The 72,089-nt window shown below is 41.9% G+C and overlaps 2 protein-coding genes across 2 annotated transcripts; both read left to right on the top strand.

Moving 5' to 3' along the window:
- Nucleotides 1-2,442: 2,442 nt before the first annotated feature.
- On the top strand, nucleotides 2,443-4,497 carry mlnl (motilin-like). Its single transcript, XM_080209643.1, has 3 exons — nucleotides 2,443-3,621; nucleotides 3,865-3,978; nucleotides 4,366-4,497. Exons 1-3 carry the CDS (start codon nucleotides 3,505-3,507, stop codon nucleotides 4,495-4,497), a joined length of 363 nt encoding a protein of 120 aa, XP_080065769.1. The 5' UTR covers nucleotides 2,443-3,504.
- A 4,343-nt stretch (nucleotides 4,498-8,840) lies between these two features.
- Nucleotides 8,841-35,144, top strand: LOC145357018 (uncharacterized). The gene is made up of 9 exons (XM_080210061.1): nucleotides 8,841-10,399; nucleotides 17,252-17,292; nucleotides 18,491-18,566; nucleotides 20,458-20,534; nucleotides 24,215-24,294; nucleotides 27,086-27,231; nucleotides 29,006-29,107; nucleotides 31,063-31,165; nucleotides 32,599-35,144. The coding sequence occupies exons 1-9, from the start codon at nucleotides 8,899-8,901 to the stop codon at nucleotides 32,744-32,746; spliced, it is 2,274 nt and encodes a 757-aa protein (XP_080066187.1). The 5' UTR covers nucleotides 8,841-8,898; the 3' UTR covers nucleotides 32,747-35,144.
- Nucleotides 35,145-72,089: the final 36,945 nt, after the last annotated feature.

Here is a 72,089-nt window from a genome sequence, read left to right on the forward strand (position 1 = left end):
GATTAGATGGGATCGAAAACTTGTAAGGCACAATCTGTGCCGATCTATATCTCTGCTTTATTGTCTACAAGCTGAAAATCCTAGTGCCATGTGCCTCTTGGATGCTCCTACAGCAGGTTCAATTTCAGAATTACACCTCATTCTGTTATCATGCGTTTGTGTGAAGGATAGAACTATGCAGTTGTCATGGGGAAAACTACAGATTTGCTTCTGTTAAATCACATTTTTTTTTACAGGGATATTGCATTTAATATCGATTAAGTTTTATAGTAGAATGTTTTCTTTTGGGTCTTGCTACAATACAAATTTTAAGAGGTTAATCCTTAGTTCCAAATAAAAAATATTGGTCTGATGAAAGATGTAACATAAAATGCTTCCTGCAGTAATGAATTATTGTTCCTTCAGTTCTTGTGACAGAAGGAAAAGCAGGAAGTGGGCTTGACTGTTGGGTGAAAATCTGATTGCCAGTTACAACAGGGCATGTGCCTGGGCCGTTCAGCACAGTGTGATTCCTGTGAGGGAGAATAGTTCATTTAAATGAGTTGAATTAGATCTGTTAAGCACTGCCAGCACCAGTGAGAATCTCTCCAACTTTCCCACTGACGGCAGCATTTAGTGTGCAATTGAGAGAATCGCGCACTTCAGGTGTAATTTGCTCAGAAATATTCTAAGTGTTGAATGGACGAGAAAATGGAAGGTTTTCTCACCTGTTTTTTCAGCGAGGTAATTAATGGAAATTTATGGCACTCTGTGAAATACAGAGACCGTAATGTGATTCTGACCAGTTCAGTTGTAGTCAGAGAGGTTTGCAGCATGGAAACAGACCTTTGGCCCAACTTGTCCATGCTGCCCATTTTTTAACCATTAAACTCATCCCAATTGGCCCGAATTTGACCCATATTGCTCTATGCCAATCTTACCCATGTAACTCTCTAAATGCCTTTTAAAATACTATGGCTGTCCCACTCAATGTTGGGAAAGTTAAAGTCTCCTACTAATGCCCACCCTATTTATCTTGGAGCTATCTGTAATCTCCTTACATTTTTGCTCCTCAATTTCCCACTCACAGTAGGGGGAAGAGTGAAGTCTCAGCTTACCTGTGAGGCTGGCTGCTGTACTCTAATGGCACCATTACACAGGCACCCGATCTCCCAATATACATTCCCCCTGATTGCCACCCCAGCTGATTGCCTCCCCCCTGCCACCCCCACCGCCACCACCACCACCAATCAGCCCCACACTGCAATGCAGAGTTCCTTGCCTCCAATGAACCTGCCCCATCTCAACCTCCTCCCTCAGCCTCTGTCCTGTCAGACCTTGCCCTCTCAGGCCCCACCCACTTGGCACTACCAGTGGGCACTGTCTGGGCACCGGGTTACCAGTGCTACATGGATACTAACCGGTTGTGACCCGATCACCTGGGGCGCTTCAATGGCCTCCAATCCCACTGGTGAGGACCGTCTGTGATCCTCACCGGTGAGCACCTTGATTGGAGAGGGAACTAAGATAGGTGAGCCTGGATGATTGTGTCCTGCTCATTAATGACATGTTAAACATGTCACTAATATTTTAATCAGCCTCGTGCCCTACCCAAGCATAAAGCTCATTTTGCTGGCAGAATAGGGCTAGCAAGATCGCGAGAGGTGAGAATCAGGCAGTAACCCGATTTTTTTTTGCCATTTGTCATACCTTACCAGTTCGCCATGCCGATCTATCAGTATGGCAAGCTGGTAAGATTCCATCCTTCATCTTTTTTACATCTTAGTGAAATTGCAGTATTGAACTGTGCATCAGAGTAGGTCAGAATGAAGACTGAGAGTGCTAGATCTCAACACATTAAAAACATCAAGGGATACTGGGATAATGCAAGAAAATAATGTTGGAGTAGATTAGCCATGATCTCATGCCTACATAAGATGAGCCATTTTTAAAAGACAAATAAAACATTGTTGGATTTGCATCATAAGTTGAAGTCAGTCACTTTTTATTAATCTACTTATGAACAAATGTCACTTTTTATGAATTTTTTTATGAATGATGTTGCTCTTCGTTAGACAAAAAGTATTTTGTGGTCTTCTTTTTATTCTGAAAACTGATCTGAATATGTGATTTGGCCTTCAAAATGATGCTTAAACGGCAATGAATAAAGATATACTAAAAATCGATCCTGACATTTGGACAGTGACATTATTGCTAGTATCAAAAAAATGACAGACCATAAAAATAATACTGCACAAACGGGGACAGCTGAATAATCTATCAATATGAATTAACTGTAAGCACATTGTAATATGATTCTGGAAACAATTTTACAAGTAATAGTCTACATTTTTATTGCATTTCAAGGATCTTCCGAGTAATTACAAAAAATAGGAAACATACTTGTTTCTATGAAAACAAAATATTTTAATGGGTTTTTTTGTTTAAGAAGGTGATGCTTTATATTGCTATGGTACGAGGAAGATTCATTAAATAAAACAAATGGCACTCATCGGTATAAAAGCCCAGCAAGCAAGTATATATCTTAAAAGGAGAACTGCAAAACAGAGAACTCAGCTAAGAAGAAATCACAACAGTAAATATTACAATTGGATGTCAGTATTTTTATAAGAATTTTAAACTGTATATATTAATTGATGAATACATTTATGGGAAGTTATATTCAAGTCATAAACTTATACTGATTTTAACCTCTTACGTATTTTTTCCCCCTTTACAGTGCATCTATTTATCAGCGACAAGTCCTGAAGTATTGGTTCTTGCTAAGTTGTTATCATTTATACTGCCAAGAAGGGAGCTTTGCATATGCATGATGACAGGCTTCTGCGCAGCACCATTTCTGATCATTTATTTAAATTGTCCTAAAAGCTGGAAAGAGAATGTATTATTTTTCTTTTGGAAATCCAAGATCGTCTGATCAATTTTATCCAGAAAAAAGGTAGACAGATCATACTGGAAGCGGAAGGTGGAGAAGGGATGTAAATGCAGAAAAAAGTAAATCCTTTCAAAATAAAACCAATGTATAAGGGTCTTTTTTAAAGGGTAGGATGAACACCAATCTCATTGCTCACTGGTGGAATGAAGATTGATCTGTTATTTTCAAGTCAGAACTACTGGTTCCTTCACTTGAAAGTAAAACATGGTGATGTTTGGGCTGTAAACTAAGTATTATCAGGTGTATAGAAATCCAGTTATTTCTTGAATGAATGTTTATTGAAATCTTTAATATAAATGAATTATGTTTCTTAAATTTTTTGCCCCAAAAAAATCTTGCTTGAGGACGACATTTATAATTAGTTACCGCAAAGGTAACTAATGTTAATAGTTTCAAATTAGTATCTGATATCTCCTGTTAATGATAATTGTGGCAAATCTGGATAAATAAATGAATGGATATATGGATAAATTATTTCCCACAGTGTTGAATATTTAATTCCAACTGTCTGATCTGGGTTAAAAAATTCATTCACTCTTTAAAAAACATGTTTCTTTTTCAGGGCAAAGATGATTTCTAAGAATGTAATGATAAGCCTGATGGTCATTTGCATTGTGGCAATGCTAGCTGAAGAGACTGAGGGGTTTCTGAGTTTTCTGAGCCCAAGTGACTTCCAAAAGAAGATTGTACGTAAAACACTGATATCATTTAAATACTTGACTGATTGTGTTGTAAGCAGTTGCTGATTGTCCCATTTGCTTTTTAAAAGTTTGTAATATTAAAGTACCGAATAAATAGGGGCACGTTTTAAGAGCTAGCGAGCAGTCCAGAATTGGTCCAATCTTGCCCCATGAAAGATACATCTGGTTTTGTTTTTATTCATTTACTGTTATTGGAGTGCCATTTGACAATACCTTTTTGTTTCAAAGCAAAATGACAGAATCAGGAAGGGGAAAGAAGTGCCAGTGCACCTCCAACAGAGATCTGAGGAACATAGCTTATCAGAAGTGTTGAGTATGGAAGACATGAAAGAAGTATTAAAGGTACGTGAATGCAAAAATAATAGTATAGTTCTTTGTACAAACTGTTTTTTAGATCAGATATTTATACTGATGAAAGGTCTCTGAGTCAGAAGTCCTGATTCCACTTGGAGACTTGATGGTCAAGGAAGGCGTGTTCATTCCATAGCCAAACTGGTTGAGTATCAAGTTGGAAATCTTTGCAACGTAAGCCCAACATAAGTGGGAGAGTTTCTGGTCATCGGTCCTGACATCTCAGTTTTGTCTGATTAGTCGTCTGTGAAGCAAATAGAGTGTTTTTTTTACATTGAAGAGATCAGACAAATTGAAGCTATTGAAGAGGCCACATATTGTTCACAGAAACTACTTGTATCTGATTTTGCTGTTTTCTACTTTACAAATTTTGTACAGATTTGTGTTCCTCTGGAAATTGGAATCAAGATGAATACCAAACAATCTCAGAAGTACGGAGAACTCTTGAGTGAGTTCCTGAAGAACATATTATCAGAAGGCACAAATGGTAAGGTTCTACTCAGTCCTTGAAGCGTCATCTCCTAGGCTTTAGAGAAAACTAAAACATAAAACATTGAATGAACATGTTGCAATAAACTAAATCAGGAATGAAATTTCTCTAGTAATTCTTAGTTGTTGCATTTTCGAACCAATTAGTCTTCACCTCACCATTTACACAGTAGATCCAATAGTGTTTTGATAAAATAAGAAATTACCTAGCCTATTGTCTTTATATCTCAAATTTATTTAAATAGCTGCAAATTTCAAAACATTTATGGTAATTTCCAACTAAATTTATTGGAAAAAACACATTTGGTCTCAAAGCAATAGTGTCAAATCTTCATCAGACATTTATGACATTTCTATCCCTGTTAACAGTCGTCATAATGCTCTTTAACTATACAAAAAACAATATCAGTAATATTCATGAAAATGTGATACAATCGAGTAAACATGGGAAATAAGACCTGTCACCCTGCCAGTTTTTCAGAGAGTATATACATCATTTAGAATTTTCCCATTTGCTAATGAAATGCTGTCAAGCAAATCGGTACAAGAAAAATGAAAACAAAAGTGTGAAAAGTTATGAGCAATATGTTATGGGATACAAATTCAATCCATTCATATGAAGTTGCTTTTTTTTATTTAGTGGAAGTATTAATCCATTTATTCTTAACAGGTAAGATCTGAGCTGCTCCAAAATAGTTTTAGATAGCAGTATGAAGTAAAAATGCAAATCTAAATTTCAGGTTTATCCTATGATGTTCTTCAGGGTCTGTACAAGTAATTTGAAAAGTTTTTTGATACTATTATAGTCTATTAAGGTAACTGTCACTTTTTCTTTTATTCATTTGTGGGATGTGGGCATCTCTGGCTAGCCAGCATTTATTGCCCATCCCTAGTTGCCCTTCAAGGGCAATTAAAAATCAACCAAATCGCTGTGGCTCTGGAATCACACGTAGGCCAGACCAGGTAAGGACAGCAGATTTCCTTCCCTGAAGCACATTACTAAACCAGATGGGTTTTCCGACTATTAACAATGGTTTCATGGTCATCAATAGATTCTTAATTGCAGATATTTTTTATTGAATTCAAATTTCGCCATCTGCCATGGCAGGATTTGAATCCAGGTCTCCAGTGCATTAGCTGAATTGCTGGATTAATAGTCTAGCAATAATACTACAAGGCCATCGCCTCGTCTTTTCACATTAAAATGATCTTGAAATCAAATGTTACTTTTAAGGCTTTGATATTATTTGAGGACTAGGTGGTGTTGAAAGATATACAAAAACTGAAGGCAATTTCAATTCTTTTAACAGGTCAATAACATCAACAATCGGACCGGTTAAATATCGATGTGTAATTCATACAGTCTATACCTGAATACAAAAAGATTGTGAGAAACTGTTACGTATAGCGATGTTTAGTAATTAATAAAGTTAGCATGTAACTATGATTTTTGTCTAGTGTTTCATTACTCTGCTTATATGCACTTCATACAGCATTAATTATAACAATTCTGGAGCAGTCTCGGGATTAATTTTTCCTTCACTCTGTGGATTATTTTAAAACTTCTCCACCTGTTTCTTGCTATCTCTCAAGGGAACAGTGACTTATGCTGAGATACGGGGCTGGATTTAATGCAACCCGTCATAGTGGGAAACGTGGTGCCTGGGCCCACTTAACGCAAGAGAGCCTCGTGCCAGATCTTTGGCAGTGGAAAAACCTCCTCTGACTAAGTCAAAGGGCAGAAGGGGCTGGCACAGAATTCCCAGCCAACACTAGTACGATGTCAATTAGGTCCATTAGTGAGCCAATTGACATCCATTATTCCTGATCCCATCACAATTCAGTGCTGGCTGAGGAAATAAATTTTCCAGCTGCGTTCGCCCCTAGGCCAGAAAATTCCGCCCGAGGTCAGTAGACCTTTGCGTGGTCCGTGTCCCACTCGCTACAATTCCCATGGTGGGTGAGATGGGAAAATTCTCTCCATAGCATTCCAAAGTCACACAACCCTCAGAGAAAGCCATTCTCCTCATCTTTGCCCTATAAGGGGCAACCTCTAATTTTAAAACAGTACATATGTCACACCCACAATCTCTCCTCTGCCTAGCCCACTGAGTGTTCTGAGGACAGGGCATTACAACTGAGCATAGTCCTTTGCTCTCCCTCATATCCAAACACCCTAATTTCTAAGGATCATTCTGCAACAATTAGAAATCAGAATCAAGTTTGATTTTCAAATTGCTAGCCGAGATTGCTACTTCACCTGCAAACTCAGCAGAGACATGTATTACATCGGAAATGAGACAAAGAAATCTTCATTGAAAGGAAGACAGTGGCACATCCATAACACTTTATAATGAATGAAGTACTTTTGAAGTGCTGTCAATATTGTAACATTCTACCACATTGTTGCACAATTCTTTTTCAGTTTGGCTAAATTTCCACAATTTTTTTTAATCCATAGCAATGTATGAAGCAGGTGTATTTAAATAAAGTTAGACAGTGGTTGTTTTCCAGTTTGTCTCACATTATTGGGAGTAATGATCTTCAGCTTTATTGAACCCTTTTAATTTTTATTTTTGTGCTTCATAAGCAAAAATTTGCTTTGGTAGTCAACACAGCGGTGCTAGAAACAAAAAATAAATCATAAGTTGTTTCAGGAATACAAATACTCATTAATTTTATAGGAGGAAAAAGACCTTTTTCTCTTCAATATCCCTTCCCCTTTCAAACCAAATTTGGGTACAGTTTTGTCTTTTAAAAAGTATTTAGACAGTTATATGGGTATAATGAGTTTAGAAGATATGGGCCAAATGCAGGCAATTGTAACTAGCTTGGGGTTTTTAAAAAAAAGGGCAGGTTGGCCAAAGGGCCTGATTCCATGCTGTAAACCTCTATGACTTTAGGTGACTTGTAAACACTGGTCATTAGGGTAGTTCCTTCGATGATCCAACAAGTAAACAAACTCAAATTAACTTAAGGACAAATTAAAAGGGGCAGCTCCCCAAAAAGGGGAACGGACCAAACAAAAAACAAAGTCGAAAGGAAACTTAAGTAAACAAAAATATCAGCAAAATACTTATTTTAATTAGCAACTTATCACACCTTTCAGAAACGTCTCAAAGTAGTTCACATTCAATTAATTATATTTTGAGTGTACTTGTATAAGCAGAATTGGCAAATATTGTCCAAGATCTCACAAAAAGCAATTAAGATAAAGAATCATAGAAAGGTTACAGTACATGAGGCTATTCGGTCCTTTATGTCCATGCCAGCTCCCCACAATAACTCAGTTTGTCCCAAATCCCTGCCCTTTCCTTTGTAGCCCAGCAATTTTTTTCCTTTAAATAATTATCCAATTCTCTTTTGAAAGCTACAACTGATTCTGCCTCCACCACACTTTTAAGTACATCATTGCTTGCCTTTGGTTCTTTCAACATTAACCTTAAATTAGTGTCCTCTGGTTCTAGACCTGTCATTGGGAGGTTTCCCTCTTTCTACTCGTGACTTTGAACACCTCTATCAAATAACCTCTCAGCCTTTTTATCTCAAAAGGAGGACAGCTCCAGCTTTTCCAATGTATCCATATAACTGAAGATCTTCACCCCGGAATCCTACTCACAAATCTTTTCTGCACCTTCACCTGTACCTTTATAAGACCAAAAGAAATAGGAACAGGAGTAGGCATTTAGACCTTTGAACCTTCAATAGGATCATGACTGATCTGACATTCTTCACATCCACTTTCCTTGTAATGCTTGATTCCCTCACTGAACACATTTATTTATCTCAGCCTTAAATATATATAAGGATTAAGCTCCCACAGCTTCTATGGCAAGGAGTTCCAAAGACTCCCAATCTTCTGAGAGAATAAATTCCTCTTTATTTCAGTCTTAAATTTGCACCCCTTTATTCTGAGGTTATGCCCTCTTATCTTAGACTCTCCCATGAGGGAAATCATCTCTCAGCATTTACCCTGTCAAGCCTCTTGAGAATGCTTGTTTCAATGAGATCACCCCTCATTCATCTAAATTCCAGTCAGTGGAGTCCCAACCAGCTTAGCCTTTCCTTAAAAAAAACGTTGGGTACTGAGAAATTGGATCCAATACTCCAGCTGAGGCCAAACTGGTGTTTTGCAATGAATCATCAAGACTTTCTCAGCTCTATTTCCAAAACCCAAGATCCGAGCCCCTTTTCAATCCTTTCTCAAACTATCATATGTCACCTTCAATTATTTCTGCAATTTACCATCAGTCACTTCTTGGCCAGACATTCAGTGGACAATAGTCACACTTCAGCCGTGTCTAGTGCGCATGCTCAGGTCTGAGGACAGGGCCGCGCATGCTCGAGGCTTGGGGCAGGTTCGCTCATGCTCGGGATTTGGGGCAGGGCCGCGCAGGCGAATTGGAAACAGGGAGACACAAAATGGCGTCGGCAATTAACGACAAAGATTTGCGGCGCAAACTGAAGGCCTTGGGTTTCACGGCCGGACCTATTACTGACAGCACCCGGTCGCTATACCTCAAGAAACTAGACCAGCTGCAGTTCGAGAAGAGTCAGAATGAACAGAGCGGTCGAGTGCTGCGGAGTCGCCAGAGCCTCAGGCCGCCGGAGGTGGAGAGCCCAGCCCCGGAACAGCCCAGAAGGAGGAGGCCCGACTTCACCTCCAGCGCCAAGGCCGACTTAGACGGCGGGCAGGCTGAGCCTGAGCCTGAGCCTGACCCTGACCCGCCCATTAGACAGTATACAGGGACATCGGGCAGATACTTCACGGATCGACTTCATGCTGTGGACGGCGGATATGAGGGGAAATCTGACCGCTTGAGTTCGCGTCGACACACCGGGATTTCTAGCAGCTTCAATTCAGATCCATTTACCAGGAAATCTGACAGCGCATATTCAGATCGATATACAAGGGCATCTGACAGCCTGAATTCAGATTCATATACCAGGAATTCTGACAGCGCATATTCAGATCGATATGCAACGGCATCTGACAGCCTGAATTCAGATCCATATACCAGGAAATCTGACAGCGCATATTCAGATCGATATGCAACAGCATCTGACAGCCTGAATTCAGATCCATATACCAGGAAATCTGACAGCGCATATTCAGATCGATATGCAACATCATCTGACACCCTGAATTCAGATCCATATACCAGGAAATCTGACAGCACGTATTCAGATCGGTATGCAAGGGCATCTGACAGCCTGAATTCAGATCCATATACCAGAAAATCTGACAGTGCACGTTCAGATCGATACACAGGGAGATATACGAGTCTCAGTTCAAATCGATATTCAAAAAAATCCGACAACTTATATCCAGATTCATATACAAAGAAATCTGGCAGCTTATATTCAGACCCCTATACCAGTATATCTGGCAGTTTACATTCGGATACCTACACAGGAAAAACTAACAGATTGTATTCAGATCCATTTGCAAGGAAGTCTGACAGCTCATATTCAGATCCGTATGCAAAAACATCTGACATCCTGAGTTCAGATCGATATACAAGCCTGAGTTCAAATCCAGACACAAGGAAATCTGATAGCTTGTATTCAGATCGATATGTAGGGAAATCTGACAGCTTGAGTTCAGATGTACGTCCAGGAAGATTGAGCAGCTTGTATTCAGATCGATATTTGAGGAATTCAGGCAGCCTCTATTCTGATGGCCGTTACAGAGGAAAGTCCGATAGTTTGTCTGAAAATGAACGCTACACAAGACAAACCCCTGGTGGACTACCCAAGAAGGAAGTGCAGAAACCTAAGAATCGTCTAGATAAATTTGAGTTTTACCTATCATGGTTTCTCCAGGTGGCAACAATTGTCCTTTGCCTCATTCTAGTGGGGTTAATCTGTGTCAAAACCTTAGGGTTGTTTGAAGGATCTGCAGAAGACGTAGGAGAAAATAGTAAGTACACACATTGCTTTTTGAAGTAACTAACCTTGATGTTTTGTTTACAGCTTTTGGTGGTAGTACAAAGTAAAATATTGTGAGAAGTACTGAGAGATTAAACAGACGCATACAAAAATATGATTTGATTCAGTTAAGGTGTAAATATTAGAAATTTGAGAGCTTTCAGAAATTGATTGGACAAAATCTAGCTGTTCTGTTAATCCTGTCCCATGCCTTGAGGACTGGAGTTTTATGTCTAAATACAAATTCCTTAATCCCTCTCCCTTGGGACAAAAATAAAAACACAGGCCTATGAGGAAAAAATATTTTTCAATATTGAGGGATATAGATAGTGCTGAAAGGTGAAGATGAGCCACAATTTTAATGGCTTGAAGGACTGAGTGGCCTACTTCTATTTAGAACATAAGAAATAGGAGCAGGAGTAGGCCATCTAGCCCTTCGAGCCTGCCCCGCCATTCAGTAAGATCATGGCTGATCTGTCGTGGCTCAGTTCCACATTCCCGCCCTCTCCCCATAACCCTTGATCCCCTCTCTTATCAAAAACCCATCAACCCGCATCTTAAAAATATTTAGCGAGGTAGCCTCCACCACTTCAACGGGCAGAGAATTCCAGAGATTCACCACCCTTTGAGTGAAGAAGTTCCTCCTCAACTCCGTTCTAAACCGCCCCCCCTCTATCTTGAGGCTGTGCCCCCTAGTCCTATTATCCTTTCTGAGAGGGAAGAGTCTCTCCACCTGTATCCTATCCATTCCATTCATCATCTTATACGTCTCAATGAGATCTCCCCTCATTCTTCTAAACTCTAACGAGTACAAGCCTAGTTTATTCAGCCTCCCCTCGTAGCTCAACCTCCTCAACTCCGGTATCAGCCCAGTAAACCTCCTCTGCACTCCCTCCAAGGCCAAAATATCCTTGCGTAAGTACGGCGCCCAAAACTGCACACAGTACTCCAGCTGCGGCCTCACCAATGCCCTATACAGCCGCAGCAAGACCTCCCTACTTTTATATTCAATCCCCCTCGCTATGAAGGCCAGCATCCCATTCGCCTTCCTGACCACCTGCTGCACCTGCAAGCTGGGTTTTTGCGACTCATGCACAAGGACCCCAAGGTCCCTCTGCACCGCCGCCTGCTGCAGTTTTTCGCCACATAAGTGATAATCCTTCCTACCATTATTCCTACCAAAGTGGACCACCTCGCACTTGCCAACATTAAATTCCATTTGCCATTTCTTGGCCCATTGGCCCAGCCTATCTAGATCCTTCTGTAGACTCTCCACACCCTCTGCACAATTTGCCTTTCCTCCAATCTTGGTGTCATCAGCAAATTTCGACACCCTACACTCGGTTCCCTCCTCCAGATCATCTATATAAATGGTAAATAGCTGAGGCCCCAGCACCGACCCCTGGGGCACTCCACTAGTCACCATCCGCCAATCCGAATAGCACCCACTGACCCCCACTCTCTGCCTCCTATTTGACAACCAATCCTCTATCCACGCTAACACCCTACCCCCAACTCCCTGTCCCCTGACCTTCTGCAATAACCTCCTGTGAGGTACCTTGTCAAACGCCTTCTGAAAATCCAGAAAGACCACATCCACCGGCTGTCCTCTATCCACTGCCCTAGACACATCCTCATAGAACTCCAGTAAATTTGTCAGACATGACTTCCCTTTAATTAAACCGTGCTGCGTCTGCTCTATCAAGCAGTTCCTCTCAAGATGCCTCGCTATTTCCTCCTTGATGACGGATTCTAACATTTTACCTACAACAGACGTTAAACTAACCGGCCTATAATTCCCTGCCTTTTGCCTGGCACCCTTCTTAAACAACGGCGTAACATTAGCCGCTTTCCAATCTTCCGGCACTTCCCCGGAATCCAGCGACGTCTGGAAAATAACCACCAAGGCATCCACTATCACCTCCGCCATTTCTTTCAGAACCCTCGGATGCATTCCATCCGGTCCTGGGGACTTGTCCACAATCAGTCCCTCCAGTCTGTCGAGCACCTCCTCTCTAGTAACAGTAATGTCATTAAGACCCTCCAGTCCTACCACCTTTCCATCTCTAACACCCGGCAAATTATTCACGTCCTCCTCCGTGAAGACAGAAACAAAAAAGTTATTCAGGACCTCAGCCATATCCCCATCCCCTACCACTAAGTCCCCCTGCTCATCCTCTAAGGGACCAACGTTCACCCTAGCCAGCCTCTTCCTTTTTATATATTTATAAAAACTCTTGCTATCCTTTTTTATATTAAGCGCAAGCCCAGCTTCATAGTTTCTCCTACCCTTCTTTATCATCATCTTTGTCAATCTTTGTTGACATTTAAACCTCTCCCAATCCTCTTCTCACCCACTACTCTTTGCTACTCTAAACACCTCCGCTTTTAATTTAACACTTTCCTTCACCTCCTTCGTTATCCACGGCTTATTACCTCTCCTCCTACTGTCCTTTTTGACCATCGGAATAAATTTCCGCTGAGCACCAAGAGAGATCTCCTTAAAGATCCCCCACTGCTCCTCAGCAGACCTACCTTCCAACACGCTCCCCCAGTCTACATTCGCCAATTCTTCTCTCATCCTACCGTACTCCCTGGGGCAATCTCTGCCTCAGTCACGTTCTTCTTGAAGGTATACTGAGAGCTAGGATCCACCACCAGCCACTTCAGTATTCCAGAAGCTCATTGCATTCTGGGAAAAGAAGAACTGTCTAACATCCAGTATGTTTCTACTGATGGATCAATTCAACTCATGTCTCTGGTCTTGTGAAATCTGTTAAACTAAACTATATCAATGAGGACACTATCCAGGCCACTAATTATTTTATAAATCTGTGAACCTACACTGATCTAAAGTAAATGGACCAAAGACCTTGGTCTTTCAGAGTAGTTGAAGTTTTTTGAGTGAGGAATTTTTCTTGTAGCTCTTCTTTCCAGTTCACTACATCATTCACCATATAGGAAGATCAAAATTTGGTGCACTACTCTAGATGCAATCTGATCAGCAACCTGTATACTGACAAAAGGATATGCTTCGGTTTACACAATGGTTCTATTAATGCAACGATATTCTACTAGTTCATGTGACTGTTTCTCTGGTGATGTTTTGGTGATGGACTTTGTGATCTGTGCATAACATATAGGACTGCTTCTCGGGCATCCCAGTATTCTTTTGTTCTATATTTGCACCAACATTTTAAATATAGTAGCTGAGTTTCAAACCTCATATCCTATATATGTCCAAGGCAGCCTACTTTTACTCTTCAAACTTTGGCCATTTTCACTTGTTTATCTGTAATCTTTTTCCATGCTATCAGTATATCAGCCCTTGTACAATATCCTTGATGGCCTTTTAAACTAACTCCAAAAGAGAAAATGCTGGAAAATCTGAGCAAGTCTGGCAGCATGTATAAGGAGAGAAAAGAGCTGACGTTTTGCGTCTAGCTGACCCTTTGTCGAAGTTAATTTTTTCAAACAAACTTCTCTATCATGTTGAAACTTAACCCGACTGAGGTCTCCCCACCCTGTCTGCACTGACTTCCACTGAGTCTCCCAGTGCAACAAATTCAAATTTTGAGTAATACTGAAAAAGAGACATGAAATCTAAGCTTTTTGTCTTGCATTTAACAGGATAGTTCACAAGAAATTACCAAATATTAACAGGGGAACAACAGGTTATACTTTACAGAAGAGAGTGCTGCTTGTTTGGCAAGTGAAGTCTTATTGGTGAAGGTGTTGTAATGGGAAATGCAGTATGTGGCCATTAGCTGTCCAGTTTTACTCAATTTAAACTAAGCAGATTGACTCTGGTCAACCATTATCCTGAGGCATGAACAGGCAAATGACCATTCCATAAGCCTTTGTTTAGGTGAAATAAGTGTAAAATGTGGACATGTTCCTTCTGTCCGTAAAGGACAGGACCTTGTGTGCAAATATATGTAGTTTTCAGCATGCATCAATGAGCCACACTCTGAGCCTGACTGATCTTAAATTGGTTTCAGTGTAATTCTTAGCACAATCAGTATTGTTTAGCAGGTATCAGCCAATCACAGAGTTGCATCAGATACAAAATTCAAATTTCTTGGGCTCATTGATGAAGCCTTTCATGGAATTGCTCTGTTTCATCTCTGTAATGATGCACAAAACTCTTTAGTCCTCTCACTTTCAGCATTTCCATTGCATCACCTCTTTTCCAGGTATTCCTAATTTCGTGGCAAAGCTTTCAGTCATCTTGGTCCTGATCTCTGAAACTTAATCCATGAATCCCATGCCATGTGAATTTCCTCTCTATTTCTCATGACACGGAAACAGAATAATCTACTATTTTATATAGTGATTTGTGAACTCTGTGTTACTAGGTTGTTACATATATACATTAGAACTGCGGGCCCCAGCTGCATGCAGTTCCTGAGTCCTGGTAGTCAAGTCCTATTTATTTTTTCATTTTTTTTTTGTCCTGTTTGAAATTTGGGTTCCTGGGGATTTGGAAAGATCTGTCCTTAATACTATTGCCTAATTGGTGAGTAAATCAGGAGACTAAAATCTGTAGTATTAACAGCTTACTGAGAATATGTATTTAAACTTTATATATAACCCTAATGCTCCTTATGCATCCTGTGGTCCAAAAAAGCAAATACTTGAGTATTCTTTTTCTGTATAATTCTGTATCTCTTTTAGTATGGACAAAAGTAGCAGGTTTGTCGCAACAAACAGACTTTCTGAAGCTTAAGATTAACCATGAAATGTGGGTGTTTATTTTCCATTAGGTTGATAAAGTGTTCATTTTGCACAAGAATATCTCCCTCTTTCTTTGTGGGTGGTCCACATTGTATCGTGAACACTTTAGATAAGGAATGAGAGACCTTTTGACTGCTTTTAATCTGTCAGGATGATGTGATTGAGGTATTTGAAATGTTAGAAGGATCCTGTGGTAGTGGAAATGAAGAAAAGAACACTAAATTAGAGCTGGGCCATTCAGGAACAAATTTAGGAACAAATCACTTTCTTATAATGGGTGAAGAAATCTGAAAGGCTTTTTTTCCTCCCCGATCCAAAAGGCTGGAATGATAGAACAATTGGTGTTTTTAAGATAGATTTTTACTGGGTAAGAGAAAAGATGGATAGAGTTATAGATCAGCCATGAATTAGTTAAATAGCAGAGCAGCTGCTGGGGGATTAACAGCCTACTCCTATTCCTAAAGTTCCTCTGTTAATAGTTATTATAACCCTTGAAGAAAAGCTAATATCCACAACAGCTGCTGCCTACTGTGAATAGTCACGTAGCTTCTAGATATTTCACTACATGTAACGCGTGTGATTTTTATTCTTAAGCTAAGGAATGATGAAAATTGGCTTTATGAGCAGTTAAAAACATGCTGTGCAGCTTTGGTACTGTTTTATGAAAATATAGAGCTTCCACAGTACAGCAAGCACTTTTTAGTCATATATACTATCAGGTAGATAGCTACCTGGTGTTAAAAAATCAACAACTTTTTTATGTTTTCAAATACCATGAAGTTACTGCTTGGCCCATTTGAGTCCACTTCCACCTGTCCTTGAGTAAGGTGATGAATTGTGCCATGTGTTTGAGAAAAACAGTGTACACATCTTTTCTAATTTCGGGATAGAATTACCAGGCTTTTTGCCAGTGATACTAAATACAGTTTCTTGTGTAACAAATTGATTTAGTTTGTGTCATTGGACATTTATAGCTTCTTAGAAATAAGACTAAATTCAGCTCAGGAGAAATAATGAAAAGATTTTATTTAAGTTGAAATTTAATGCAAGCAGTTAACATTTTGTAAATGTAAAAGTTGTATGTATAGCTTCAATAAAGATGACATTTTCAAGTAATTTTAAAATAATTTTCACATAGATCAAAATAAGTTTGAAACATAAGAATATAAAATGTAGAAAACATTTAACTGCAGCAAAAATGTATCACGATTACATTAGCAGTCACTTTAAAAATGTCCTTTATGCCTAAAGTAAAACTTCATGAGGAATTGTAGCCATCTGCATTGCAATATACCAAACGTACTGAAGGCAGGTATCAGTATGTGTCCAAACCTTTCTCTAATAGTTGGACACACACACACACACACACACACACACACACACACACACACACACACACACACGCAATAGCAGTATTGCTAAGGCTTGGATCACCTAGTTCTGTATAGAATGGGGATTAAATCTGGACTGTTCGTCTATTTATTTTTAAAGCGATCTTACGTGTAAGGCTGGGTTTTTTAATCCACACCAGCTATATTTCTGGGCTTTCAGCATGTTTTCAACCCTCAAACTGAATGCTTGTTTAACAGGGATAGTGGCACATAATTAATGCTGCCTCACAGCACCTGGGACCTATGTTTGATTTTGGTCTTAAGTGACTATCTGTCTGGAGTTTATACATTCTCCCCACGTTTGTGCAGGTTTCCTCTGGGTGCTCCACTTTCTTCCCACAGTCCAAAGATGTGTAGGTTAAGTGGATTAGCCATGGTAAATGTGAGGGGGTTAAAGGATAGGGCATGGATGCTCTTTTGAAGAGTTGGTGCAAACTCAATGGGCTAGATGGTCTCTTTCTGCACTGTTGGGATTCTATGATTATTTGTGCTACCAAAATTGCTGATCCTGAATATTCCTTTGCAACTTCATATAGTCTTGTTAAATGATATTAACATGAATTGCGATATTAAGACTACCTGCTTTTTACCTATTTTTCTATGCACCAAACTGAAAAGTATTGTTGGAATTTTCTGCATAGCAGACCAGATACTTGTATTTAACTATTTTGTGTGCTGTGTAGAATTATATCATCTATGGTTTTCTTTCATTATAGTTAAGATGTTGCCGGTGGATTGCAGCGGTAAAACAGATGCAGTGAGTAACCATTTTGTTTGCAATTACAGTTGACCCTTAGATGATGGTAGATTTTAGTCTGGATCTTGTATAAAACTCAATACACAAATCCAAATTTGATAAATACTCCACCATCCATGATAACAGCAGGGTTTGGCAATATTGAGGAGGTACAATATAAGTGCATGGATATTTTTGTGTATCTGAGCAAAGTTATATTTCCAATTAATTCACTTCAACTTGTGTCACAGCTTCAAAATAAGGACTAAAATCGTACTTATAACTTAGGTTTGAATTTAAGGATGATTAATTCTCTAGCTCTAACTCACCAAAATAATTACAAAATGCCTATTGGCAACCCATAACAGATCAGTTGTGGAACTGCATATTCTTCTCACCAGTTACTCCTATGGAGCTCTGTCTTCCTCAGCACAGGAACAATTTGACTTAAATTCAGACCATCGTTAGTCTAAACCTAAAACATATTTTACCCTTTTCAAAGCTGATTTGGACTCCTGATGCTGATACATATTTATACACATATTATGTATGTACATAAGTAGTTCAAAAATGTTGAGCGTTCACATGCTGATATTTGGCTGTGGCATTAATAGCTCACTGGAGATCACTGTTCTGTACTAGATGTGCAGTTTTTTTAAGCTTAAGTTTATTTATTCATGTCACAAGTAGACTAACATTAATACTGCAATGAAGTTACTGTGAAAATCCCTTAGTTGCCACACTCCGGTGCCTGTTTGAGTACACTGAGGGAGAATTTTGCATGGCCAATGTACCTAACCAGCATGTCTCGTGCAGAATGCCAAATGGAATAATTAGCAAAATGGTGTTTTCAGTGAAAAGCAAAATTGAACATCGCTTTATTTGCATGATATAAATGCGTGACTCTTATTCATAATATACTTAATACAGTACAGAACATTTCACAGTATTTAGTTTACACTTTTTCATTTTTGGGTATACATTCAATTGCATAGAAACAAAATTAGAAAATGCTGCAAAATCTCAGCGAGTCTGTGGAGAGAGAATAGGGCCAACATTTCCAGTCTGGATGACCCTTTGTCAGAACTCTGAGATTTTCTAGCATTTTCTGTTTTTATTTCAGATTCCAGCATTGGCAATATTTTGCTTATATCTTAAATTTCATGCGTTATTTGCATTACTATTTCAATTTCATTTAGTGAGTTTTATTTTTTTCTAGTTTTGCCAAGCTAAAGAACACAAAATCGTAATGGGCTTATTGTCTGAAATGTTTGAGCATTTGGCAGAAGTGGCAGGTAAGTTGGAGGATAATCTCAAAATAAGGAAGTATTCTTGCTGTAAGTTACAATATCTAACTACAAAAATGTAAGTTGTGAGCTGCAAAGTATGAAATTTACAAAACTAAGTTTAACACCTACCATAACATGGCTTTTTAAGAAGAGTTTAAATTGCTTAAATTAATCAAAATTGTAGTTAAGATGTCATGCAGCTAACTGAAAAATTAATTGTGTCCAACAACAAGGCTGAAGGATTTTATCTAGCCATTGTCATTAAACAGACTCTAAATTCAAGCCTGAGAGAACAGTCTGTTGCAAAGACAGTGACTTAAATCCAGCTCAACTTTCAGAAAAAAGTGCCTTGAAAAAGACTAAATTGCTAACATCCGTCAGCCACCTGTGTTTATTTTCATTTCCCTTTGCAGTTGAATACACCTCAAATACCCCAATGATCCTGACTGCAATGTAGACAGAATCTGATTGACAGCCCGTGATTCAGTCTTCTCTTTCCTTTCTTGCATAGCACAGTTGTTTTGAAAAAAATCATGAGGGGGGAGTGGAACTGAGGGGGGAGCAGAGGAGGGAGGGGGTTTCAGGCCAGGTGACTCCCATGCCTGCGTGCTATGGTGATTTGGAGGGGGGGGCAGGGCAGGGTTCCCTTCCCCTCTTTGGTGAGGACTTGGTGGTGCTCCCCTGGTCAGTCTGGGAAGGACCCAATTCATTTTTTAGGGAGGGTGGCCTGTCTCCGAGCATGATGTTTGGGGAGCCATTTAAAAATGATGGCCTGGTCTTGTTCCAGCAGGGCTGGCTTGTGAGTTGTCTGTGATGCATAAATTAGCATCCATTAAATGGGAGAATCACATCTGATTGATGCTGCTAATGCCAGCTGGAATGGGCACTTGTGTCCCAATTCGGGAGAATCACTGCTCATGTATTCTCAGGCAAAAGAGTGCATTTCATTTTTTAAATTCAGTGAAGAGGGAGTTGAGAGCGTTGCTCTTCAAAATCAGTGAGAAGAGAGTCAGGAGCTTCACTGATTAAAATTTGTGAGGAGGGAGCCGGGAGCTTCACTTTTCATAATTAGCGAGGAGGGAAATGGCAGCTTCATTATTTAAACATAGCGAGGAAAGCACATGAAGCTTTATTGTTCAAAATTAATAAAGAGTGAGACGGGAGCTCCACTATTTAAAATCAGTAAGGGAAGAAGATGAAAAATAAGGAGATGCAGATGAATTTAACAGCATTTTGCATCAGTCTTCACTATAGAGGATGCAACAAACAGGAATTAGAAGGAAAGAACCCCAGAAAATTTGCAATCATCACTGTAGTGGTACATTATTGGAACTGCAGTTGACATTTCCCTGGATCCTGATGGCTTTTTTTCTGTGTTCTCATTTGGCTAGTAAGTTGCATTGGGTTTTGACTTTCCAAAATTCCTGAGCTTCAAGCACGTTCCGTTAGATTGTAAAATAGCTAATATACCTCCTTTATTCAAAAAGGAAGGGAGACAGAAAGCAGGAAACTGTAGTCCAGCTAGCTTAACATCTGTCATAGTGACAATGTTAAAACTATTATCAAAGACATTATATAACAAGGCACTTAGATCAATTTAGTGTAATCTGGCAGAGTTAACATGGTCTTCTGAAAGGGAAATCACATTTGGCCAATTTATTGGAGTTCTTTGAAAAAGTCATGTGGATAAAGAAGAACTGGTGGATGTACTGCAGTTAGATTTCCAGAAAACATTTAAGGTGCCCCATCAAAGAAAGTGCTAATAAATTTAGACCTAAATAAATTTATAAGTGTCAGTTAATTTGGGATATTTGATTCTCCCTTAGAAATATACATTTTTAGTTATTAAGTAGATGATTGAATTTGAAGCAAATTGATTAACTCTAGAACTTTTTAGGTGAATTTGAATGTGGATCTGAATATCCATTGAAGAGCAAATGTGTACCAGTCACTGAAGTAAAGAGACACTTGGTGGTAAGTACTGGATCTAACCTGAAAGTACTTTTCAAGCCAAGTACAATCAGCTTTAGGTTAATTGCAGTTTATAGGATCAGGTGTTTTGGGCAATAAAACATGCTGTAGAAATGATTAACAAAGATCTGGGTGAAATAATATTGCTAATGCACTCATTAGACATTTGTTTGCCTACCCTGTTAATGTTGATATTCACCCATTTTATTTTGAATGAATTTTTAATCTTTTAAAATAGTGGACAAAGAAGTTTCATATAAATACAATTGTTTTGTACTGTATACTCATTTCTCTTTCCTCTAAACTAGTATTCATGTAATAAGAAACTATTGTTGGAATATGCAATGAAAATGATTATAATTGGTCATTTAGGCTAATTGCTATAAAAAATCATTGTGTTTTTTATGTCAGTTCATATGTAACACCAATGTATTTAGAAGTCATAAAAATCTGCAAGTGTACATCAGAATCAGTCTTTGGCCACATGGGAAAAACGTGAAACTCCTACACTGTGATCTGTCACCACTGGATTGCCTCCATTGGAATTGTACATCGGCCAAAATCTGAGGAGTACACACTTAAAACAAATTGATATATACTACTGTGTGTTGCCATCCAGTGAAATGTGACAAGCCTGTTTACCTTCAGTTTGAAGCTAGAAAAATCTGACTATGATATTTGGTTTTACATTTTCTCCCTTTCATTTGTCTAATATTCCTGGTATTGAGGGGATAAACATTTAGATTTTCAATTCCTTGTCATGTACTAGGATTGTGATAGAAACATAGAAGATAGGAACAGGAGGAGGCCTTTTGACCCTCGAGCTTGCTCCGCCATTCACTAAGATCATGGCTGATCATTCAACTCAATAGCCTAATCTTGCTTTTCCCCCATAACCGTTGATTCCATTTGCCCCAAGTGCTTTATCCAACCGCCTTTTGAATGCTTTCAATGTTCTGGCATCAACTACTCCTGTGGCAATGAATTCCATAGGCTCATCATTCTTTGGGTGAAGAAATGTCTCCTCACCTCCATCCAAAATCATCTACCTGAATCTTCAGACTGTGACCCCTGGTTCTGGACTCCCCTCACCATCGGGAACATCCTCCCTGCACCTATCCTGCCTAGACCTGTTTGAATTTTATAAGTCTCTTTGAGATCTCCCATCGTTTCTCTGAACTCCAGCGAAAACAATCCAAAGCTAGTCAATCTCTCCTCGTACATCAGTCTCGCCATTCCCAGAATCAGCCTGGTAAACCTTTGTTCCCTCAACAGCAGAACATCCTTCCTCAGAAACTGCACACAATACTTTGGTGTTGGCCTCACCAAGGCCCCTGTATAAATGCAACAACACATCCCTGTTCCTGTTCTCTAAACCGCTTGCAGTGAAGGCCAACATGCCATTTGCCTTCTTTACCGTTTGCTGCACCTGCATGCTTCTCTTTAGTGACTGGTGCACAGGGACACCCAGGTTGCGCTGCACTCCCTTCTCACAATTTACAGCTATTCAGGTAGTAATCTGCCTTCTTGTTTTTGCTTCCAAAGTGAATAACCTCACACTTATCCAAATTATACTGTATCTGCTATTGATTAGCCCACTCACCCAACCTGTCCAGATCATTTTGAAGAATTTATGCATCCTTATCACAGCTCAATCTCCCAACTTGGTAAACTTTCAGATATTACATTTTGTTCCCTCATCCAAATCATTAATATATATTGTGAATAGCTGGGGTCTCAGCACTGATCTCTATGGCACCCTGCTAGCTACTGTCTGTCAATTTGAAAAGCATCCATTAATTCCTACTCTTTGTTCCCTCTCTGCCAACCAGGTTTCTATCCGTGTCAATAGATTTCCTCCAATCCCACGAGCTTTAATCTTGCACGATAATCTCTTGTGCGGGACTTTGTCAAATGTTTTCTTCACAAAGAAGTACACCCAATGCAGTGATTTTCCATCTGTTCGCTGTAGTAGGTGAAAAATTGTGATCTGCGAATGCACAACTTCGCAATTGGTGCTCTTGGCACACTTGAAGGAAAGAAACATTTTTATTCCTAGATTATAAGAACATAAGAACATAAGAAATAGGAGCAGGAGTAGGCCATCTAGCCCTTCGAGCCTGCCCCGCCATTCAGTAAGATCATGGCTGATCTGTCGTGGCTCAGTTCCACATTCCCGCCCTCTCCCCATAACCCTTAATCCCCTCGCTTATCAAAAACCCATCAACCCGCGTCTTAAAAATATTTAGCGAGGCAGCCTCCACCATTTCAACGGGCAGAGAATTCCAGAGATTCACCACCCTTTGAGTGAAGAAGTTCCTCCTCAATTCCGTTCTAAACCGCCCCCCCTTTATCTCGAGGCTGTGCCCCCTAGTCCTACTGTCCTTTCTGAGTGGGAAGAGTCTCTCCACCTCTATCCTATCCATCCCATTCATCATCTTATACGTCTCAATGAGATCTCCCCTCATTCTTCTAAATTCTAACGAGTACAAGCCTAGTTTATTCAGCCTCTCCTCATAACTCAACCCCCTCAACACCGGTATCAGCCTAGTAAACCTCCTCTGCACTCCCTCCAAGGCCAAAATATCCTTGTGTAAGTGCGGCGACCAAAACTGCACACAGTACTCCAGCTGCGGCCTCACCAATGCCCTATACAGCTGCAGCAAGACCTCCCTACTTTTATATTCAATCCCCCTCGCTATGAAGGCCAGCATCCCATTAGCCTTCCTGACCACCTGCTGCACCTGCAGGCTGGTTTTTTGCGACTCATGCACAAGGACCCCGAGGTCCCTCTGCACCGTCGCCTGCTGCAGTTTTTCGCCACGTAAGTAATAGCCCTTCCTACCATTATTCCTACCAAAGTGGACCACCTCGCACTTGCCAGCATTAAATTCCATTTGCCAGTTCCTGGCCCATTCGCCCAGCCTATCTAGATCCTTCTGCAGACTCTCCACACCCTCCGCGCACTTTGCCGTTCCACCAATCTTGGTGTCATCAGCAAATTTCGACACCATACACTCGGTTCCCTCCTGTTGGCCTGAACTTTCTAGGTATTAAATCCTTTCAATAGCTGATTTTCTATTGTCCTTTGATGTGCTAGCCAGACTTCTTCCTGATACATGGATTGTGTGCAAGCACTGGCAATCCCCATGTAAATTTACTAGACTTCCCAAATTCTGCGATTGGACCGATCTAATAATAAATCTTCCCAGGAGCTTTACTTAATCAATCAAGCACATTGACTTGGGGTTACAGGTAATTGTGAATGACCTGCTCATTGAGGGTAGCACTGATATTACTGTATAGTATGTATAAAAGCTGATGTATACAATATTTGATTGGTGACTTTTGAATCTAGTTTGTTATCAAGCAACACTTTTGTCTCCCCAAGCACCAGCACATTTTATAAAAGACCACTTTTGACTGCTTTTCTTCAATCTTATTGTTGAATTTTGTCACTGAAGTTCCAAGGCTCATTGATTAGGGTAGCAGAAAAATTTTATTCTCAAACTATCTGTAGTTCAATGTTAAATTTAGGTCTGGATTCAAAACCAAATGCACCCTGAAATTTCCTCTTGAAAATGATCTGCACCATCTTAAATGTGGCAAAATAGAATGTTTACGAGACCATCTAGCAAAGTGGCTTGAAGGTATGTTTTTAAAATCCTCATTTGCTTCCCCAGGTTTCTGAAGTTCCTAATTCAGAAAAATTTGATGAGGCACTAGAGTGGATCATTCAGAGTACCCGGGATCTTGGGATTAGGTGAGTTATGTTTTCTTCTGAATTCTAGTTGGAACTAATGAATAGTATTTGGAAAAAAACACAGTCTCTTGTCGTTGTACATAGGCATGGATTCTACCACTTTATTTTTACCCTATCTTTTAAAAAAAATCTTTGAACATATAAAGTAATGGTCAATTGGAGAAGCAGTTCAAGTTTGAATCACTTTTTAGCCAGATTTGAAATAATATTTTTATCTCGTTCTTAATTTATTTTGAAATAAACATTTTGAAAACTGCAATTATTTCATTAGGAAATTTCACCAAGGCAAACAAGCAAACTTCTGTAATCACCATATATCTGTGTTTTGAAAAGACTTGTTAGAATGTTGATACAAATTAAGAGAAGAGATTGGATTAAAATGTCTTTTCTGCATGTCCAAATTTAAATCTGCTTTGGCAATCACAATGGCCAATGTTCAACTGTCTCAGCATTTTAAGTGGCATATTAATGGAGTTCAAGCATTATCCTTTATTTTTACAAAAGAAAATCATTTATACAAATAACATTAATGCAGCACTCTTCTCGATAAACTGCGACCCATGTTGTAAATTTAAGTGGATTGAGAAGATTAGTAGAATCCCTATAATGCAGAAGGAAGCCATTTGGCCATTGAGTCTGCACCGACCACAATCCCACTCCCTAACCTCACGTATTTACCCTGCCAGTCCCCCTGACACAAGGGGGAAATTTACTATAGTCAATCAACGTTTGGACTGTGGGAGGAAACTGGAGCATCTGAAGGAAACTCACGCAGACATGGGAAGAACGAGTAAACCCCACACAGACGGGGACCAGACCCTGGAATTGAATCTGGGTGCCTGGCACTATTAGGCGGCAATACTGTGCCACCATTGTAAAAAACATAGAACAGTACAGGCCCTTTGGCCCTCATGTTGTGCTGAGCTATGTCTGAACCCAAGATCAAGCTATCCCACTTCGTATCATTCTGGTGCGTTCCATGTGCCTATCCAATAACCGCTTGAAAGTTCCTAAAGTGTCCAACTCCATTATCACAGCAGGCAGCGCATTCCACACCCCAACCACTCTGAGTAAAGAATCTATCTCGGACATCCCTCCTATATCTCCCACCACGAACCTGATAGTTATGCCCCGTAGTAACAGCTACATCCACCAAGGAAATAGTCTCTGCACATCCACTCTATCTATCCACCTCATCATTTATTAACCTCTATTAAGTCACCTCTCATCCTCCTCCACTGTAAAGAGAAAAGCCCCAGCTCCCTCAACCTTTCCTCATGAGACCTACCCTCCAAATCAGGCAGCATCCTGGTAAATCTCCTCTGCACTCTCTCCAATGCTTTCACATCCTTCTTATAGTGAGTTGACCAGGACTGCACACAGTATTCCAAAGGTGGCCTTACCAAGATCCTGTATAGTTGCAGCATAACCCCACGACTCTTAAACTCAAACCCTCTGTTAATAAACGCTAATACACAGTAAGCCTTCTTCACGGCTCTATCCACTTGAGTGGCAACCTTCAGAGATCTCTGGATATGAACCCCAAGATCTCTCTGTTCCTCCACATTCCTCAGAACCCTGCCATTGACCCTGTATCCCGTATTCAAGTTTGTCCTACCAAAATGAATCACCTCACATTTATAGTTGGCACATTTCCTTCTTATTAGCCATTCGGTTTTTTTTAAATGAAGCAGCTTTAGATTTAGCAGTATTAAGGAGTGAAGTGGTAAAATGTGGCTTTGAACTGGAAATATGGCACATAAGAAATTATTGGTTTGAGGCCCTGCCTTCATGGAAGGCACTGCTTCCAACTGAAATGTTTTCTCATAGAAAGGCACAAAAATCAGTGAACCATCCCCTTCTACTGTTGGGAGCATTGGTTGATGAGGTAGCAAGAAAACAAAAATTAGGTGTTACAAATTTTCCCTTTTTGATTTTTTTGTACAAAACAGATTGGATTTTTTTTTCAATCATGAGACTTTATTCCCTTAATTGGAAACAGTGTACTGAAAAATTACAGTTTCGCCAAAGAAGTCAAGCCATGTAGCAAAGCATAGATAAACTTCGAAAGTATTTTTCAATATTAATTTTCTGCTGGGACTGTATGGTTCGTTATTTTGATCAAGTATTCTCATAATTATTTGAACTTAGAACAGGCAAAAATATGGGGGCAGCACAGTGACACAGTTAGCACTGCTGCCTCACAGTACCAGGGATCCAGGTTCAATTCCTGGCTTGGATCACTGTCTGTGTGGAGTTTGCACATTCTCCCCATGTCTGCGTGGGTTTTCTCTAGGTGCTCCAGTTTCCCCCCTCAGTCCAAAGATGTGCAAAATTGGCCATGCTCAATTCTCCCTCAATGTATTTGAACAGGTGCCAGAGTGTGACGACTAGGATATATTCACAATAACTTCCTTGCAGTGAGAATGTAAGCATACTTGTGACTAATAAATAAACTTTATTTATTAGCAACTTTAGGAAATTATTTCTTTTGTATATGTTCTCTAAATGGCCAAAAGTCTCTGGTTAAAATTTTGTCTGAGTTACCTGATGTTTGGCAGAAACAATCAGTTGATTTGAGATGGCATAATAATTAACAGTTTTGGTCCTCAGGCAAAGTTATTTGATAATTATCCTTAATAAAGATTGCCGCTGTCAAATTTGAATTATTTACCTGAGTCACTCTATATTGTGTGCGAGTGATTTAAAAACTTAATGACTATTGCAGCCATGCTCTTGAAGAAAGTTCATGCAGTTGTCAGTTTATATCTTTTTGCATATCTTGTTACAGGCTAGTTGGTAAAGATTCAGAAACAGCAGTAACTGCAGTGGATCAAGTGGTTTGTCTTGAATCTACTCGTCCACAAATGAATTTATATTGTCGCCTCCGCCAGTCTGTTCTCCTAATTCTCCACAGAATGTTAATCTTTATCTTGGGTAAGCCATTGAAAATGTTAGATGTAATACACTGGTTTAGATTTTAAAATGGTCAGTCCCACAGTAATTATAGTTGTCTCAAATCAAGATCTGTGACAAATTTGGCGATAATCATTGAAGAAAGCCCACAATATAAGAGAAGAGGAGCACTCGTGATTATGTTTAATGAGGAATAGCAGGAAAAGTTCTGAATCCAAATCATATGTTGCAGTATAGATATATGGGAAAATGTGATATATTTTAATGCATTTGTTATTTTCAGGTTACCTTAAATTTGTTAGTTCTTACTCGAATTGTTTAACAAAAACAGCACCTTTCCAACTATTTTAATGCATGGAATAATAAACAGTGATCATATTCTGTTTATTGCAAGCAGCCTATAATTTGACAAGTCCCCTCACCCTCTATAATTTGTTTATTGTAGCAAAACAGTCCTATATCATATCTCTGTGAAGTCACTGTGTTGTAGCAATAAATCTGCTTTGAGTTTGTTATATAAAGTAATAGGTATGCTAAATAATTAGTAAGGGTAAGTTACCAAACTGGTAGTATCTAGGTTCAATAAAGTTTCGCTAAAAGCACTTTGCCCTTGTATTTAAGTTGTCTGCCACAATCTTCTTGTTCTTTTTTTGATTTTTCCTCTTCCTTTTGCCTATGCCTTTCCCTTGGTGTACTTCTACATAACTTTCACCCAGAAGTGTCAGCTTGCTGTAGTGATATTTTGCTTGTAGGCTTTGGCCACTGTAGTCGTCTACAAATCAACAGTTTAATTACAATTTCAAACAATTTATTAACTGTGAAGCAATTTGGGAAACATCTTGAAGTTTTGAAAGCCACTAAACAAATGCAGGTTGGTTCTTTTAATTCTCATAACATTCCCTAGTGTTTTAAATTAATTAAGTAAGCTTTTTTTGTATTCTAAACAAACAACTGTAGTCCACTCGCTGGCTGAACATAAAAGTAAACTAGTACTCTACAATTGCGAGTGAACATGCATATTAATATGTAACACCAACCCCAACCATATACATCAGATAAGAATGGCAGGTTGTTCTGCTAGAAGGACATACTAAACCCATCCAACCTTAACTTTGAGAGCTTGTTTAAGTTGACTTCAGATTCTCTAACTGCTGGGATTGGGACTCATGTTCTCATTTTCTCAATTATCAAGCCAGTAACTTAGCCACTACACCACAGTACTCTGCTGTCACTATTTGTATCGCAGCCTTCACTTTTCCTGGCTCTATGAATCCTTCCCAGATCCCTCCTCCATTAAAAGCTTCCTCAAAACTACTTTCAGGTGAATGTTCTGTAAGCATGCCAGTCTTTATTGCTTTTGACCACTGTTCTTCATAGTAACCATAGATTAACTGTTGCATGTAAAGTTCAATGTGAAACTCTGAAACCTTACATTTTATTGTAAGGACCATTGCAACAATATTGATATAAACAGCACCTGTAATCCCAGGTAGTAGAAGATTTAGGTGTGATGAACAAAACAATGGTTAAAGATTTCAATTTTTAAGATTTTTTATGGGGGAAGAGATGAGATAAGGTGGAGGGATTTAGGGAAAGAGTTCTGGAGAGTAGAGACAGGCTAGCTGGAGGCTGCAATTTGGACATTGGAGCTGAGAGAGGAAGTAGACAAAATAAGCCAGATTTGGATCTTTAAAATTCATTCCCATTATAGTTTAATCAATTGTTTAATCAATTTATTATAAAAGAGCCAGAAAAAAATTTATGTGCTTATGAGGTTTTCTGTGCTTTTATAAAGCTTTAAGCCTTTTGTGGATTATATTGCTACTTCTGAAGTACCAAATGAAGAAAATGAAAGAACAAAAACAAGCTGTGTATGAAATGGTGAACAAAATCATAGGTACTGTATGATTTTTAAAAATAAAATTGTATGACGCTGCTAAAGTTGCAAATGTTTGAGTCATTGTGTGTGTGTGTGTGTGTGTGTGTCTGTGTGTGTGCATGCATGCAGGCAGTGTGTTTGTTTTGTGGCTGGCACATGTTCTTTTTCTCATGCTCTCTGTTTTTCAATTAAAATGTGTACTTTTACAATAGTAAAGTCACAGTTCTGGGTTATGACATAGCGTTAAAGTAGCTTGAAAATGGTTCAATTCTGTTCAGTTGATGGCAAATTAAGCTAGTTCCAATACAGTTGTGAAATTGAGCATTCAGATCAAATGATATTTCTAAATTTCTTTAAAAGCAGTTTTGAAAATGCTTTGATAACTCAATGAGTTTATCCAGTCAACCATACATGTCTGAAAAATCCGAGATATTTGATCTCGTTAGGCCACCATTAGAATCACCACATTTGTAATCAATAGCCAGATCTACCAGTCTCTGAAGAGTTAGAGACTGGAAGTACCCTGAAAGCTACAAGAGGAAGCCATCGGAAACCCCAGTGTAATCACATCTTTGATACATGGCTAGTTTAAATTCAGATTTCTGGTTTTACCCTGCTTGATTGGCCAGAGCTGTACAGACTTGAACTGTTTTCTGTAGACTTTCCCTGGTTTTTACATTGATTTACGTATTGCCTTAACTTCTGGTGGAGTGACAATTGAGTCAGATTTTTACTCTCCTTGAACCTTGAAATCCAAACAACCTAACTCACCGACTCAGACCTTGCTAAATTTGGACAAAAGTGTGTACCCTGAACCGAGCATTGAGGGCAGCTCAGTCACAGCTGGGGAAGCTGCTAGTTGTCACAAACCAGGTAAGTTTAAAGGTCCAGCTAGGTCCTTGAAAAGCCAGTGAGCAGATGCGTAAAAGGCCAGTGGGTAGGATTGGGAAGGTGACAGCGGATTGGGCTTGGGGGAATGAAAGGCTGACTTCGGATCATACCTTGATAAGCGTGGAGTGACAGATCGGGTCTTTGGAAGGGCGGTGGTGGATTAGACCTTGGGTTTGGGGGTATCTGGTCAGGCCTTGGATGGAGGGGATGGTTGTTGGGTCAGGCCTTAAAGTGGTGTGGGGTTGTAGGGTCAGGCCTTGAGAAGTGGAGCGTGGTTTGGGTAAGAGTCAAGCCTGGCGGCAGCTTTGTGGGAGAAGGTGGATAAAGTCGGGTCTGGTTGCGGGGGAGGCTTTGGGGCTGGCAGGGGGGAGCCCCATAGGTTGGTGTTCCCTTTGGGAGACAAAGGTCCTTAGGTGTAGGGGGAGTCCTGTGTGGTTTGGGGGGTGGGGGAGTGGTCACAGGTGGGATGTCTATTGGGGTTGGGCAGGGCAGTTATCCAGAAGATACAATTGGTTTTAAATCTTCAATTTTTCAATATCACCACCATTCCTGTCCTCTGACTGGCCATCCAACACCCCCCACCCCCGCCCTGCCCCACCCCACCCTGCATCATCACCATCTGCACATTTCTCAGCAACTTGGATTGGAAGTCCAGCCAAATGTGCAGCTCCAGACTAAGGTAAATAAAAAGAAGCAGAGTGGTAGTCCACTCCATAGAAGTTCTGCATCAATGGTTCTAAGTTAGGATGGGGAAGAATTGGCTTGGGTTTCCACTTCTTATCTTCCAAAGTTGTCATCCTCAAAGTGGGCTATTTTGAACATAGGGTATGATTTGGCTTGGAGTTGATTGCAAAAGTGTGGAATACTCTGATCCGTACTTGAGAGCTTCACCTGCAAACTCACAATTTTGTGAATATTCAAGATTAACTGACAATCAGGACCATATTTCATCAAATAGTCAGTGCCAAAGGTATAAATTGTGTCTTTCAGTTAATGAAACAGAATAGACTTAATTGAATTCTTTGTCTTACAATTACGTATGCCAGATTTTTGGTTCACAGACTTAATTTGATTTTAATTAGGTGTCATTCGTGCTCACAATCAAGACTGGGAAAAGGATTTAGAACTCGTACCTTATGTACCTGTTCCCCATGTCCGTGACACACTGATCCAACCTGAGGACAGGTGAGTTTACTAAGTTACAAGAAATAAATCTGTATGGCTTTTCATGTATCTTTGTTTCTAAACTCACACATAAAAATAAATGTCTGCACTCCTGCAGATATTTCTTTCAATCCTTCCTGCTGATTAATCTCATCAGCAGTGTAACAATATTTGTGCACCAAAATCAAAATATTGTTGCAGCTACTCATGCCCCATTATGCAAAACTTAAATATCCTTTTTGGTCGTGATAATTTAATTTATGCTAATTGTGCAAACAGACTTTGTGCTTCAAATGTTTTTTTTAAATATCACTCAAAAATAGTAGAATATTAATTACTGTACAGCTCACTTTATTTGCAGCAGATAAAAGGCTGACTTTACTGTGAGTTTATCACTGTCAGCAGTGCTATTAACCTAGAAAAAACAAACCTGCTGGTATATGCAAGCAAACATCACAGCCCCTTTCTTCTACTATCAGCTGAAAAATCATGTTCCAAGTCCTTTGTTTTGTGTATAAAAATTTCTATCTTGTTTGGAGATAAGTTGACCATTGACTCTGCAGTTCCATCATGTGGTTAGCCATAAAAATACCAAAGCAGTAATGTGACACTGCCCAAAAGGGGGAAAAAACCTGTATACAATACATGCAGTACTCCACGTTATGGCATTTGTGTTACAACAAATGACACTTAGAATGTTTATAGATTGACACCTTCTTTCAACTTTATAAAGTTGGTATTGACTTTATGACGTCACACCAGCACGTTAATATATGTACATCGACATTCTGCACCACCCATCTCCATGACTAGACAATGTCACTCTAGTCGTTATGCCATCTTTATCAGTCAAACCATTTGTTTATTAGGTTGGAAAGTAGTACTTTATTCTGTGAATCCATCTGTGAGCCAGTGTCAATTTTTTTTGGCACAGCCATCTCAATTTTAATGCATTTATATACTTACATTGTATTTAATATGCACTCAGACCTGCAGACATTCAAGGTTAGATAGGCAACTGAAAGTGATCAATGGCTTCCTTGTATCCCCCTATCCAAAGAACTTGTGCTAAGGTGTGTTGACATCAATAGCCACCTCAGCAACTTGACAGGGCAAGAGTTGAGAGCATTCAACACCACCGGGCACCCCGTAACAGATCTCTGGTCTTGGTTCAGGAACCATTTCCCTATTTATGGTATTATTATTGTGGGGAAGTCAGTCCCAATTTGCAATGTTTCACCTTACAGCACAGTTTCCAGGAACTAATTGTGTGTTAACTTTGTGGACTACCTGTAGATAGTATGCTAAGACTACAATTTCATGTCTATTATGCCTCATCAAAATTTATCTAAAACACGCATCTCTTTGTTTTTAGAATGTTTGTTTTGAAATAGAAAGTAAATTTTAATACTAACTTCATAAAACTTTTATTTTTTTAATCTTTTTTGCTTCAGGAAAAAGCTGAAGAAGATCTGGCAGAAGGCTGTTCAGTTCCTTGAAGCAAATGAGTCCCGAATTCGTACGGAGACACAGAGAATAAATGGAGAAGATTTCTTGGTCTGGAGGTGGACACAGCCTTCATCTCTTTGTGACTCAATGTGATAAATAACTCAATGTATGACACAGAGAGAAGTTAGGAGCTAACCTGCTGATGCGGTGTGTTGGCAGAGCAGCAGCCTTTACCATGTAGTGAACAAATATGTGGGTCTAAAGTTCTCCACACAGCAGTTAATATTGACTGGTCATTTGAAGGCAAGTGGTAAACACTACTCCATGAGAAGGGAGAGGAAATCACTGAATACCGTGGGTCATCTTACAATACATATTGACAGATTTTAAAATTATTATTGTTATTCATTGTAGGGATTGGCAAATCATTAGCAAGGCCAGCATTGCTTATCCCTAATATAACTGAATGGCTCTCCAGACTACAGTAAAGGGCAGTTAAGAGTCAACCATGGATTGAGGAGCTGGAGATGCTTATAGTCCAAACAGGGTAGATGGCAGATTTTCTCATGACAGGAGTGACAAATTCCAAAACTTCATAATTTCCAATTTAAGCTAAATTCAATTCTAATGGTGAGATTTGAACTATGTCTTCTGAATTATTAGCTCAAGCCTTTGGATTACTTGTTTAGTAACAAATAGTACAGTATAACTGTATTTATTAAAATCGATAGAGATACAGAAGCAGATTATTTGCTTCTTCTAACTGCTAGAGGATGCGCATAGTGTGTGGATATCCAAAAATACTAGGGAAAGAGAGATTTCCAGTCTGACAGCAATAAAATGATGTAAAACCCTGAACTAATCCTTCTATGTAAGGGGACTTTAGTTAGGTCACCCTGGGTTTTAAACACTTGATGTAGAGATGCTGACGTTGGACTGGGGTAAACACAGTAAGAAGTCTCAACATCAGGTTAAAGTCCAACAGTCAGGTGACGGAGGAGCAGCGCTCCGAAAGCTAGTGGCTTTTGCTACTAAATAAATCTGTTGGACATTAATCTGGTGCTGTGAGACTGCTTATTGTTTTAAACGCTTGTTTAGATTCTGATTTTGTGCTGTATTTAATTTTGCTGTACCAACCAACTTTCTGTCAGTTATGTCAGAAATTTTATCTATTTTGTGTAAGTAAGACACTTGTGTAAGACACTAAGTATATTACGTAAACCATATTACACATTTTGGAGTAGATTTTCTTTCGTACTGTACGTAACAAATATATTCTTTATAAACATGTTCAGTACACACTAGTTTTTCTCCCACAACTGTGTACAACTGACCTACCCTTTACCCACATCTGGTCTGTTTTTGAACTTCAGCAAAAGGATAAAGCAAATCTCCAAAGTTAGGTAGCTTAGATTATTTGTAGATGGTAATTTCTTCCAAAAGGTAAATTTTGTTTAACTTTATTTCTTAAAATGCAAGCTTATCCTTTCTTATTTTAAAAGGTGAAAACAGTTTCATGTAGTTATGTGATACCTCATGAAAAGTGATGGCTGAGTTGCAGCTTTTTTAAAAAAAAAACCTATTCACTTATTTTATATGGACGACTTAACTGTTTTACATATTAGAGGAAGACTATTTGGGAATGAAAAATGCAACAGGCAATGAATTTGAGTTTTATAGTGCTTTAATATTTAGTGGGTTTTCTATTTATTCATTCACATTTTTTGAATATGATGGAATCACTACAATACAGAAGGAGGCCATTCGGCCCATTGAGTCAGTACCATCCACAATCCCACCCAGGCCCTATTCCCGTAACCCCACACATTTATCCTGCTAATCCCCCGACAACATAATATGGCCCATCAACATAACCTGCACATCTTTGGACTGAGAGAAAACCAGAGCACCTGGAAGTAACCCACGCAGACACGGAGAGAAATGCAAACTCCACACAGTGACCCCAGGCCAGAATTGAACCTGGGTCCCTGGCACTGAGAGGCAACAGTGCTAGCTACTGTGCCACCATGCCGCACCAGCACTTGCTGCAAATCCCTGATTCTTATTTTACAATTTTTTTTGCATGAAGAAATAAGTGATTAAATTAGAATATGCATATCTTAAAACATAATAGCGCATGAACTAAAAAAACACTGCATTAGTAAAATATTTTTTTGTACACAGTTTCTTATTGGATCAGTATATAAATGAACCTTTTCATGGTTTATATTTTGTGTATAATTTAGTGAATTATGCTCACAATGTGCCAAACTGCTCTCTTTAAGGAAGTTAAACTTCTTGTAATTGAAAACACTAATTGAAGTCTCTGTGGTATGTTTTTACTAATTTCAGAGGCCAACTTAGCTGTATCTCTTTGCAGTTATCAGGATGGATGTTTGCTTGGAAAAAAGAAAAATTGCTTTCTACAAATTAATTGTCCATTTATATTAGTGATTGGTATAGTTTTTATGTGGGCATCTTTTTGTATTGAGTTTCACAATTTTTCAGAACCAAAATTATCTGAAGCGTTTAATAAAATATTAAAACAATGCTTGTGGATTTATGAAACATCTGAATATAATTAAAATCTCAGTTAAATTAATTGTGAAAGGCAAGGTGAATGATATGCCATATTTTAAATTAAAATTATAATTTTAAAGTCATTATCAACAACTCTGGTTACCCTAAGGTGTTGAATCAGTACTGACTTAAAATACTTAAGTTTAGTAATAGATCTACTGTCAGCTGCATACCTGGTTACTGTTCTTACATATATCAAGGGATATATTTTTAAAGCAAAATTTGTTTTAAAAATAAATTGCAATTTACAATGCTGCCTGACTGCACGTGGTCGAGGCAGATTTTACATTTGGTGATAAGCAAATGAATTTGAGTGGAAACCTCGGGAGAGTAAGGGGAGGCCAGCTTTTCAAAAAGGGCACAATTTGCACTTATTTGACAGAGTCATCCAGATTGAAATGTTAGCTGTGTTCTCTCTTCATAGAGGCTGTCAGATCTGCTGAGATTTTCCAGCATTTTCTGTTTTTGTTTCAGATTTCAGACATCAGCAATAATTTGCTTTTATTTTAACAATTTGCACTGGAATCACTTAGTGTACCTAAAGTGGAAACTCTAGTAATCAAGGATACTAATTTACAATTTTCACTGACAAATTGACAGGATTGTATAATTAAACCTTGGAGATGCTGGTGAATATCAAGCAATAAGAAGGAAATTTGGGTTCTCTAGTCAAAGTAAATCATTGTTCCTTACATCTGTAAATTATGCATTACATTATTTAATAACAATTATAAAATAATGTACTGTTTAATTCAACCATGAACAGCATGCCTAGGCGATATTCTATTTGATATGTTAAAAGTGACTCATCTAACTAGGTGTTTTGTTGTACTTGCAAAATGACCTTCAAATGGTGGGCACTTCTGAGCATTCTGTTCTGTAAATTAGTTACCTGAGGTGTTGTCAACAGGACAATGACTTAACTTTGTGACAATGGAATAATATGTTACAACATTTAAGCACAACTAACTTCCTCTTTTCTGTCCCAACAAGGTGCCTCAACCAAAGTTTGGAAGAGTATTTTTTTTTACTATCAGTGTTATGTTTCATTGCTCTTGCATTCTCTCAAACTGTCTTGATCCACCCTTCTCCAGAACCACATTTCACCTCTTTCTAATTCAGTGGAAGTCCACTTTTGTTGAAAATCCACACCTCAGCCTTGTACAACAACTCTTCAAATCAATGTTGATGATTATTTTCTTAAAATCTTTTCTTATTCTTATGCACCAATTCTTTAGCCTTGAAAGATGTATTCATTACCAACTGTTATTTTAGTTATGATTTATTTATGGCAATAGTCATTGTTTGACAATATGCTTCCCAGATAGAGAAAAATAGAGAGGGAAATATTTTGTTGAGAGAGAAAGAAGTGAGACAGAAAGCAAAAGTGAAAATGCTTGCCTAGCCTGTGATAATCAGTGCAAGATCCAGTTGAAACTGGAACGGTGAGGGCAATGATATGGTCAGTGGACACATTGCAACTGCATGAAATTAGTTATTTGAAGAACCGTGGTTTGGGTCAAAAGTTCCATTGGTGTAAAATTTAACATTCTCCTCGTTCTTTCCCCTTCATTCCAATGGCATAGAAATAACCAGAATAGGGCTGCACCTTCTTTTCCTTGACTGTTTACATTTAGTTGGTCAAATTATTGAGATAATATTCTTTTAATCGAATGGCAAGAATTGCTCTATAGCAGCACCCAGTGGTCAAACTGTGTGGGGAGTGAATAAAGGTTATGTACATCTGCAGTGGCTTCATTGCAAACACCTAAGATAGTGTACAAGTATAAGATATTTTGCAGGTAAGCACTTTTATAATGAAATTTGTTACAGAGCAAAGTTCACACAGGATTAGAATACTGTTCTGCAATGACAACAATCGTATATAAAAGATAATACATATATTTGTATGTCAAGTGGGCACAATGCCACACCTTGTTCGCTAAAAGAATTGGAACGTCCCTGATTAGTTAGAAATTCTCTTTCCTGAATATTGCGCAATAAATAAATAGAACATGGATTTCTGTCTACGTGATATGTTTTGCAAGACAATGAGGTGGAATATGGAAGCAAATTTGTGCAATATTCAATAGATAATATTTAATTTAAAGTTAACACTAAAATGTCTTGCTTTGTGGCAATTTGTGCAAAATTCCATGCAGTGATGTTGCATCATGATATTATTCCAGACCGTGTTTGACTATTAGCAATATATTTTTAATGTAACCAAAGTGAGATTGTGGCAAATATTGTCCATTAAAAATTTTGAGGCTGGCAGCTCACTGTTTCAGACCCAACATTGGAATCTCTAGTGTCACAGTTCATATTTCAGAGTTTGAAGAGAGAAGTATATACAGAACCCTTTTGCAACACTAGCATATTATAGTACAAAGTGTGTATGTGCTGAATGGAAATTAAACAGATTTTAAAAATCTAATTTTGCTATGTAAAGTACACATAAAACTTGCCTAAATTTTAAAAAATACTAAAATCTCATGAAGTTGATATTTGTACATTAAAATTAACATGACAATGCAGAGGTTTTGGGGATAGCACAATTTCCTTGTACTGTTATTTCCTTGTACATTATTCTCATCGATTACACAAACTCATATAATTGTAACGTTGAATGAATCTATCTATTTGAGTACAATCTTTTTATGAATTTTTAACAACAATTGGAAATCTGAAGTTAAAATAATATTGGAGCTACATTGCACTTTCTTCTGCATTTGAAATGCGATGCTGACCCTGCATCAGAATTGGAAAGGCTTAAAACAAGATGCTGTATTGTATATTATCAATGTAATACATTAACAGATTTCACTTTCTGCCTTGGAAACTGAAATCAAAATTTGCATTTTTTTTCTTGCTTGGTATCTGACATGCATCATTGCCACTCTAGTGCTGTTTCAATTATCCACTTTGCACAGTAACTAGCCATTGTATCAATCTGTGCCGATGGCTCAGAATGCATATGCCAAAACCATGCAATGATGGTCACGATCTCATTTCTAATCATTGTTCCTAAGTAGGCTTTTGTCCTACAGATCATTTCATAATCTCAATGGTTCCCCCTTAAATCTAAAGCATCACACAATTCATAGAATCCCTACAGTGCAGGAGAGGCCGTTCGACCTATCAAGTCTGTGCCGTCCACAATCCCGCCTAGGCCCTTTCCTCATAACCCCACGTATTTACCCTGTTAGTCCTCCTGGCATTAAGGGCAATAAACATAGCGAATCAATCTAATCAGCACACCTTTGGACTGTGGGGGGGGCGGAAACTGGAGCAACTGAAGGAAACCCACATAGAGAGAGAGAATGTGCCAACTCTACACAGTCACCCAAGGCACTGTGAAGCATTAGTACTAACCACTGAGCCACCATGTTGCCTGTTTTAACAAAGAATGATTACTTTCATCAATATGTTTTACCTGCATCATGTCTGATGATAATCCTGTGAGAGAAGGTGACAGCAGCTGAATGATTCATTCAATTTGCAAATTATTTAAGCTTGACAGAAATTGGTTGTCACGCTCTGAATTTTGAAAATATATTTATAGTATAATGATATAATTGATCAAAAATAAAGTATGAAGTCATGCCATATGAATTTTTGCATTGTTTATTTAAACTATATTACCAGTGGATTATTTAATAAATGTGTTTAATTTTCACAAACATCCAATAAATATGAGCATCAGCCTGGTAAAATAAATACTTTAGCTCCCTAAATCAATCATTACTGAGATCCTGATGACTTTCGTTTATTTCTGAACTCCTGTTTAGCTAATAACCTAGTCTCACAAAACATTTTTCATGTTGAAGTCGAAATCTCCATCTTCGACTAGGAACCCATGGATTCTACTTAACCTGGGGAATCCCTGTTATCACTTGAAGAAATACCAGGGAAAACTTTGGCATTAAAACTAAATGTGAACAAAAGCATTTAAGTTTCATCACATCTTATCCATAAAGTTAAAAATATAGAGATCAAATGTGCTAGTGAAATGTGAGGAAAGTTATCGTACAAAATCAAACATCCCAGCTTGCCCCATACTTTATACTAGCTGTTGGTATTTTGCAGTACCATTATGTTACCACTTGAAGGCATTGTTTTGAACACTGCACTTCACTGATATATTGCATTGCTAACTTCATTAGCTTGTATCTATAATGTTTTAATGTAAGTCCCTTCATAGGAGTGTTATAAAGAAAGAAATGATTGAGTAATTTATTGAATATAAGGACAGATGGCCAAAGAGGTTGTTTTGAGGAGTGTTTTAGGGAGGAAATTCCTGAGTCCAGGATCTTGGCCGTTGAAATAGTAGAGTGATTTAAAAATCAAGGATATTGAAAGGACAGAATTAGATGTGTGCAGATACTTCTGAGGATTGTGGGGCTGGAGGAAATTACATGATTACAGCAGACGTCTATGGACTTTGTAAATAAAAGATCTTCAGAGGAACTGATTATTTCTGAGGGTACATTACTACAGGACTCATGCTTACCGAGCACCAACGCAGATACTCAAGACGGTCCAGCTACACAGATAGTTGGGTTTTCACCCAGGTGGTTCACATTTCACAAGTAAACAAAAGAAAATGGTGGTGACTGGAACATCAGTAGAAAGTCTGCATCAAAGGATGCAGCCAATTCCAAGCTCTGTTCAGGTGGAGAGTGATGTTATGCAGTTGGAGTCATTAATGAGCAGCAGCAGAGAATGTGCGATGTACTGACAGTCCTTCTAAATACACCAACAACAATTGTAGAGGGAATGGAACAGTCCATCTCAGGCATGTGTGTGCTAGTGTCACAGGACATTGAAATTATGTCTTTTTGCATGGATATAATGGCCAACTGCATGCAACATCAATTGGAGAAATGAGTCCACCCATATCTTGACCTTGGTCATTTAAGACTTTGATTGACTGGTTTGTTGAGTAGAATCATAGAATGATCAGCATGAATTAAGGCTATTTGCCCTATCATGCCTGTACCACTTCTTGGAGAGCTATACAATTAGTCCATTCCCCTGTTCTTTTCATATCTTATCAATTTTTTTTCCTTCAACTATTTACCCAGTTCTCTTTTGAAAGTTGAATCTGCTTCCTGCACACTTCCATAAGATGACAGGTTGCTTAGACTTGGCCTTAGAGTGCAAAACTGATCTGCACTAATCTGCTCACTACCACACTGATGGTAGTAAAGTATGGCTGGTCTACCAGAGCGATGATAATGTAAGAGGACATGGAAGTAGAGACTCCACTGAAAGTGCTCCTACTGCTCATCTGTTGGCTACTCTCTCCCAGCATGCTATCTCTCCTGAAGGTCGAGTTCTCCCTCTGCACAGGTGAAGGCATAGTGATCTATAGTGGAGTCCCACAAGTCCTGAAAGGTGGGGGGCTGGCCATCAGCCAAAACGATCCAGCATAAAGCAGAGATTCCAATTGCCTACCTCTACTTTAGCTGAAGCCGGAGAGATTGCACCACATCAGAATGTTTGGAAAGGGAAGAGTAAAACTTCAAACAAAAGCATGCCCGTGCTGTTTGGATATGCACCTCAAGTGCCATAATCTGTCAGGCTATGGACCAAATGTGGAAAATAGGATTAGGCAGAACATAAGAACATAAGAAATAGGAGCAGGAGTAGGCCATCTAGCCCTTCGAGCCTGCCCCGCCATTCAATAAGATCATGGCTGATCTGTTGTGGCTCAGTTCCACTTTCCCGCCCTCTCCCCATAACCCTTAATCCCCTCTCTTATCAAGAACCCATCAACCCGCTTCTTAAAAATATTTAGCGAGGCAGCCTCCACCACTTCAACGGGCAGAGAATTCCAGAGATTCACCACCCTTTGAGTGAAGAAGTTCCTCCTCAACTCCGTTCTAAACCGCCTCCCCTTTATCTTGAGGCTGTGGCCCCTAGTCCTACTGTCTTTTTTGAGCGGGAAGAGTTTCTCCACCTCTATCTTATCCATCCCATTCATCATCTTATACGTCTCAATGAGATCTCCCCTCATTCTTCTAAACTCTAACGAGTACAAGCCTAGTTTATTCAGCCTCTCCTCATAGCTCAATCCCCTCAACTCCGGTATCAGCCTAGTAAACCTCCTCTGCACTCCCTCCAGGGCCAAAATATCCTTGCGCAGGTGCGGCGCCCAAAATTGCACACAGTACTCCAGCTGCGGCCTCACCAATGCCCTATACAGCTGCAGCAAGACCTCCCTACTTTTATATTCAATCCCCCTCGCTATGAATTGCCCTTAGGCAATTAGGCACCCCTAGGCAGGGTGGCTCATTTTTCAGCCAACATAGACACAATGGACCAAGTGCCTCTTTCTGTGCTGTAACCATTCTGTGATTCTATGGGTGTACAAGAAAATGTTACTTTGTGAAGTTTCTGTTCTTCAAGAGAATCCGATGAATTTCTTACATGGCAAGTCATCTTTGCAGTTGCTTGATGATCAATGGTGAATGATCAAGATGTGAATGGATGGGGACCAATGAGAGAATATGTATTGGGAGTTGATTGTTTGCTGGATAAACTTTGACGGTGGTAGGGGGGACAGCGTGGGGAAAGGAACCTAGCACGCATTATTTTTCCTCGAACTCCTTTTCTAAACAATGTTTGTATATAGTGCACTTTTAAGAACTTTATTCAGGTTTCTCACTGCCATTCCATTTTGGAAGTGGTAATAACTAGCCAAACCTTTCATCGATAAGGGAATCTTTGATAATCTGAACAGCAATGTGAGTGGCTGATGCTGTACCAGCAGCGTCAACTTTCTCCCCCTTTTCTTCCTCATTTCATTCTTTCTCGTTTTATTAGTCTGGATACAATGTGTGCTCTTTGCCTTGTTCGCCCTGCAGCTTCCGTTCTCATGGAAGTGTAATGTTCACATCATAACCATTCTAGAAACCCTGGGTCCTGTGTACGAAAGGGTATCTCCAGATCTGTCCAGGAAACTAACATGAAGCGCATCCTGAGCATGCCAATCCATTCCTCTCCTTAACAAGAGATCAATCTAGTGAACCTACTCTGGACTACCTCCAATGCTAGTATATATTTCCTTAGCTAAGCGGACCAAAACTGTTTACAGTATTCCTGATATGGTCTAACTAGTGCCTTGTATAGTTTTAGCAAGACTTCTCTATTTTTATACTCCATTCCTTTTTGCTATATTCCATTTGCCTTCCCAGTTACATGTTGACCTTACATGCTGGCTTTTTGTGATTTATGCTCAAGGAACCAACCCCCCCATCCTCCCCACAACTCCCACAGATACATCTACGCCAGAGCTTTCTGCAGTCTTTCCCCATTTACATAATATTTAGCTCTTTTATTCTTCCTACCAAAGTGCACAATTCACATTTTTGTGCATTATATTCTTTCCATCTGCCAAGTTTTTGCCTAGTCACTTAACCTGTCTATATCCGTCTGTAGACTGTTTGGGGGGAATTTTCCTGCCCCACCCGTTACAGGAATCATAGCATGAGGGGGGAGGCGTACCATGCAAAAGTCCGCTGACCTCAAGTGGGATTTTCTGGTTTTGTGCCACGCGCAGCTGGAATGTCCTGCCCTTTATGTCATATTCACCACTTGCCTTCCCACCAGCAAATACTGACATTAGACGTATGATGCCATGATCTCATTCAAGTCTACAAAAAAGCTACTTATAGCTCCATAGGTTATTCAGATCAGGAAGGTTCTTCACACCAAAATATATGCAATATTATAGGAAAATGACACACAAGTAGTTGCAAAAGCAATCAAAAAATTATTGCCAAATGAAACTGAATTTTAAATATTGTGCTGAAAGCAAGGATGCACTTTGAATAAAGTTTATTAATGTTACAAGTAAGCTTACATCAACAATGCAATTAGGTTACTGTGAAAATTCCCGAGTTGCCACACTCTGGCACCTGTTTGGGTACATTGCTGGAGAGTTTAGCCTGGCCAACGCACCAAAACAGCACATCTTTCAGACTGTGGGAGAAAACTGGAGCACCCAGAGGAAAGCCATGCAGACACGGGGAGAACATGCAGACTCCGCACAGTCACTGATCTAAGCCAGGAATTGAACCCGGGTCTCTGACGCTGTGAGGCAGCACTGCTAACCACTGTGCAACCCTGTGAATAAAACCATTGAAGCTAAAACTTTGAATATTTGGAGCCTAACATGGTTATTTGCTTTATCATCCAGTGTTCTTTTTCAAACATTCATTTCACCTGGAAGAAGTGCTTTGATTTTGCCAGAGAAGGAATTTGCACAGTGGAACTCTAAGTGATTGTTTATTGTAACAAACAATTGATAGAAATTCTATCTTCCGAATGCTGAACCTATTGTGACTTGAGTCCATATAGTTTTGGACTCTGCAAGTTAACTACAATGAGAATGTGCAAAGAGTAATTAATCCCAAAAAAAGTGTAAAACGAGGGAAAGTAGACATTACTGCAAGAGAAATAAAAATGGAATGGAAAAATATAAAAGAAAATGCTGGAAAACACTCATTGAGGAATGAAAATCATTTTGAATTTGCTTTTTTTTCATTGTGGTATTGGCTGCCTGATTAGATGTCCATTCTATTGCTGTATAAATGGTTTAAATTGGGTTTTGTTCATTTTTAATCTGGTCCTAACGCACTTTCTGGGATTGTTGTAGGAAGAATGATTGACAGGTCAGATGGGACAGTTTTTTTTCTCTCTCCCAAGTGTTATTACTTTCAGTTACTGCAAGAGAAATAAATATGGAATGGGAAAATATAAAAGAAAAAGCTGGAAACTTTGAGGAACAAAAATCATTTTGAATGTATGGAAGTTACAACAACCTATTGCGATGATCAGCTGGAGAAAGGATAGTTTTAGAAATAAAGAGAGATGATGTAGGAAAAAAGGAACATTAAGCTAGAAAAACAAAAGTCTTATCACACCACCCACAGAGGAGTCCCTCAGTGGTTTGAACTTGGCCCCCCTCTGTTTCCCATATCATCTTCATCTTGGTTAATGTCGTTGCAGACGTATCAGTGCAATCACCCTCAATGGAATAATCCACTGCTTATCATAAAGGAGGTTGGGAGGGATGGTGTCATGAGAAAACCACGTCACTGGCTGCAAAAGTCAATGAGTGCACCAAGAAACACTGCGCCAGTCACAGTCACTGTGAATTTTACTCGTGACTTTGGTCAAGGCCACATCAGTGCTGTGGGACACAGCGATTTGCAAGAACACAGAAAATCAGGGTTCATTTTTTGAGCAGAGGTTTGATGATAGTTTTGGAATGGAAGAGGGACAGTATCTGAGTAGGGGAAACCACTTTAAATCTCAGCTGCCATAGGGTAGTTGAGCATTCCACGTTTTTTTTGAGGCTGGATTAAAGGGTAGGAGATAGATCTAATGTAAAGGAATAAAATGAGAAAGGGTTTAAAGCTATGGCAGAGAATGGCCTTGAAGTGGATCATCTTAGTGGGCAATGGAAATCAGGGGAACTGGGGGAAGCAAAAGAACAAATTCACTTTACCTTGGTGATTAAGTTCGTAAGCTCTTATATCTGTTGTTAGACAATCAATGGTAGAGATTTTTTTTCACTAGATTTCACGAGTGAGTGATTTTGACAGAAGAGAAGAAGGGCTGCATGGTACAGCATCATGCAATCCAACCAGATCTGATATTGGATGTCTGAACCAGTTGTACACCAGATACACTCAAGTCTGTAAACCCAGGATTTGAGGGAAGAAAGCTAGGAGTCTTCACCTGGCTTGTTTTGTTGAGTAAATTGACAGCCATAGAAGTAGCTAGTGAACAAAGCTTAAAGACTAGGCAGCTAGATATTTAATAGGGCATTTTTAAATTGGACGAGGAATTTTTTTAGTTTTGGACGCAGTGGGGCTGAAGCGATACCAGGAAATATTTGGAGATGAAGTTAGTAATGATGTGGAGTTGCTGGCGTTAGCCAGCTCACCTGATGAAGGAACAGTGCTCCAAAAACTCGTGCTACCAAATGAATCTGTTGGACTTTAACCTGGTGTTGTGAGACTATTTACAGAAGTTATTCATGAGTGAGATTATGGGGCTCAGTGGTTAGCACCGCTGCCTCAAAGAGCTAGGGACCCGGGTTCAATTCCCGCCTTGGGTGAGCGTCTGTGTGGAGTTTGCACATTCTCTCCCTGTATGCGTTGGTTTCCACTGGACACTCTGGTTTTCTCCCACAGTCTAAAGATGCGCAGGTTAGGTTGATTGGCTGTGCTAAATTGTCCCTTAGATCTATAGGTTAGAGGAATTAGCAGGGTAAATGTATGGGGTTATGGGTAAGATGCTCTGTCAGAAAGCTGGTGTAGACTTGATGAGCCAAATGGTCTCCTTCTGCACTGTAGGGATTCTATGAGCCAATAATCCCAGAGGATGGCATGGTGGAGAGCATCAACATGAATGCATTTGGGAGAATTTATTTGGAGGAAGAGATATAGATGTGGCAGAACAGGAGAAGTGAGGCCACAGGGGGATTTCAAAACAAGGATCGGTGCTGAAGACTTGAGCTCCAGAATTTGCCAAACCCCTGACCAAACTGCTCCAGTACAGCTACAACTCTGACATCTACTCAGCAATGTGGAAACCAAAAATGTCCTATCCAAAAAAAAGGACAAAGCAGACCCAACCCCAATTACCAAACTGTCAATGTGCTCTCACTCATCAGCAAAATGATGGAAGGTATTACTGACTGTGTTATCAAGTGATACTTACACAGCACAACCTGCTTCCTGACACACAGTTTGGGTTTCACCATGGCCACTTGATGTCTGACTTCATTGCTGCCTTGTCCCAAACATGGAAAAAAAGAGCTGAATCCAAGAGGTAAGATGAGAGTGACTGCTCTTGACACCAAGACCGCATTTGACTGAGTGCGTCATCAGTGAGCCCTAGCAAAACTAAAATCAGGGGGGAAACTTTCCACTGGCTGCAGTCATACCTAGCACAAAAGAAGATGGTTGTGGTAGTTGGAGATCAATCATCTCAGCCCCCAGGCCATCACTGCAGGAATTCCACAGGATAGTGTCCTGGGACCAGCCATGTTCACCTGCCCCATCAATGACCTCCCCCTCCATAATAAAGTCAGAAGTAGGGATGTTCACTGATGATAGCACAAAATTCAGTATCATTTGCAACTCCTCAGGTACTGAAGCAGTCTGTGTCCATATGCAGTAAGATCAGAGCGTTTTGGGTCAAAGTGCTTGGGCTGATAAGTAAATGCTCCACTATTAACATCCTATGGGTTGCTATTGGCCCCAGTACTAAATTGGATCAGCCATACAAATACTGTTAGAGCTGTAACAGGTACATGCTCCCATTTACTCTTATTCTCAGTTCTTGACTTTAGGATTTTATAAAGAACAAACTTACATGGATACAGGCTTTTAGGCACAACTGCTGTGACGTTAACTATGACTTAAAAAAAATTAATCATTTTCTCTGTCATTATAAATAGCTTTTTTCTCATTGTAGCAACATCTGCCTGATTAGACGTCCTTTTTATTGCTGTTTAAATGGTTTAAATTGAGTTTTGTTTGTTCTTAAGCTGGGCCTAAAGCACTTTCTGGGAGTTTACATCCTTTAGAATTGCTGTGGGAAGAATGATCGACAGGTCAGGTTGGATAGTTTTTTTTTCTCTCCTGAGAGTTATTACTTTCAGTTTTGATTGCTGATTAATTAGAAGGTGTTTGGGCTTCAGGCTGGTGCAGTGTTCTGTCTGTCTCTCTCTCTCTCCCTGGTGTTTTGAGAAGCTGCTCTGACTTTAAGTTTGTCTGGGTGTGTGTCAAGAAAGTTGCAGAATCTAAAAACAACTCGTGAGCACAAAAGCTTCCTTTGTTAATCCCAAAAGGCTTGTTTATAGGGCTTGTTTGGTTGGAACAATGGATTTGGTTGTTAAGTATACACAATACCATGTTTTTTTCTTGTTTGTAATTCGTAAAAGTTCTTGCCAGTTTTCTTTCTATTCATGTTAACTGTATTCTTAAATAAAATTTGTTAATGCTAATGGGTTATAACCTAGTGGGTTATTTGACTTATACCTTAAGTGAAACATCTCCTGTTTACCCTAGCCAAATTCAAATTGCAAAATTTATGGTCTAGGCCGACTTCACAAAATACCTTGGAGTTTCTGACCTGGATTATAACACTGCAAAACATGATTATTAACAAAAAAAATTCTTCGTGCCCTAACACTAAAGATTTAAACTAGTGTAATGATGTTGTACAACGTTCAAAACCACCGCTTATTAATAAAAGTGTCCACTATAACATTATAAGCAAAGTCTTCATATTTTTGCCCAAACCATAACTGAAATCTCAGCCCCAATATCCCTTGGATCTGGCTGATATTTACAGTTCCCCTCACGGTTGGTCTTTGCAGTTCCAACTATATGTCTATGAATCAGACTTTCCTCAGTGACTGCAGAGGCAGATCCTATGGCCTTTATCCTTTAATTACAACTTTATTGAAAATATCAAAGCATATTTCCCAGAGACATTCTGTTTGGATGGTTAGTGCTTAGCACCTTTGTAAACTCCTTTAGCCTGGTTCTTGCCTTGGTCCAAACAAACCCATTCACCATGATGTTGTTTCCAAAATAATGGACGCCACTCAGACGTGATATCTTTGGCTCCCAGGTTGTATCCATTTGATAAAGTCCATTTCTCCTTACTGTTGTCAATGTTGTTTGTGTAGCAGCTGTTCTCTGGAACCATCTTCTCTGATGGTCCCCCAGTTTCTTGCATTGGATTGTCTAATGGCTACTGTTTTGTACTTTTGAGTTGATGATGTCCCAGTTTATTTATATTGTATCAATTTGGTTTTGGAATTTGCTTTGAAGATTAACCTTTTACAATGCAGACTGCTTCTGCGTGTTTGGCCTGTTTGTTTGCTGTACTTATGTCCATGAAGCTTTTGCGATTAAAGTCCAATTGGAGGTATTCCTGGATTGACTCAGGAAGCCTTGGAAAGGAATATAGTTTATTACAGAATGCAAAGAAAAACTACGAACAAGGTGTACACACACTGGTCCCTGTCTGCGACTGAAGTTCAGCAGGCCCTGTTCTGGGCCTGCCTTACAAAAGCCACTGTCTGTTACCAGGGGAAGTCATACTCAGTGAGACCAATAGGGAAATCAATCAGTGATTCCCCATGGATTTCATGGGGGTTAACACTATTCTGATCCTATAAGTCTGAGAATTCTATGGTGAGTAACTCACCTCCTCATTCTCCAAAACCTGTCTACAATGCATGTCAGGCATGTGATAGAATACTTTCTGCTTATCTGGGTGAGTGCAGCTCAACAACACTCAAGAAGTTCAACATCATCCAAAACAAGGTAGCCCACTCGGTTGGCACCGCATCCACCACCTTCAACATTCACTGTCTATCATCATTGCACAATAGCAGCAGTGTGTGCTACAAAATACAATGCAGTAACTTGCCAAGGCTCCTTTGACAGTACCTTTCAAACCTACAATCTCTACCACTTAGAAGTACACTGGCAGCAGATGCATGGGAAACACCATCACCTGGAAATTCCCTTCCTAGTCACACACCATCCTAACTTGAAATTATATTGCTATCCCTTCACTGTCGCTGCTTCATAATCCAGGAACTCCCTCCCTAATATCACTATGTGTGTTACAACATGGACTGCAGGGGTTCAAGAATGCAAGTCAAGAATCACCTTCTCAAGAACAATTAGATTTGATTCTGATTTGATTTGATTTATTATTGTCACATGTATTAACATACAGTGAAAAGTATTGTTTCTTGCACGCTATACAGATAAAACATACTGTTCATAGAGAAGGAAATGAGAGAGTGGAATATGTGTTACAGTCATAGCTAGGGTGTAGAGAAAGATCAACTTAATGCAAGGTAAATCCATTCAGAAGTCTGACAGCAGCAGGAGAGAAGCTGTTCTTGAGTCGGTTGGTACGTGATCTCAGACTTTTGTAATTTTTTCATAAGAACATAAGAAATAGGAGCAGGAGTAGGCCATCTAGCCCTTTGAGCCTGCCTCGCCATTCAGTAAGATCATGGCTGATCTGTCGTGGCTCAGTTCCACATTCCCGCCCTCTCCCCATAACCCTTAATCCCCTCTCTTATCAAAAACCCATCAACCCGTGTCTTAAAAATATTTAGCGAGGCAACCTCCACCACTTCAACGGGCAGAGAATTCCAGAGATTCACCACACTTTGAGTGAAGAAGTTCCTCCTCAACTCCGTTCTAAACCGCCCCCCCTTTATCTCGAGGCTGTGCCTTCTAGTCCTACTGTCCTTTCTGAGCGGGAAGAGTCTCTCCACCTCTATCCTATCCATCCCATTCATCATCTTATACGTCTCAATGAGATCTCCCCTCATTCTTCTAAACTCTAACGAGTACAAGCCTAGTTTATTCAGCCTCTCCTCATAGCTCAACCCCCTCAACTCCGGTATCAGCCTAGTAAACCTCCTCTGCACTCCCTCCAAGGCCAAAATATCCTTGTGTAAGTACGGCGACCAAAACTGCACACAGTACTCCAGCTGCGGCCTCACCAGTGCCCTATACAGCTGCAGCAAGACCTCCCTACTTTTATATTCAATCCCCCTCGCTATGAAGGCCAGCATCCCATTCGCCTTCCTGACCACCTGCTGCACCTGCAGGCTGGGTTTTTGCAACTCATGCACAAGGACCCTGAGGTCCCTCTGCACCGTCGCCTGCTGCAGTTTTTCGCCATGTAAGTAATAGTCCTTCCTACCATTATTCCTACCAAAGTGGACCACCTCGCACTTGCCAGCATTAAATTCCATTTGCCAGTTCCTGGCCCATTCGCCCAGCCTATCTAGATCCTTCTGCAGACTCTCCACACCCTCCGCGCAATTTGCCGTTCCACCAATCTTGGTGTCATCAGCAAATTTCGACACCCTGCACTCGGTTCCCTCCTCCAGATCATCTATATAAATGGTAAATAGCTGAGGCCCCAGCACCGACCCCTGGGGCACTCCACTAGTCACCAACCGCCAATCCGAAAAGCACCCATTAACCCCCACTCTCTGCCTCCTATTTGACAACCAATCCTCTATCCACGCTAACACCCTACCCCCAACTCCATGCCCCCTGACCTTCTGCAATAACCTCTTGTGAGGTACTTTGTCAAACGCCTTCTGAAAATCAAGAAAGACCACATCCACCGGCTCTCCTCTATCCACCACCCTAGACACATCCTCATAGAACTCCAATAAATTTGTCAGACACGACTTCCCCTTAACGAAACCGTGCTGTGTCTGCTCTATCAAGCAATTCCCCTCAAGATGCCTCGCTATTTCCTCCTTGATGACGGATTCTAACATTTTACCTGCAACAGACTTTAAACTAACCGGCCTATAATTCCCTGCCTTTTGCCTGGCACCCTTCTTAAACAACGGCGTAACATTGGCCGTTTTCCAATCTTCCGGCACTTCCCCGGAATCTAGCGACGTTTGGAAAATAACCACCAAGGCATCCACTATCACCTCCGCCATTTCTTTCAGAACCCTCGGATGCATTCCATCCGGTCCTGGGGACTTGTCCACAATCAGTCCCTCCAGTCTGCCGAGCACCGCCTCTCTAGTAACAATAATGTCATTGAGACCCTCCAGTCCTACCATCTTTCCATCGCTAACACCCGGCAAATTATTCACGTCCTCCTCCGTGAAGACCCAAACAAAAAAGTTATTCAAGACCTCAGCCATTTCCCCATCCCCTACCACTAAGACCCCCCTCTCATCCTCTAAGGGTCCAACGTTCACCCTAGCCAGCCTCTTCCTTTTTATATATTTATAAAAACTCTTGCTATCCTTTTTCATATTAAGCGCTAGCCCAGCTTCATAGTTTCTCCTACCCTTCTTTATCAACTTCTTTGTCAATCTTTGTTGACATTTAAACCTCTCCCAATCCTCTTCTCGCCCACTACTCTTAGCTATTCTAAACGCCTCCGCTTTTAACACTTTCCTTCACCTCCTTCGTTATCCACAGCTTATTACCTCTCCTCCTATGGTCCTTTTTAACCATCGGAATAAATTTCTGCTGAGCACCAAGAAAGATCTCCTTAAAGATCCTCTACTGCTCCTCAGCAGACCTACCTTCCAACGCGCTCCCCCAGTCCACATTTGCCAATTCTTCTCTCATCCTACCGTAATCCCCTCTGTTCAAACAAAGGACGCGTGTCCGGGAACCCACTTTCTCCTCCTCCATCTGCACCAGAAACTCCACCATACAATGATCACTCTCCCCAAGAGGATCCTTCACCACAAGACCTGAAGGAACAAGGTGGAACAGAGTGATGGATAATAAATGCTGGTCTAGCCCGTGATGCCCGCACCCTGTGAACAGATATATAAAAATATTAAAAAATGAAGTTTAGAATCGTGCATTAATTTAACCAGGACGCAACACAGTGACTGTGTTATGTCTTGGTTGAGTTAATGCTCGATTCCAGCTCTATTTCCCTAATCCCTCATTTTAATGCCACTGGTTTCAGCATGGGATCGGGGTCTACTAGATTTGCATGAGATTAATGAATGGAAATGATTGAGACCTCAACTGCATCTTAACCTACTCCAGAGCAGGGTCCATGGTCTTCTGCCTTTGTACAGCACTGTCCAAACCTACTCCAGAGCAGGATGCCCAGTACACCGGGCCCAGTACACCTGTTGGAATAATCACTGAAGGAGCATGATTTGTATTTGATTTGATTTGATTTATTATTGTCACATGTATTAACATACAGTGAAAAGTATTGTTTCTTGTGCGCTATACAGATGAAACATACTGTTCATAGAGAAGAAAATGAGAGTGCAGAATGGACCGTTACAATAATAACTAGGGTGTAGAGAAAGATCAATTTAATGCAAGGTACGCCTATTCAAAAGTCTGACAGCAGCAGGGAAGAGGCTGTTCTTGAGTTGGTTGGCACGTGACCTCAGACTTTTGTATCTTTTTTTTGAAGGAAGGAGATGGAGGAGAGAATGCCTGGGATGCATGTGGTCCTTGCAGACATGCCAAATTTTCTTAGTCCTCTGAGAAAGTAGAGGCGTTGGTGGGCTTTTTTCACTATAGTATCAGCATGGGGGGACTAGGACAGGTCGTTGGTGATCTGGACACCTAAAAACTTGAAGCTCTCGACCCTTTCTACTTTGTTCCCATTGATGTAGACAGGGGCATGTTCTCCTTTATGCTTCCTGAAGTCGATGACAATCTCCTTTGTTTTGTTGACATTGATGAAACCAACCATGTCAAAGTCTGAAGCTGGGTTGAGAAGAGACGGAGGACAGTGGTCACAGTCACACAGGATGGTAAGGGTTGTTTCCAGGTTGTGGCAGAGCAGAAACCTGGTTGAAGAGGTTCATAGATAGAGTTGCAGAAAAGATAGACACGGACGTAAGAGGTGACAAAGGTAGGAAAGGAAAGGGAGGGAGATGTTTGGACAGTGCTTTACAAATGCAGGAAGATCATGGCTTGTACCTTTTTAAGGAGGAGAATGACGACAACAATTTTGAAATGTAGACGGACAGTCTATGACAAGAAAGAACCATTAACTATATCAGTTAACACGGGAGACAGGAAGGGAAATTGACTCATCAGCTGTTTAATAAAAATAAGTTTGAAAAGTACATTAAAGCCCCCTGATCCATGCCATTGGGCCTCTATGACAGACAAAGCTTGCTTTTTATAGCTACATTTATAATTTTGGCACAAGTCAAAGCTTGGAGATGGGAGTTGTAAAGGAATAGGCCAGGTAAGTAATTAAACATTGCAACTTTCTCCAGCCTCATGACTAGCTGTGAGCAATACCACAAGAAATCCGCTAGTTTGAAACAAAAACTTCCCTGAGTGTGAGCAGTGGGTCCCACTTTTATTTTCCTTTTTATTTTAGGAATGACTGCGTTCATCAAAACATCATCAGCAGCATCATGAAAACCTGGGAGTGACCTCATTCCGAGGTTGTACTTTACTCCACGCCCTTGAATAGTGGATTCATTAATTCTGGCACTGATGATCTCCAAGTCAGTTCTTCATTGGGAAGTAGGAAGTGTGTAATGTTGTTGTAAATGTCTCAAGCTCAATTTAATATTACTGTAATTCTAGATCATGAAGGAAGTGGTAGGTTTGGAAAAAGTGCCATAATCTTTTTGATAGAATCCTGACAGTACAGAAGGAGACTATTCAGCCCATTGAGCCTGCACTGACAACAATCCCACCCAGGCCCTATCACTGTAGCCCCATGTATTTACCCTGCTAATCTCCCTGATACTAAGGGGCAATCTATCATGACCAATCAGCCCGACCTGTACATCTTTGGACTGTGGGAGGAAACCGGAGTACCCGGAGGAAATCCACTCAGACATGGGTAGAACATACAAACTCCACACAGACAGTCACCCAAGGTCAGAATAGAACACAGGTCCCTAGAGCTGTGAGGCAGCAGTGCTAACCACTGTGCCAAATTGATAAATTAGTTTGATGAAATAAGAGCCCTTTAGTCTTTGGTAAGCACTGATGCAATTTCATGCAGTTGTAAAGCATATTTTCAAATTTTGCTCCCACATGCAGCCAGCAAAATATGAGAAATTGATGTACGGATTCGCTCATTCTGGGTTTAATTGGATCTGACTATGATGTTACGTACTTATTTTCATGTTGATCTTGAAACTTCAATCAATGAACATTAAAGATGAAGAGTCATATGGATTCAAAACAAGTTTTTCTCTCCACAAATGCTGAGTTTATCCAACATTTCCTGTTTTTATTTTAATGTTAAAAGGAAAATCAGTTTCATTGTAAATGCTTCTGGCATATCTGGCATCATAGAATCATAGAAACCCTACAGTGCAGAAGCAGGCCATTTGGCCCATCCAGTCTATACTGACTTTCCTGGTTTAATTCTGGCCTTGGGTCATTGTCAGTTTACACATTCTCCCCGTGTTTGTGTGTGTTTCTTCTGGGTGCTTGAGGGGATTTCCTCCCACACTCGAAAGATACGGGTGAGGTTGATTGACCATGCTAAATTGTCCTTTAGTGTTAAAGGGATTAGCAGGGTAAATATGTGAGGTTACAGGGATGGGGCCTGGCTGGGATTGTTGTTGGTGCAAACTTGGCGGGCTGAATGGCCTCTTTCTGCATTCTAGGGATTCTATTCTATTTCATTCTATTTTATCATCAAGGCCCTAACACAAATAACCCTACCAAAACAGATTTACATGTCACCCGTCAGATTGCTGAAGACATTTGAATTGTGATTTAAGTTCTAACTTACTTTAACTGACTGACTTTAAGTCCTAACTGACTTTAACAAGGCCCACAGTGTGGACCTGTTAAAATACGAACTCCCAGATTAAGGCAGTAATGGCTTGTCAAATCAGCGAGGCCTGAATGTATATACAATATGGAGCATCAAGGTTATGGACACTCGGGGTTTATACTCTGTATGAGGAGGTACTTCTCTGAACATTCCTTACTATGTAAATAAATCTAAAGCTGGTGAAGGGAGAAGATATTTCATAAAGAATGTGTTCTTTGTTCATAGGAGGTGGACTCTGAACTCTATTTTGCGCTGTTACAGCACACGGGACAACGTAATATTCTACTTGCTTTCTTTTGAATAGTCACAGAGGAAATTTGAAATGTTCTGCGGTAGGTGATAAGGCACAGTTTGAAAATAGCTTCATCTCCATTTTGTAGTGAACCTTAAACCTTGGGCAGGATCCGGATCCAGAGACCTGGCTCAATACAGCAGCTGGGTTTTGAATTGAGACATTGCACAAGCAATGAAAAGAGCTGAAAATGTCTAATTTCACCATCAGTGTCTCACATATCCAGTGCTGGTGAAGGAGTAAAGGGGCTGCTCAGAACATACTGGGAGGGCTGCTAGATTTCAAATTGCTTTTGTATTTATTCAAAGGAAAGTGGTAGAGTGTTCCATAGAATCTGTAGAATCCTTCCAGTGCAGAAGGAGCCATTTAGTCCTTTGAGCCTGCACTGATCCCACCCATGTCCTATTCCTGTAACCCACATATTTACCTTGCTAACGTCCTGTTACATTGTTCAGTTTACTGTGTCAATACAAAGTAAAGTTCAGACTATAGAGTACTGCGCCTTCCTATGGTTAATACAATCATGCAACATATCTATATTGGCATGAGGAGCAGTACAGCAGCTACTGAGGGCGGTGACAATCTCAATGCCCCTTTCACTTTCGGATGAATAAACTGGAATTCGCTTCATAATTTAACAATGTTTAAGAATTTTTAAACCCTTTTTCCCATTAATTAACATTTTCTTTTCAGACGTTGGGCTTGATAAGAATTCATTTTCTCCAGAATTTAAATCTTGCTTCGTCCAACACATCTCCAGAGATAGCCTCACATTGTACCTGTGACAACAACATGGACAGTTGGGCAGAATGTTCATGTCCCGCCTGTCACTGGAATTGTAGCAGGTGGGGGAGGACCATTTAAACTTGCAAAGTTGATCTCTGACAAGAATTTCTGGCCTTGGAGCAAACATGGCTGGAAAATCCCACATGTGGCGAGGTTGTTCTCTGCGCCACACTGACATGGGGCTGGGTTTTACATGGGTGCTGCAGTCCTAATTACTCCCCTGCACTCCCCCACCCCTCGCCCCCATCCCCACCCTCCACCCTCCCCATCCCTTGTGGTTAAAACGTCAGAAAATCAGCAATTTAACACTGGGGGCAGAGTTAATTGCTTTAAGGCAAGTTGTCCGCCCCTACCTGAGGAGTAATCTCACTTTAGAAAGTAGCCAGCCAATGGGATGACAAGGAGTTGTGTAGTCCCAGCAACACCAGTGGACTGAGACCACAGACTGTCCCACCATGTCAAAGAGCCTGGTTAAGTCTGGGGTTGGAGTTCTCAGTGAGAAAGGTTGTTGACTGGGTTCAAGTGGTTGGAAGAGGGGATGGGGAGGGAGTTTCTAAGGGGGGGGTGACTTTGAGGTGGGGGAGATTCCTCCAATGGGCCCAGGGACACTCAAAGCAAGCTCCTTCCTTGTGTGAACCCAGTTCGCACAGATAAAACTGGCAGACTTCCCGCATGGTGTGGGCCTCACCCCAGTCAGGGTAAAATACTGGCAGTGGTGGAATGAAGCCAGTATTTAGCTACTTGAGGGCCTCTATGGACCCAAGGGTGGTTGGGCTGCCTGATGCCTTGGTCACCCTTTGTAAAATTTTAGGCAGATCAGGGACAGTGGGAAGGGGCAGAAAGGCCACCCACTAGATTTCACTTTCCCCCTTACAGTCTTCAGACCCACTGGTAATGGAATGTAAAAAGCAGCCCCATGTGAATCTTATCTGTAAAGCAATGGGGATATGTAATCCTGATGTGGAGATGCCGGCATCGAACTGGGATAAGCACAGTAAGAAATCTCACAACACCAGGTTAAAGTCCAACAGGTTTATTTGGCACTAGCTTTCGGAGTCTCAGGCTTCATTAGGTGAGTGAGGATTTGTGATCACAAACAGGTCATATACAGATACAAACTCAATTTACAAGATAATGGTTGAAATGCGCGTCTTTACAGGTAATCAAGTCTTAAAGGTACAGACATTGTGAGTGGAGAGAGGGCCAAGCAAAAGTTAAAGAGGTGTGTATTGTCTCCAGCCAGGACAGTCCCACAGTGAAAAACCACACTCGACTTATCGATCGACCGTTCCGACGTGCAACAGCGAAAAACTGCACCAACCTCCTCAGAAGACAAACACGGGACAAGGTGGGCAGAATACCCTTCATGGGCCAGTACTTCCCCAGAGCAGAGAAGCTACGACATCTCCTGCGGAGCCTTCAACATGTCAACGAAGACTAATATCTTGCCAAGGCCATCCCCACACCCCCACTTCTTGCCTTCAAACAATAGTACAACCTCAAACAGACCATTGTCCACAGCAAACTACCCAGCCTTCAGGAAAACAGCAGCCACGATACCCCACAACCCTGCCACAGCAACCTCTGCAAGACGTGCCGGATCATCGACACAGATGCCATCACCTCACGTGAGAACACCACCCACCAGGTATATAATACATACTCTTGCGACTCGGCCAATATTGTCTTCCTGATATGCTGTAGGAAAGGATGTCCCGAAGCATGGTACATTGGGGAGACCACGCAGACGCTACAACAATGGATGAATGAACATCACTCGACAATCACCAGGCAAGACTGTTGCCTTCCTGTTGGGGAACACTTCAGCAGTCAAGGGCATTCGGCTTCTGATCTTCGGGTAAGCGTTCTCACAACACACGACAACGCAGAATTGCTGAACAGAAACTGATAGCCAAGTTCCGCACACCTGAGGACAACCTCAACTGGGATCTTGGGTTCATGTCGCACTATCTGTAATCTCCATGACTTGCTTCAGCCTGCAAAATCTCACTAACTGTCCTGACTGGAGATAATACACATCTCTTTAATCTGTGCTTGGCTCTCTCTCCACTCACATTGTTTGTACCTTTAAGACTTGATTACCTGTAAAGACTCGTATTCCAACCATTATCTTGTAAATTGAGTTTGTGTCTATATATGATCTGTTTGTGAATAGAACTCCTCACTCACCTGATGAAAGAGGCTGACACTCCGAAAGCTAGTGCCAACTAAGTCTATTGGACTTTAACCTGGTGTTGTGAGACTTCTTATGATGTGTAATTCCTGTTACTCTTTTCGGAGGGACTGCAAGTTATGACATGGACCTGGACTATGGATCATTTTACTGTTTCAATTGAAAGCCTTTCCTTCGTCGTTAATGTGCTGCTCTATCTTTTCTAACTCGGTCATAGTGACCTCGCTAACAACTTAGGTCAGTGATCAAAGGATGACTCAGGTTATATACCAATGCACGGCTAACTAAAAGCATAACTGCAACTGGTGTCCTGAGTATAATCTCCTAAAATCATCACAGTGGAAGGCAGGTGGTTGGGCCCAAAACCATAGGTTATTCAATGTTACTTTAATTTAAAATAAATCTACAGGCTCAGTAAGTTCAATGATACCTATTAAAAGTGGTGTCTAGAGAAATGTATAAATAATTGTGGATTATAATTTGACTTGACTATGACTTTTTCCAGCGTACTTAATGAGCTGTAATGCACTTTGAGTAGGTCTGAGGTATAATAGGCTATATACAAATGCATATTTTTCTCAATCTTTAACTTCATCTTGTTTTACCCTCTGAGCTTTTGCTATCCTCCAAATAAATATCCTAATCTTTACCAATTTTCTTGAATTTTCGTGGTGTTTGATTTTGGGGTTTTTTTATGCTCAGTGGGAACCTTAATAGATTGCAAGAAGAAAGTAGATCGGTTTGTGTTAACAAATTGGATTCAGGGTTATTAGAGATTCACCAAAATCGATCGACAGTGGAGAAGTGCCAGTCTTCTCCTGTCTAAAGCAGTTACTATCTCAATCCTTCAACTAAGATGGCACCAGAGTGAGGTGACTTCTTGTGAGCTGTCCCCAGCATACCCTCTAATTCTATCTTTTACTCTCATTCTATGCTTTTAAAACTATACTCTAACTCTTTCAAACTCTCTAACAATGCTACCTTATGTTAAGTTTCTGTACACCCCAGCTATGACTGTAACACTACATTTTGCACCCTCTCTTTTCCTTCTCTATGAATGGTATGCTTTGTATAGTGCACAAGAAACAATACTTTTCACTGTATACGAATACACGTGACAATAATAACAAATCAAATATTTTATTAAATTAGAAGTTTATAAAACCCTCAGGTTTTTAAATCAATAATAAGAAACAATTTGAATGGTTCTCACTCTCTTTGGTAGCCTGAACAAAAACAACTTATTGCCATTTAAAGATTGTGGCATTAAGTTCATTTTACAACTGAATGATTCATAGAAATCATAGAAACCCTACAGTACAGAAAAAAGGCCATTTGGCCCATCGAGTCTGCACTGACCACAATCCCACCCAGGCCCTACCCCCATATTTGCACATATTTTACCCACTAATCCTCTAACCTATGTATCTACTGTCAATTTTAGCATGGTCAATCAGCCTAACCGCACATCTTTGGACTGTGGGAGGAAACTGGAGCACCCAGAGGAAACCCACGAAGACACGAGGAGAATGTGCAAACTCCACACAGACAGTGACCCAAGCCGGGAATCGAACACAGGTCCCTGGAGCTGTGAACAGCAGTGCTAACCACTGTGCTACCGCGCCGCCGATTCAAAACAATTTTACCACTCTGATTGACGTGTGTTTGCAGTTTTGAATTCTTGCAACTTTTGTAGTTACAACTGTTATGATAGATCACTTTTCCACAGACAGAACTGATCAAAATGAAAATGAGACAAATGGCAAATCAACAATTGACTGTAAGGATAGACTTCGGCATGCTAAACAGGAAAACAACCCTGAGGACATGAAATTTCTGACTTGTGAAACAAGAAAATCCTCCACCACAACACAGAAAAGGTAGACAGCAAAAATAGAAAATGCTGGAAAGTCTCAGCAGGTCTGACAGCATCTGTGGAGAGAAAATAGAGTTAACATTTCCAGTCAGGACAACGCTTTGTCAGAGCTGAAGTCAAGGAAAATAGAACAAAATTTATACTGTGAGGATGAGGGCTGTAAATGTTAGGGATGATGTGGAGATGCCAGTGTTGGACTGGGGTAAACACAGCAAGAAGTCTGACAATACCTGATTAAAGTCCAACAGGTTTATTTGGTAGCAAAAGCCATTAGCTTTCAGAGCGCTGATCCTCTTACCTGACAAAGGAGTAGCACTCTGAAAGCTAGTGGCTTTTGCTACCAAATAAACCTGTTGCACTTTAACCTGGTGTTGTCAGACTTCTTACAATGATAGGGATACCATAGACAAATACACAAAGGGATTGTAAATGGTGATGGTGAAGGCTAGGAATGGTGATAAGAGATTGGAATGTGTAAATGGCAAAACAAAGGTGCAGAGTGTAGAAATGTGGCAGATGTCCCTAGTGGGATGGGGGGAAGGGGGGAACAAGATGGAAAGTAAGATTTTATAAATAAAAGTAAAAGTAAAAATAAGAATATAAAATAATAAAAGTGGATCAATAAGATGAAAAGAAGAAAGGAAATAAAATAAATAGAAATGGAGTGGATGTGGAGTAGAGAGTTCATGCTGTGAAGTGCTTGAACTCAATGTTCAGTCCAGAAGGCTATTAAGTGCCAAATCGGAAGATGAGGTGTTGTTCCTTTGGTTTATGTTGGGCTTCACTGGAACATTGCAAAGGGCCAAGGATGGACATGTGAACGGTAGAGCAGAGTGGCGTGTTGATATGGGCAAGCGACAGGAAGGTGTGAGTCCTGCTTGCGGATAGACCAAAGCTGTTCTGCAAAACGGTCATCCAGTCTGCGTCTGTTCTCTCTGATGTAGAGTAGATCAAATGCAATAGTCAGGTTAAAGGAGGTGCACATGAAACACTGCTTCACTTGAAAACAGTGTTTGGGCCCTGGGACGGTGAGCAGGGAGGAGGTAAAGAGGCAGGTGTTGCACCTTCTGCGATTGCATGGGAAGATGCCATTGATGGTGGGTGAGGTGTTGGGTGTGATGGAGGAGTGGACCAGAGTGACCCAGATGGAACAATCCCTGAAGAATGCTGATAAGGGGAGTGAAGGGAAGATATATTGATCAGTGGCATCTTGCTGGAGTTGGTGGAAATGGTGGAGGATGTGCGAAGGCTGTTGGGATGAGAAGTGAAGACAAGGAAAAGCCTATCCTGGTTCTGGGAGGGAGGAGAGGGAATGAGAGCAGTGGCCAGGGAGATAGGTTAGACATGGCAGAGAGCCCTGTCAACCACAATGGGTGGAAAACCACGATTAAGAAGAAATTATTTTTCACCTTTGTTCTGCCATTTACACATTCTGATCATTTAATGGACACTCTTAGAACCATTCCTAACCTTCATCATCATCAATCACATTGCCTTTGTCTTAATGTCTATGCCATTCCTATCAATTACAGCAGGCTACCCCCCCTTCCCCTCACAGTATAACTTATGTACAATTTTCTTTGTCTTCAGCTCTGACAGTGTCATCCTGATTGAAACATTAGCTCTACTCTCTCCACAGATGCTGTCAGACCTGCTGAGATTTTTCACCATTTTCTGTTTTTGTTTCAGATTCCGCATCCACCATAATTTGCTTTTGTATTATCAGAAAATATAGATCTAGTCTGAAACTAGATACACTCGAATTTCAGAAGAGAAATATTGAACTTCTTGCCTCAGCAATTATTTTTATCTGGCGAATAACAATAATTATCAAATGCTTTTCTATGACAGACAAAAACAGATGTAAAATGTCTATATAAAATGACATCAATACTCAGTCATAATATCGTTTCATTTCATGGGGGAACTACAATAAATGTGCAATATTCTAAAGGAGCAGCAGTAATCAGGAAATAAAGTTATGCAGTTCTGTTTAAAAGCAAATTTCTGATAATGTTGGAATCTGAAACCAAAAGAGAAAATGCTAGAAAATCTCAGCAGGTCTGGCAGCATCTGTAAGGAAAGAAAAGAGTTTTGAGTCCATATGATCATTTATCGGGACTTGAAACGTCAGCTCTTTTCTCCCCTTACAGATGCTGCCAGACCTGCTGAAATTTTCCAGCATTTTCTCTTTTGGATACAGCTCTATTTGTTTATTTCTTTAAGGCATAAGATCAGGGCATGTCAAATTTATTTTACGTTATTAGAGTGTGAAGTTATTGTTAAACAAAATATGTATGGGTCTTCGAGTTCAGCTTCCCGAACAAAAATTTGTTGTCAAGCACTTCGGCATAATATTCAATGGGCAAATACATCTCCCAGACTGGCAATGACGATTCCAGATAAGGATTTCAACAATAATTTAATTCCAGCTCTGCTTTTGAGTTAGCTGGTAGAAGCAAGACTGCAGTGGGAGTGGCACTGGAAAGGGAGAGGCAAATTACCCCTGTTAAACAGTTGTAAAGTGGATCTGTGGCTGTTGCATGAGGATAGATTAATGCCGTCCATCAATGAAACACATGCGGTGACACTCACACTCTTGGCTCACAGATGAAGCTTGACTCCCTGAGGCAAAGTACCTGAGGAATCTAAAACTCGATCCCATTATGATTTAGTGCCAACATGAAAGAAGGAGGGAACAGGTGAGGATATTGCGTGGAGTGGGGGTAGGGGAAGAGGAGCAATGAGGAAAAAACTGTTCTAATGCTAGATGTCAACACAAAATGGATTGTGTATCTGCCCAAAGGCTTTCACTGAGGATTGCTCTAAGTGATCTTTGCAGCTATGTAAAACTGGCAAGCTATGGACACCTATGCAGCTTGTAGTTGAAACCTGAGATATTTAGACTGCCTGGAGATCAGTCCTGGGTGGGACCTAAGGGAAAACTGGAAGGGGGCAATCCAGGGTCAGGAGTGGTTCCTTCTCTCCGTATAACTGCAAGTTTAAACTTAACACACGCTCAATTGTTCTTCTGTCGATAGTCTCCATTAATCTCTGTAAGGACTGCTGGTTAGCCTGCTGTAGCGCTGGTAAAAGTACACAGAGCCTGCATGGTGCAGACTTTGTCCAGCTTATGCTGAATTTAGTAGCCTAGTCCGACCACTGGTTTTGGGCTCCTGATTACCAGGATACTGTTTTGTACCCACTCACCCACTCAAGATGGGTACGACAGCATTTAACTACCTCCCCGTTTCTGTCACTCCACCCTTAATGATTATTGCAACACAATTAGAAACCTGACACACAATAGCACATACAAATGATTCTTGGTTTTTGTTGCATTACAAATTCTTGCTTCAAAATTGATAGATTTATTTTGGGAAGAAGTTACTCATGTTAAAATAGATAAAGAAAGATCCTTACATAGATCAAAGACAAAGAAAGAAATCGCATTTGAGTTGCAGCTTTTCTGACCTTGGCACACCCCAAAAGAGTTTAGAAGCAATTGGGTACTTTTGAAGTGTAGTCACTGCGGTAATGCAGGAGGGGTGACAACCGAAATGTGCACAGAAAAGGGCTCTCAAACAGCAAGGGATCCTCAAACAGCGAGGGATCCGCAAACAGCAAGGGACTGCAAACAGCAAGGGATCCGCAAACAGCAAGGGACCTGCAAACAGAGAGGGATCCGCAAACATCAAGGAACTGCAAACAGCAAGGGACTGCAAACAGCAAGGGATCCACAAACAGCAAGGGATCCACAAACAGCAAGGGACTGCAAACAGCAAGGGATCCGCAAAGAGCAAGGGATCCGCAAACAGCAAGGGACTGCAAACAGCAAGGGACCCGCAAACAGCAAGGGACTGCAAACAGCAAGGGACCCGCAAACAGCAAGGGATCCACAAACAGCAAGGGACCCGCAAACAGCAAGGGATCCACAAACAGCAAGGGACTGCAAACAGCAAGGGACCTGCAAACAGCAAGGGATCCGCAAACAGCAAGGGACCTGCAAACAGCAAGGGACTGCAAACAGCAAGGGATCCACAAACAGCAAGGGACCTGCAAACAGCAAGGGATCCGCAAACAGCAAGGGACTGCAAACAGCAAGGGATCCACAAACAGCAAGGGACTGCAAACAGCAAGGGATCCACAAACAGCAAGGGACCTGCAAACAGCAAGGGATCCGCAAACAGCAAGGGACTGCAAACAGCAAGGGATCCACAAACAGCAAGGGACCTGCAAACAGCAAGGGATCCGCAAACAGCAAGGGACTGCAAACAGCAAGGGATCCACAAACAGCAAGGGACCTGCAAACAGCAAGGGATCCGCAAACAGCAAGGGACTGCAAACAGCAAGGGACTGCAAACAGCAAGGGATCCACAAACAGCAAGGGATCCACAAACAGCAAGGGACTGCAAACAGCAAGGGACTGCAAACAGCAAGGGATCCACAAACAGCAAGGGATCCACAAACAGCAAGGGACTGCAAACAGCATGGGATCCGCAAACAGCAAGGGACTGCAAACAGCAAGGGATCCGCAAACAGCAAGGGATCCGCAAACAGCAAGGGATCCGCAAACAGCAAGGGACTGCAAACAGCAAGGGATCCGCAAACAGCAAGGGATCCGCAAACAGCAAGGGATCTGCAAACAGCAAGGGACCCGCAAACAGCAAGGGATCTGCAAACAGCAAGGGATCCGCAAACAGCAAGGGACCTGCAAACAGCAAGGGATCCACAAACAGCAAGGGACCCGCAAACAGCAAGGGATCCGCAAACAGCAAGGGATCCACAAACAGCAAGAGACTGCAAACAGCAAGGGACTGCAAACAGCAAGGGATCCGCAAACAGCAAGGGACCTGCAAACAGCAAGGGATCCGCAAACAGCAAGGGATCCGCAAACAGCGAGGGATCCGCAAACAGCAAGGGATCCGCAAACAGCAGGGGATCCGCAAACAGCAAGCGATCCGCAAACTGCAAGGGACCTGCAAACAGCAAGGGATCCGCAAACAGCAAGGGATCTGCAAAGAGCAAGGGATCCGCAAACAGCAAGGGACCCGCAAACAGCAAGGGACCTGCAAACAGCAAAGGATCCACAAACAGCAAGGGACCCGCAAACAGCAAGGGATCCGCAAACAGCAAGGGATCCGCAAACAGCAAGGGACCCGCAAACAGCAAAGGACCTGCAAACAGCAAGGGATCCACAAACAGCAAGGGACCTGCAAACAGCAAGGGATCCGCAAACAGCAAGGGATCCGCAAACAGCAAGGGACTGCAAACAGCAAGGGTCCCGCAAACAGCAAGGGATCCGCAAACAGCAAGGGATCCGCAAACAGCAAGGGACTGCAAACAGCAAGGGTCCCGCAAACAGCAAGGGATCCGCAAACAGCAAGGGATCCGCAAACAGCAAGGGACTGCAAACAGCAAGGGATCCGCAAACAGCAAGGGATCCGCAAACAGCAAGGTATCCGCAAACAGCAAGGGACTGCAAACAGCAAGGGACCCGCAAACAGCAAGGGATCCGCAAACAGCAAGGTATCCGCAAACAGCAAGGGACTGCAAACAGCAAGGGATCCGCAAACAGCAAGGGATCCGCAAACAGCAAGGGACCCGCAAACAGCAAGGGATCCGCAAACAGCAAGGTATCCGCAAACAGCAAGGGACTGCAAACAGCAAGGGATCCGCAAACAGCAAGGGTCCCGCAAACAGCAAGGGATCCGCAAACAGCAAGGGACTGCAAACAGCAAGGGATCCGCAAACAGCAAGGGATCCGCAAACAGCAAGGGATCCGCAAACAGCAAGGGACTGCAAACAGCAAGGGACTGCAAACAGCAAGGGATCCGCAAACAGCAAGGGACCCGCAAACAGCAAGGGATCCGCAAACAGCAAGGGATCCGCAAACAGCAAGGGACCCGCAAACAGCAAGGGACCCGCAAACAGCAAGGGATCCGCAAACAGCAAGGGACCCGCAAACAGCAAGGGATCTGCAAACAGCAAGGGATCCGCAAACAGCAAGGGACCCGCAAACAGCAAGGGATCCGCAAACAGCAAGGGATCCGCAAACAGCAAGGGACCCACAAACAGCAAGTGATCCGCAAACAGCAAGGGATCCGCAAACAGCAAGCGATCCGCAAACAGCAAGGGATCCGCAAACAGCAAGGGATCCACAAACAGCAAGGGATCCACAAACAGCAAGGGATCTGCAAACAGCAAGGGATCCGCAAAGAGCAAGGGATCCGCAAACAGCAAGGGACCTGCAAACTGCAAAGGATTCACAAACAGCAAGGGATCCGCAAACAGCAAGGGACTGCAAACAGCAAGGGTCCCGCAAAAAGCGAGGGATCCGCAAACAGCAAGGGATCCGCAAACAGCAAGGGACCTGCAAACATCAAGGGATCCTCAAATAGCAAGGGATCTGCATATAGCAAGGGACCCGCAAACAGCAAGGGATCCGCAAACAGCAAGCAATCCGCAAACAGCAAGGGACCTGCAAACTGCAAGGGATCCGCAAACAGCAAGGGATCTGCAAACAGCAAGGGATCTGCAAAGAGCAAGGGATCCGCAAACAGCAAGGGATCCACAAACAGCAAGGGATCCACAAACAGCAAGGGATCTGCAAACAGCAAGGGATCCGCAAAGAGCAAGGGATCCGCAAACAGCAAGGGACCTGCAAACAGCAAAGGATCCACAAACAGCAAGGGATCCGCAAACAGCAAGGGATCCGCAAACAGCAAGGGACTGCAAACAGCAAGGGTCCCGCAAAAAGCAAGGGATCCGCAAACAGCAAGGGATCCGCAAACAGCAAGGGACCTGCAAACATCAAGGGATCCTCAAATAGCAAGGGATCTGCATATAGCAAGGGACCCGCAAACAGCAAGGGATCCGCAAACAGCAAGTGATCCGCAAACAGCAAGGGACCCACAAACAGCAAGGGACCCGCAAACAGCAAGGGATCCGCAAACAGCAAGGGACCTGCAAACAGCAAGGGATCCGCAAACAGCAAGGGACTGCAAACAGCAAGGGATCCGCAAACAGCAAGGGATCCGGAAACAGCAAGGGACCCGCAAACAGCAAGGGACTGCAAACAGCAAGGGATCTGCAAACAGCAAGGGACCCGCAAACAGCAAGGGACTGCAAACAGCAAGGGATCCGCAAACAGCAAGGGACTGCAAACAGCAAGGGATCCACAAACAGCAAGGGACCTGCAAACAGCAAGGGATCCGCAAACAGCAAGGGATCCGCAAACAGCAAGGGACTGCAAACAGCAAGGGATCCACAAACAGCAAGGGACTGCAAACAGCAAGGGATCCACAAACAGCAAGGGACCTGCAAACAGCAAGGGATCCGCAAACAGCAAGGGACTGCAAATAGCAAGGGATCCACAAACAGCAAGGGACCTGCAAACAGCAAGGGATCCGCAAACAGCAAGGGATCCACAAACAGCAAGGGATCCACAAACAGCAAGGGACCTGCAAACAGCAAGGGATCCGCAAACAGCAAGGGACTGCAAACAGCAAGGGACTGCAAACAGCAAGGGATCCACAAACAGCAAGGGATCCACAAACAGCAAGGGACTGCAAACAGCAAGGGACTGCAAACAGCAAGGGATCCACAAACAGCAAGGGACTGCAAACAGCAAGGGACTGCAAACAGCAAGGGATCCACAAACAGCAAGGGATCCACAAACAGCAAGGGACTGCAAACAGCATGGGATCCGCAAACAGCAAGGGATGCTCAAACAGCAAGGGATCCGCAAACAGCAAGGGATCCGCAAACAGCAAGGGACTGCAAACAGCAAGGGATCCGCAAACAGCAAGGGATCCGCAAACAGCAAGGGATCCGCAAACAGCAAGGGATCCGCAAACAGCAAGGGATCCGCAAACAGCAAGGGATCCGCAAACAGCAAGCGATCCGCAAACTGCAAGGGACCTGCAAACAGCAAGGGATCCGCAAACAGCAAGGGATCTGCAAAGAGCAAGGGATCCGCAAACAGCAAGGGACCCGCAAACAGCAAGGGACCTGCAAACAGCAAAGGATCCACAAACAGCAAGGGACCCGCAAACAGCAAGGGATCCGCAAACAGCAAGGGATCCGCAAACAGCAAGGGATCCGCAAACAGCAAGGGATCCACAAACAGCAAGGGACTGCAAACAGCAAGGGATCCGCAAACAGCAAGGGACCTGCAAACAGCAAGGGATCCGCAAACAGCAAGGGATCCGCAAACAGAAGGGATCCGCAAACAGCAAGGGATCCGCAAACAGCAAGGGATCCGCAAACAGCAAGCGATCCGCAAACTGCAAGGGACCTGCAAACAGCAAGGGATCCGCAAACAGCAAGGGATCTGCAAAGAGCAAGGGATCCGCAAACAGCAAGGGACCCGCAAACAGCAAGGGACCTGCAAACAGCAAAGGATCCACAAACAGCAAGGGACCCGCAAACAGCAAGGGATCCGCAAACAGCAAGGGATCCGCAAACAGCAAGGGATCCGCAAACAGCAAGGGACCCGCAAACAGCAAAGGACCTGCAAACAGCAAGGGATCCACAAACAGCAAGGGATCCGCAAACAGCAAGGGATCCGCAAACAGCAAGGGACTGCAAACAGCAAGGGTCCCGCAAACAGCAAGGGATCCGCAAACAGCAAGGGATCCGCAAACAGCAAGGGACCCGCAAACAGCAAGGGATCCGCAAACAGCAAGGTATCCGCAAACAGCAAGGGACTGCAAACAGCAAGGGATCCGTAAACAGCAAGGGATCCGCAAACAGCAAGGGACCCGCAAACAGCAAGGGATCCGCAAACAGCAAGGTATCCGCAAACAGCAAGGGACTGCAAACAGCAAGGGATCCGCAAACAGCAAGGGTCCCGCAAACAGCAAGGGATCCGCAAACAGCAAGGGACTGCAAACAGCAAGGGATCCGCAAACAGCAAGGGATCCGCAAACAGCAAGGGATCCGCAAACAGCAAGGGACTGCAAACAGCAAGGGACTGCAAACAGCAAGGGATCCGCAAACAGCAAGGGACCCGCAAACAGCAAGGGATCCGCAAACAGCAAGGGATCCGCAAACAGCAAGGGACCCGCAAACAGCAAGGGACCCGCAAACAGCAAGGGATCCGCAAACAGCAAGGGACCCGCAAACAGCAAGGGATCTGCAAACAGCAAGGGATCCGCAAACAGCAAGGGACCCGCAAACAGCAAGGGATCCGCAAACAGCAAGGGATCCGCAAACAGCAAGGGACCCACAAACAGCAAGGGATCCGCAAACAGCAAGGGATCCGCAAACAGCAAGCGATCCGCAAACAGCAAGGGATCCGCAAACAGCAAGGGATCCACAAACAGCAAGGGATCCACAAACAGCAAGGGATCTGCAAACAGCAAGGGATCCGCAAAGAGCAAGGGATCCGCAAACAGCAAGGGACCTGCAAACTGCAAAGGATCCACAAACAGCAAGGGATCCGCAAACAGCAAGGGACTGCAAACAGCAAGGGTCCCGCAAAAAGCGAGGGATCCGCAAACAGCAAGGGATCCGCAAACAGCAAGGGACCTGCAAACATCAAGGGATCCTCAAATAGCAAGGGATCTGCATATAGCAAGGGACCCGCAAACAGCAAGGGATCCGCAAACAGCAAGCAATCCGCAAACAGCAAGGGACCTGCAAACTGCAAGGGATCCGCAAACAGCAAGGGATCTGCAAACAGCAAGGGATCCGCAAAGAGCAAGGGATCCGCAAACAGCAAGGGATCCACAAACAGCAAGGGATCCACAAACAGCAAGGGATCTGCAAACAGCAAGGGATCCGCAAAGAGCAAGGGATCCGCAAACAGCAAGGGACCTGCAAACAGCAAAGGATCCACAAACAGCAAGGGATCCGCAAACAGCAAGGGATCCGCAAACAGCAAGGGACTGCAAACAGCAAGGGTCCCGCAAAAAGCAAGGGATCCGCAAACAGCAAGGGATCCGCAAACAGCAAGGGACCTGCAAACATCAAGGGATCCTCAAATAGCAAGGGATCTGCATATAGCAAGGGACCCGCAAACAGCAAGGGATCCGCAAACAGCAAGTGATCCGCAAACAGCAAGGGACCCACAAACAGCAAGGGACCCGCAAACAGCAAGGGATCCGCAAACAGCAAGGGACCTGCAAACAGCAAGGGATCCGCAAACAGCAAGGGACTGCAAACAGCAAGGGACCTGCAAACAGCAAGGGATCCGCAAACAGCAAGGGACTGCAAACAGCAAGGGATCCGCAAACAGCAAGGGATCCGCAAACAGCAAGGGACCCGCAAACAGCAAGGGACTGCAAACAGCAAGGGATCCGCAAACAGCAAGGGACCCGCAAACAGCAAGGGACTGCAAACAGCAAGGGATCCGCAAACAGCAAGGGACTGCAAACAGCAAGGGATCCACAAACAGCAAGGGACCTGCAAACAGCAAGGGATCCGCAAACAGCAAGGGACCTGCAAACAGCAAGCGACTGCAAACAGCAAGGGATCCACAAACAGCAAGGGACCTGCAAACAGCAAGGGATCCGCAAACAGCAAGGGACTGCAAACAGCAAGGGATCCACAAACAGCAAGGGATCTGCAAACAGCAAGGGATCCACAAACAGCAAGGGACCTGCAAACAGCAAGGGATCCGCAAACAGCAAGGGACTGCAAACAGCAAGGGATCCACAAACAGCAAGGGACCTGCAAACAGCAAGGGATCCGCAAACAGCAAGGGACTGCAAACAGCAAGGGATCCACAAACAGCAAGGGACCTGCAAACAGCAAGGGATCCGCAAACAGCAAGGGACTGCAAACTGCAAGGGACTGCAAACAGCAAGGGATCCACAAACAGCAAGGGATCCACAAACAGCAAGGGACTGCAAACAGCAAGGGACTGCAAACAGCAAGGGATCCACAAACAGCAAGGGATCCACAAACAGCAAGGGACTGCAAACAGCATGGGATCCGCAAACAGCAAGGGATGCTCAAACGGCAAGGGATCCGCAAACAGCAAGGGACTGCAAACAGCAAGGGATCCACAAACAGCAAGGGATCCGCAAACAGCAAGGGATCCGCAAACAGCAAGGGACTGCAAACAGCATGGGATCCGCAAACAGCAAGGGATGCTCAAACGGCAAGGGATCCGCAAACAGCAAGGGATCCGCAAACAGCAAGGGATCCGCAAACAGCAAGGGATCCGCAAACAGCAAGGGATCCGCAAACAGCAAGGGATCCGCAAACAGCAAGGGACTGCAAACAGCAAGGGACTGCAAACAGCAAGGGATCCACAAACAGCAAGGGATCCACAAACAGCAAGGGACTGCAAACAGCATGGGATCCGCAAACAGCAAGGGATGCTCAAACGGCAAGGGATCCGCAAACAGCAAGGGATCCGCAAACAGCAAGGGATCCGCAAACAGCAAGGGATCCGCAAACAGCAAGGGATCCGCAAACAGCAAGGGATCCACAAAGAGCAAGGGATCTGCAAACAGCAAGGGACCCGCAAACAGCAAGGGACTGCAAACAGCAAGGGATCCGCAAACAGCAAGGGACCCGCAAACAGCAAGGGACTGCAAACAGCAAGGGATCCGCAAACAGCAAGGGACTGCAAACAGCAAGGGATCCACAAACAGCAAGGGATCCGCAAACAGCAAGGGACCTGCAAACAGCAAGGGACTGCAAACAGCAAGGGATCCGCAAACAGCAAGGGACCTGCAAACAGCAAGGGACTGCAAACAGCAAGGGATCCACAAACAGCAAGGGACTGCAAACAGCAAGGGATCCACAAACAGCAAGGGACCTGCAAACAGCAAGGGATCCGCAAACAGCAAGGGACTGCAAACAGCAAGGGATCCACAAACAGCAAGGGATCTGCAAACAGCAAGGGATCCACAAACAGCAAGGGACCTGCAAACAGCAAGGGATCCGCAAACAGCAAGGGACTGCAAACAGCAAGGGATCCACAAACAGCAAGGGACCTGCAAACAGCAAGGGATCCGCAAACAGCAAGGGACTGCAAACAGCAAGGGATCCACAAACAGCAAGGGACCTGCAAACAGCAAGGGATCCGCAAACAGCAAGGGACTGCAAACTGCAAGGGACTGCAAACAGCAAGGGATCCACAAACAGCAAGGGATCCACAAACAGCAAGGGACTGCAAACAGCAAGGGACTGCAAACAGCAAGGGATCCACAAACAGCAAGGGATCCACAAACAGCAAGGGATCCACAAACAGCAAGGGACTGCAAACAGCATGGGATCCGCAAACAGCAAGGGATGCTCAAACGGCAAGGGATCCGCAAACAGCAAGGGACTGCAAACAGCAAGGGATCCACAAACAGCAAGGGATCCGCAAACAGCAAGGGATCCGCAAACAGCAAGGGATCCACAAACAGCAAGGGACTGCAAACAGCATGGGATCCGCAAACAGCAAGGGATG

This window comes from Carcharhinus amblyrhynchos, chromosome 22 (assembly GCF_965287045.1).
Source record: "Carcharhinus amblyrhynchos chromosome 22, sCarAmb.v2.hapA, whole genome shotgun sequence".
NCBI classification, from domain to species: Eukaryota; Metazoa; Chordata; class Chondrichthyes; order Carcharhiniformes; family Carcharhinidae; genus Carcharhinus; species Carcharhinus amblyrhynchos.

Excerpts from the sequence above, each read along its gene's own strand:
- LOC145357018 (XM_080210061.1), top strand. The coding sequence starts at position 8,899 with ATGGCGTCGGCAATTAACGACAAAGATTTGCGGCGCAAACTGAAGGCC. Across the intron at positions 17,293-18,490 it reads GCAGCGGTAAAACAGATGCA|TTTTGCCAAGCTAAAGAACA; the intron begins GTGAGTAACCAT and ends ATTTTTTTCTAG. Across the intron at positions 29,108-31,062 it reads AATGGTGAACAAAATCATAG|GTGTCATTCGTGCTCACAAT; the intron begins GTACTGTATGAT and ends GATTTTAATTAG.
- mlnl (XM_080209643.1), top strand. The coding sequence starts at position 3,505 with ATGATTTCTAAGAATGTAATGATAAGCCTGATGGTCATTTGCATTGTG. Across the intron at positions 3,622-3,864 it reads GTGACTTCCAAAAGAAGATT|CAAAATGACAGAATCAGGAA; the intron begins GTACGTAAAACA and ends TTTGTTTCAAAG. Across the intron at positions 3,979-4,365 it reads ACATGAAAGAAGTATTAAAG|ATTTGTGTTCCTCTGGAAAT; the intron begins GTACGTGAATGC and ends AATTTTGTACAG.